The sequence below is a fragment of the Apteryx rowi genome, unplaced genomic scaffold (assembly GCF_003343035.1).
Source record: "Apteryx rowi isolate R43461 unplaced genomic scaffold, aptRow1 scaffold_65, whole genome shotgun sequence".
NCBI classification, from domain to species: domain Eukaryota; kingdom Metazoa; phylum Chordata; class Aves; order Apterygiformes; family Apterygidae; genus Apteryx; species Apteryx rowi.
The window spans coordinates 1,424,175-1,493,870 of NW_020450927.1; the positions used below are offsets into that span (position 1 = coordinate 1,424,175).

Sequence of the window (69,696 nt, forward strand, 5' to 3'; positions counted from 1 at the left end):
TGTAAATATTTTCTTATGATATGATAGTGCTGTCACTCTTACCAACTTTAATTTAAAACAATAAAGCTTAAGTTCTTGCTCTCTGTGGTAAACTTCTTCATGAAGGGATTGATTTTTTTTTTTTTCTTTTTTTTGGCTTGCCTTATACAGCAGCGAGCATAATGTTGGCACCTAAAGCGTAATGTGCCGGCTCTGCAGCTACTCTGAAATCGATTGCATAGCAACCTCAGGGGTGTTTTGTTGTTTGTCGGAGAAAAGCTGCTGATGACTCATTTCGGCAGCTGTCAGGAAGAAGTCGGATCAGTCTCACCTGCTTAAAGCTGCAGACAGCAAAATTCCAGTAAGAGTTTAGTAGGGATGTTAGGAGAAATTGCATAACTTGAGGAAAAACGTTTGGTGAGGATTTGTTATTCAGTTAAGGGAATTACTAAAATGTCTTGTATCAAATATTTAACTTTTTTTGCTAAATTCTATGTAGTTGGAGATTTTCAGCCAAAATTAGTTTCAAAGCTGTCGCAAAAGATAAGCTAAGTAAATGATATTTGATTTAAGTAGTGATTCTAGTTATGTTGTGCCCCCCCAAAACCCCCACACACACCGCTAGCGAAGCTCAGCATTCTTGAAAATCATCCCGGGAAAATGAGTGCCCAGCTTGAGGTCCCAAGGTGTGAAACACTTCTGTCCAGTACTTTAGTTGACCAGCACTGGGGTGAGAGGCTCTTTTAAAATATACGTATCTCATAATTGGAAGTGTCATAACGAAGAGTAACGGTTTGGAAATAAACAGTGTTCTTCTTAAGTTCTTGCAGTTTAAGCAGTGAATGAAAGTAGATCTTGGTAATAGTGAAGTTCGAAACGATTTAGAATTACTAGTTTTAAAGAAATGAAATAATGATCTGAGGGTAGAGTTCTAGCCTGATCTACTTTGTTTTCTTAAGTTTAAAAGTAACATTTATTATTTAGGGCTGTCTCTCTGAGAGACTGTCTTTGTAAGAATTCTGGTCARGTCTGTCTTCCTTGTCTGTACTTATCCTCAGGTTTGCTGTGTGTAGTACGCAGGTTGTCATGTTGTTTGAAGAAATCATATGCTGCCTAAACAGAACTGAGACTAACAAGGATTTGTTTTAATTTCCACATAAATGTCTGGCTTGTTGTCTTTCGCTATTCGTACAAGTGCTCCTTGCCAGCCAATTAAAGTCAATATTACACAGCTAACAGGGGACCATAGTGCTGGTTTGAAGCATCCCTGATATTTGGTGGCCTTCTTTTACCCTATGCTCTACCCTTTTCTTTCACTTTCTGCTTCCGCAGACAGGTTTTATCCAGAGTATTTAAGAGGCAAAATGTGTTACCTGGGAAGAGCTGAACTGCACTGAGCTGTCACACAAAGCAGGACAGTGGCAGCAAGAAATTTAAATGGTAAACTGGACTAAAAGCCATTCTTGTGTATCTACAGAGGGCATTGCCTGTAAATTTGAGTGGTGTTCAGCCTGGTAGCTGTTCTGAAAGTTGCTTTGAAAATGTGAAGATTTCACAGTTTGTTATAGAATTTCCTTGTCCCTGAAGGTTGGCTTTTTGTAACTGTTTCCAAATGGTTCAGCTGCTTGTCCTTTGTTTTGCTAGCTTAGGCTGTAGTTTTGCCTACACACTAAACTGCGAGAAGCACTACAAGCTAAACTGCCTGCGAGCATTACTGCGAGAAGAAGCACTTGTTCTTGACCTCACGGTGTGCCCTCTGCAAATGTTTGTACAACCATATTGGAAACCAGATTTGGGGAAGGAGAGCTAAAGCTAAAAATTAGTAATTAAAAATGTTCAAACTTTAACACTGATCAGGTCTTTCATGGAATTTGTTTTGTGAAGGTGGGAAGTGTGTGGAGGACAGGGCCATTCTTTAGGTGGCAGTGCTGACTTGAGTAACTTAAAGTGCAGTTTTKTAGGTAGGTCAACTTTGTACAGTTGCTGTGTCACCTCATTACCAGAGCTGCTGTGCCCGCCTCTCTTCTCTCTCTAACTTGCACCAGTGTTGGGTTGCTTGTAGTCAGATGGTAAGCCGTGTGTTGGCATAAAACTAACCTGTCCCCACAAACCAAAGAAAGTGGTTAATGTTTGAATGGATCAGCAGCTGGGTTAATGTTCGGTTGGGTCATTGAACTGGCTCACAGACTGGTTGTATGAATGCTAGCACTGACACATGGGAAGGTGGGAGAGCGACGTGACTGGGAGGGGAAGGGTGGGTCTGCTGCAGACCTAATGTAAATTTATTTAAGGTGCAGCAGAATCGCACCCTTGCATGTAGTTTTATACTAGTATTCTCATACTGTGCCAGACCTGATTCTGCAGCGATGACTTGCTCAGTGTCCAAGGATGCACCTTACTGTCGTCTGCTGTTTGCCACAGCCTGAACTCCAATACAGATGTACCTCACAAGGGATGCTTAGGTCTCTCAGAACCATTGAACCCCCTTGCGACCTTTGCAAGCAGGGCATGATGTGCACGCAGACACCGAAGATGGTTGCAGTCTGTGTTTGGACAACAAGTCGTAGTCTTGTTGTCCCTTGGTTGCTGCTGGTAAATTAACTTAGCCTGTGCAGCTTGTTTTTTCCAGTGAAATGATTAATAACGACTGGTTTATACACTTATTGTTAAATTGCATGAGAAGGCTTTTCTGTATTAGTCCTACCACAGCTCAGGGTGCCATTTGTGGTTTCCATGGTTAACATAGTTTGTGCAAAGAGAAATCTCTGTTGACTCTGAGTGTTTCTCAGAGATGTGGCTAAGTATCAATTTCCATTTGGTTTTCAACTATATTCCACTAATAATATGAAGATAATTTCTCTCTTTGTAATTGAAATACAGTTGATTGACTGTGTATTATATGGTCCTTATATGCTAAAACTTGACTGGTATAGGCTTGTTGAGAAGTGAGGTGTGTCTTGCAGCCCACTATAAATATAGAAACGCAGTGTGGCTTTAACTATGCGTGGGTGAGGTTTCTGAGAAGAGGCAGTATTAGTGTTTTGGGTTTTTTTCATGTTACTTTGGTGTTGAGATTATGGATATTTTGTCTATTTTTGTGGCTGTTGGTTTTATAATTGACTGCAGAAGATACGTGGTTAGGTGCAAGGAAATGAGGATGTCTTCAAATTCTTTGCGAGAATGAAAAGATAGGTTAACTAGAGTAACTGCAAATGAAAGGCAATAGACAAATTAAGTCTTTTCTCTTCTTACGCATTACATCTTTAGGAAACTAGGCTGTGCAGCTGTACAACTCTTGTTAGATGTCAGAGAAATCTACATGGGCGCTCTCTCTTGAGGGACAAATCTTTAGGAAATCAGAGGTCATAGATTCTCTTGAAAACAGGAAGGTGTTTGTGAAATTGGAGCCGTCAACTTGAAGTATAATTCTCTGAAAATGTTTTGCCCATTGTAGTCACAACTAGCAACACAAGCTGGTGTGATTTCAGTTGAGTAGAGATGGTATCAGTCAATTCCCCCTTTTGTGTAGATCACTTAAAGGCTACAGGGAGACAACAAACCACTTATGTTTTAACAGAAATGCTGGGGCTTTAGGATACAAGTGTACATAATCTAGACTTATGCACCAAAAATGAACTAGATTTTGAATTTGTAGGATCAAAAGGAAGGCATTTCTGTAAATTTAATTGTGTTTTGTTGCTTTCTAGGGGTACCAGGAGATGTTTCAGTGGCAATACCTCTTTTACAGTGCAAGTTATGAATGAAATTCATTAACTAACATCTCCCTCCTCACCCTGATCACCAATAGACTTCCTGTAACACTTGGAAGAAAGAGTCAGGGGAGAAGGGTTGAACATCACCATGAAGCTAAAGCAGCGAGTTGTGCTGTTGGCCATCCTGCTTGTCATCTTCATTTTCACAAAAGTTTTCCTCATTGACAACTTGGACACCTCAGCTGCCAACCGTGAAGACCAGCGCTCCTTTCACCGTATGATGGCAAGCCTCCATGTTGAACTGGACCCCCGACTTGACCATACGTTGCAGTCCCCTTGGGAGATTGCAGCCCAATGGGTGGTGCCCCGGGAGGTGTATCCCGAGGAGACACCTGAGCTAGGGGCTGTTATGCATGCCATGTCAACAAAGAAAATAATAAAAGCTGATGTGGGATACAAAGGGACCCAGCTGAAAGCTTTGCTGATACTTGAAGGGGGACAGAAGGTCGTCTTCAAACCTAAGAGGTAAATATTTCCTTCAATGATTGAATGAATTACTACTTTATGTATTTTGATCTCCATGTTATTTCATTAGTCTTTTAAGTTACAAATTTACATATAAACAGAATCCATTCTGCTATTTGGGAGACAGACAGTATGGAGTCATGCTCCTCATCTAGTAACATTCAGTGGCTCTTCCAACTGACTCCTAAGCTGTATGATGTTCATGCTCAAAACAGCCTTTCTTTAGGTTAAACGAATAACCTTGTGCTCAGTCCTGAGGGAATGTTGGTTAAGCCTGATATCTGTGAGCAGTGTCTTCCTGATTCTGGAATTGCTGGTTCTGGCAGTGTGGAGACAAGTCTTGCCTAATCTTCCCAAAGAAGAGTCATGACAAGCCTCCATGTGAGAATGCAGTTCAAGAATGGGGAAGGAGTGAGAATTGACAGTGGTCTTAAAAGTAGATCTGAGTGTCTGGTGTTTCTGCATGATAAATGCAAGAACGGCTCACTAGGTCAGAGCGAAAGACCAGGAGTATCCTGTCTCTGCCAGTGGCTGATAGTGAGTGCCAAAGGGGCAATATAAGAATGGGATGTGGTGATATTTCCTTGGTATGCCCTGTGTTTACAGTGATCAGCATCTCAGGGACTTACTAAACCAGAGGCAATTGGATGTGGTTATTTTGCATTTATTCTAATAGTTGTCAGTAGGGAAATTTGACAGGACTGAACGTTTATGAAGAGTCTTGTACAGGCCTGCAAAGCTTTTTGGATTGATTGTCTTTGGGAGAAACAAAGATGTAAGGGGGTAAGGCAGGTGTTTTATGGGAGTGCACTGCAAATATAAAGTGTTGTCATCAGGGAATGAGTACATCTCTCCCTAAAGGATGTTGGCTGGAGGAAGTATGAAGTTTTCCTGTCATGCTAATGACTGATTAGAGAATGAGAAGAAAATCTGCCCTCAACTACYTGAATTCACAATACTGTTCCTGTATGGTCACTTACTGGTCTGGCTGGAGCTGCATTGCAGGGCTGGGTTGTGTTTGAACACCATGTGCCTTCTGCACAGAAGTGTTGGTGGCACCACAGGCAGCTTTTCCAATAAATACAGGAACAAGACATGGCATTGCTGTAGTGCTTTCTATATAAGTGAATGCTATAAAGTGTTTCACGAAGCATTAAATTACATTCCAATAATGGAACGTCTGTGTAGGCAAACAAAGTGGGTATGCTCCATCAAGGATGTGCAACTGGGAATGTTTATAGAAATGCTAGACAGTATGGCCTTGGCCATACTGGTAGACTCACGTTGTTTGTGACCACTGAATGGCTTGACATATAGATAGAGTCTTGTTTTGCTGCTGCAAGATAGTATGTTTAAAGAATCTTTTTGAGAAACGGGAAGGGGAAGAATGAATTCTCTTGATTTGCCACCTTTGCTTTAGAAAGACTTTATTTACTATGCATGGAAGCACTAAGTTGATTGTGTTTTTACCAATAAATTTTAGCTCTGCAGCTTTCAAAGTGTGGCCATACTTTCAAGAGCCTGCTGTAAATACATGGAAAAGACCTGATTTTGAGGACCTGTTTTGAGGATAGCCATCTCATCTCAAAATTACTTGAAGGCCATCTCTAAGTTTGTAATGATTAAAAGTTGCTGCCATCACACGGCAGTAGTTTGTGTGAAATAAGATGCTTGTCTGGAGCAAGTTCCAAATTTGACAAAAATCTGCCTCCCAAAAACTCTACATCATCTAGCACTAGTTAATTCTCCTCTAAGCTCCTAGCAGCGAAGCTAAGGCGTTTACTCAGTCTGATGAAATGGGCTATTGTCTTGCCCTAGAGATCTTCTCTGGGCAGGGTTAAAACATCTAAGTAGAGCATTGCAGCTTAGCTTACACTGTTGCTTGAACCCTGAGTCTGTTGGAAATAATTATACAATTCAGATTCACAGGTGGAAATGAGAGAATAGGTAATCTAATTTGGTCTTACTTTATTTGAAAATAAATCATTTCACCCATGTGCTCCTCAGTATTGATTGTGGTATTTTATGCATATCTGAAGCATACCTCTTAAGGAGTATCTAGACCTGATTCAGATGTCATGAATCTCTGAAATTTTTACTTGACTTGACTAGTTTGGTAACATCTTCATTATTTTAAAAACAAAAAAACAAAAAAGCCCCAACACAAATCATCACTTTGCCAAAATATATCATTGTTGATACGCGTGTCTAATTTCTCTTTCTTCTGTTCATTGTGTCTTTTCTCTACCCTCTGAAGGCCCCTCTAAAGGGCCTTTTTATATCCAGTATTCTCCTCAGATTATGCTTGATGATCTTCTAGCTACCAAAGAGTGCATTTGGCATTTCTGCCACGATATCAGATTGTGTTTTCATGTTAATCTACAATCCATTCTAACCTCAAATCGTTTGCAGAGTTGCTGCTTTCCAGTATAAATAGTCTCCTGTTCTGTAGTTGGGTTTGTGTTCTTTGTTCTTAGATGTGACTTGGCAGATAGTTGAATTAAAACTCATTAGTTTGAATGGGCCCAGCTTCCCAAGCACTTGAGACCACTGTGAATTACTGACCTTTTCTCCTTATTTACTACTTCGCCAGTCTGTACACTGTTTAATCTCATTAATGATTTTTCCCTCTCCCATAGCCAATCATTTTGAAAGTGACCCAGAGTCTGTTTGACTTAGTGTTGTTCTTGCACTGGTTACTCTGAATGGCAAAATTGATGGGAATCCTGCATGAATCACTTTATCTGACTTATTGCAATTACAGATATGCCAGGGACTATGTTGTGGAAGGAGAACCGTATGCTGGGTATGACAGACACAATGCAGAAGTAGCAGCCTTTCACTTGGATAGGTATGGAACTGTTGGATTATTTGGTTTTATTGTCTCTGGTACATATTTTTTCAGAGTGAGGGGAAAAAAGATATCTCTTGAAGAATACATCTCAGATGTGGACTGTTTCTAACCTGTCCCTATAACAAATTGAAGCCAAGAATAAGAATGAATAGTTATTTTGTGAAGCTTCATTTCAAAGATCTGTGCAAGAGTCTAACATTTAAGATTTTTTTGAAAAATTTGGAATGGCGGATGAGGTACTGAAACCACTGATGTTTCATGTAATATGGAACAAATAGCTTAGCCAAGTCCTGTGGAAAAATCTGAAACACTAAAAGTATGGTAGGTTAATGTCCAGTATGATAAAAAATTAAGTCTAATGTCTAGGCTAATAATTCTAAATATGAATCAGTGCATCCTGCACAAAAAACAGGTGTTCACATCCTGGTTGCGTTCAGGGATTTCCAGGTGTTATTGTGGACCTGAGCTGGAGATGCAGCTGCTGTAATAAAAACAGTTACAGGAAACATAAGGAATGGGATGGAAAATACTAAATGCTGAATATTGATAGTTACAAAATATAAATTAGTGGTGCAGTTTCTTCTAGAACAAATGATTGCAGTCTTGGTCTCCCCTTTTTAAAAAGACTGCTCTTCTGCTTCAGAGAAGGTTTATGAAACTAATTAAAGATGTGAAAAATTCTCATATGAAGAGACTTAAAATCTTGGGAACAGGAATAATGAGGGACTAATAAAATAAAGAACGGAATGGTCCAACTTAAACTGAGATTTTATTCTTCCTTTCTCAGTACATAAATAAGAAGCTTCTTACTGTGGCCGAGTTCATAGGTGGTAAGAGATGTATTTATTAGTCCTAATTCATCTTTGGAACTTACTGCACAGGCAATGGAAATTACTATTCTAGGAAGGTTTTGTGATAACTGGTTGTATAATGCCCAAAACTGTCATTGGAATCTTCAGGTGGTGAACCAAACTGGGATCTTTGAATTATTTTAAGACAAAAAGTTGATCCTGGAGCCAGATGTCTATTATTCATTTGTGTTTTTAAGAAAAATACATTGTTCTGTTTCCCTGAAAATACAAAGATCAAACAATGTAAAGGAACAATTAAAAGCCCCTTTCTGGCTAGACCGGTGTCCAAACTCCTCTTGTCCTACCTCTTTCTTGCTCTCTCTTTGACCGTGTTTTGGTGTTTGGTTTCTCTGACCTTTCTCCTCTACTTTGGACGTGCACCTCGATCTCCTTCAAGCATACCTAGCAGAAACTACCTGCCCACATAACTTTTGCATGCACTGTTGTTTTGAATGGTGACAGTTATATATTTTGGTCCCAGGTGCTATTTTTCCACCAAGAACCTGAATGATGTTTTATGCTTACCACTAATGGGGAGGCTTTATTATCCAGAATACTGGACTTTCACCTGTGGCTTTGAATTTAGATATGGGTTTTCCAGATCTAAGTTCTATGCTTATTTACCTATAGCTCCTGCATTTTCTCAAACTGTGCGTAACTGTCGTATCGGCTATGATTTTTGTCTTTATGCTTGCATGATTTGTTCAGGCAGACATTTTGTGTTGCCCTTTCTTAGAGCTGTTTTGTGCTTTAGGGGCAGAAAGGGACTTACTGCTTGAATATTTGAAAAATAGTTTGCAGCTGTTAAAGAGCAACTTTCCCTGTATCTCTGTGGAATGGAGATTGTCCCTTTTTCAGAAAATGGGAAGGAAGGAGTCTGAGATGTGAAGAATATCAAAAGTATATTAAGAGAGTTAGGTCTGACATTGCCCTTATATTTGCACTCTTCCTTTAAGCACTCTTAAAATCCCATTACAAATATTCAAATCATCTGCAGTCACAGAGCAAAGGCTGTGGCAGACATGAGAGTGGAACCTGGATCTTCTTACTGCCAGTTTTTTGATTATCCTTTCCACCTCTTTTTTTCCAGACATGTCTCAGGCATTCAGGCTTGTTCTACCACTCTCCTTTCCCTCCTCCCCCTCAAGCCAAGCAGAATAACTCCCAGATTGCTTACTTTCAAGTGTAATTGAATTGGAGCTTAAATGTAAGATTTTACTAGATACTGATTCCTACAAATTATAAATGATCTTTCCAGGTGAACAGCCCAAAGGCCATAAGGTTAGTGCTTGAACCTGTACACAAGAGAGATGATGGATTTTTTTTCTGGTATGAGATCGAATTTCTGAGAGTTGGAGCATGATGCGTCCTGTGTTGCTCTTCTGCAAATGCTGTAATAAAGGAGTGTCTTTGACAGCCTATAAAGCAAGTTTTATGCTTTGGCGCTTGGGAAAAAGGAGGGTCCTTACTTTGCCTTGGAGAAGAGAGGATGTTGCCATGGGGTTCCAACTTTATTCTCTGGTCTCAAATCATGATTTCACGCAATGGCACAGAGACCTTGTATTGTTTTTTAAAATTTAGAACTGCTGCCTATGTCAAAAATTCTCAACCCTCGTCATGTTCTTTCACCCAAAATCAGAATCCTGGGTTTCCGACGAGCTCCATTGGTAGTTGGCAGGTTTGTGAATCTACGTACAGAGATCAAACCAGTTGCCACAGAGCAGCTTCTGGGTACCTTCATGACCGTGGGTAAGTGGATTCTATGCTTTGTGCAGCATGGTAAAGAAAATCGTGTTAAATGGGAAAAAGAGCCATGGGAATCTGACAGAGGTCTGGAACAGTTAACTATGATACTGGAAGGTGATAAGCCTCTTTCAGTCCCAAGAGAAATTTTAACACTTGTATAATCCCATTTGATGGGGGAAGAGGATTCAGTTTTCTCCAAAAAATAGTTTTTGTCTGTAACTTCTTTCTGTTCCCTCATGCTGTTGTTAGAGATTTTCTTTTTCTTTCTAATGTTAGAAATGGTTAGAAAGTCTTTGAAGTCTTTGACTAGACCCGAAAGAAAAAATGGAATTGTATTTAACTCTAATGCAAACACAATGGTTACTTGGGATAATTTGTAGGACTGGTGCATCAGTCGGTGTTAGATGTTGTCTGTGCCACATCAGTCTACTGAACATTCATAACTAAATGTGTCAGAACTTTCCTACGTTGTTTACAGAAATAATGATGTGAGGGGCACATAATGGGAATTATTAATGTAAACTCCTACAAGGTGCTCATTAAGCACCAAGAAGTGACTTATACTGCTGCCTTAACTCCTCTGGGCTTTTCATAAAATATCAAGTTACTGCCTTTTTTTTTTTTTTTTTTTTTTTTTTTTTTTTTGACAGGCAGAATCTAGAGACAATTGTTCATTACAGCTGATATATGTGTGTGTGTGTGTATTTCTGTTATAAGCACTGCTGGTAATCTCAACTACTAAATTTACTTAACACTTTTAGTTATAAGGTTTAGCTTTCAGAGGAGAGTGGCTTTGCCTTGCCAACCTCTTTTTGCATTCAGATTGGGTGTCTGCTTCAGGCAGACTTTACTTTTTCTAATTTCAGCCAAAATACCTAGGCAGTTTTCTAGCAAAAATGCTGACTTGAAAAGCATGGTTCAAAAAAATTTTCACTGCCTTTCCTTAGATTCCTTAGAACTTCCTGTTCTGCAGAGCATGAACTAAAGGAATTGAGAGAACTGGGGAAACATTTGTGTCAGGAATGGATCACTTTTCGACCCAAATTTAACCAAGTTTCTGAGGTTTTGAAGAAATGACAGTTCAAACATATTCAGTAGAGGTTTGCTAGAGCTACAGTTGAATCTTGGGAAATTGTGTCCCTTGCTAGGCCAGCTGCAGTCTATGAGTAGAGAGATTTGCAGGGCTTTCCATGCAAATAGAGGTCTGATCCACTGCAGGCTCTCTGTTGTAAATGGTCATCTATCTGATGTCCTGAAGTTGCCTGATTCAGATGTACAAGGAGCACTGGAGCCAGGTCTGGGTGGAGGACTGCAAAGGAGTGTTGGCAGACTAAAGAATTGTGATGTGGAATTTGTGCACATGGTGTAAGGCTAGAGAGTGAGAAAGATCTGTTGGTGAGCTGGGCCTGTGTTGGGAAGGATGCTGGATGTGGAGCCAAAGGAAGAAAGAACAGGGAATTAGGAGAAGCACAAGGAAATGAGACTAGTTGAAGAATGCTTCGGAAGAACATCCATGTATGTGGAGCTGGGATTGACTTGGCAAGGGACAAAATAAGGCAGGTTAGAAGGATGAAGCAGAAAAGGCTAAGCTAAATAAGTTAATCTAGGCTACCTAGAGCATCCTCTTCCATAGCCATTAATGGACTGAAGACTGCTGGGTTTCGTTATTCCTCTCCTATCGGAGGACACCCATGAAACTTTGACAGATCCATGTTCCTAGGTCATATAGGAATGACAGCTCATTTGTGTTTCCCTAACGGGGTCAGCTCAAGTAGCAGAGATGTGTGGCAGGTCTAAGGGCTGCAACTTCACTTGAGTTGTGCTTTGTCTTTATTCGCTTGACTTTTTTCAATTGCCTTTTGAAAAAATTGGGAAATCTGTCACGTGGAGTGTGTTAAACAAGCAGTGCTAAGGTTGCAAAGTCAAGCTCCTGAGGAATTTGAAAGGGATTACAAAAACTTGTTGATAGTGCAGTGTTGCCCTAACTCTCAGTATGATTAAAAACACTAGACAATATAATTACTATCTCCTTTGAAAATTAATCTTTCATGATGTTTTGAATGAATAAATGTCTGTTTCATCTCTTTTGAGCCTCTTGCCCTTAGAGAGGAGGAAGCATGAAGTCAAGTGCAGTGAAATCCTGCTACAGGGATGTCTTCACTGCAACAACATGCTTCTGAATTTCAGTTGTTGTCCCTTGGATTAAATTCTGCTCTTGTGATGTCTTGTCTTGTTTTGTTTTTAAGGTAATAGCACTTGCTTCTATGGGAAGTGCTACTATTGCCGGGAAACGGAACCAGCTTGTGCAGATGGGGATATCATGGAAGGGTCGGTGACTCTGTGGCTACCAGATGTATGGCCTCTCCAGAAGCATCGGCACCCATGGGGTAGGACTTACCGTGAAGGGAAACTTGCCAGGTATGAGAACCTGATAGGGTTCATCCTTATACATGATAATTTGGACTAGAAGTACCCTTGCAATACAGTGACTAATTACAGAGCAAGTGTTCTCAAAATCTAGAGTTTTGCCAATGACTAACTTGATACGATGTTAGAAGTCAAGATGTCTAGGATGAGATTTAGATTAAAATGAGCAAGAAAGAAATTTTTGTGGTTTCTCAGGGTCCTGAGTGCTGTTCTTTTTCTACTTTTTTTCCTGGAATGTAACTCCACCACACAGTCACTGCAGGCTTTGAGTATCTTGGCCCTGGGCAAATCAAGGTTCTTCTCTTGTTCTACTAAACCTTTATTTGATGCTGTGCCTCTCTTTGGCCCAGTAAAACACCATGGCACTGTGCTGTTTTCTGACAGACCTGATTTCATGATCTTTAAAGTTTGTTCAAGAGTTGTGGGAGATTTGGGAGGGTGGGGGGCAGTACAGGGAGCTGGGAGGGTTGTTTTTCCTTTTGCTTTTAAGTGTTATTCTTCACTTGTGTCAGAAGTTTTCATAGCTGTCTACTTCAAGACCTTTTTTATATGTATTTTTTCTGCAAAGTACATCTAGCCTAAATGGGTTAGAATTGAAAAGTTCTTCATTGATTTAAATACCACCAGTATTTGAGGACTGTGCTCAGCATATAAAGAATGCTTTTAGAGAAGGACAAGGGAGGTGTTTTAGAATATTGAATGTACAGTTGACTTTCTGAGCAGCAGAAGTTACCTCCTTTTTAAAAGGTCAAAATCAGTTTTATTTAGTACATGTTAAATTGCAGTAATGGATCAATTGAATTTCTTGGAGATGTTTCCTTTTTTGAGAGACTGTTTTTATCATAGAGGGCCTACTTGCATATGATTTTAACAAGATAAGAAGATACCTATGTTGATTTAATATTGACTATATTTTAAGCTTATTTGCTCTTGTCTTGCTCAGATGGGATTGCAAGGTTCTGTTTCTTTGTTATGCACCTTATCATATTGTGCTTCTCGCTTTGAGAGCATCAGGTGAAACATTCTATACGTTATACTCTCCTTTTTCTGCATCTGATAATTATGGAAAAATAAAAAAAAGCTTTGTAGGAATTTTCTTCCCACGTTAGCTGCTTCTGCTCTGCCCTGAGTTGACCTTTTGAACATAATTCATATAGTGCCATTAGTGTACATAATCTTAATGGACACGTAATAGATAAAATCCCTGACCTTTGAAGTCCTATGCTAATATGATATAAATGATCCGAAGTAAATGTCGGAGAAAGGTCTCTCTGGAAAAACTGAATGAAAAAAGAGAGGAAGAGAAGAGAGAACAGAGTATATCAGAAAAGCTCTTACAAGGAGATTAAGTAATGATCTAAAGGAAAATGAGAGGAAGAGAAACACTTGAGGGAGAGAGAAATGTAGTATAAAGGAAATGTATTGAGTACAAGGAAGAGTATATGATGAGACTTTGCCTTGTGGGTTTGTGCTGAAAGTTGAATGCGAGTTTGACATTGCAAAAGAAATAGGAAACTAGAGTCAGGATTGAGGAGTGTTTGTGGTGTTTTATTCAAAACATTGAGAAGATAAACTTTTAGTCACTGTATTTTGCATAACTGGAGGAAAAATGAGATATTGGGAGCTCAGAGTCTATATCCGTAAAAGATAAGGTAGGGCATGTGACAGCTGTAATAGTTAAATTTGATCTTCTCCCCACTTTTGTGACTTACTGTGCGATTTTGAACATGTCAGTGAGTCTCTCCAGCTTTTGTTTCCCCCGTTTCTGTTTCCAATTCACAGATGGTTTAAAGCATTTCCAATCTAACTGCTATTTTGCAAAGGACTTTTTCAGTCCCTGCATGGAAGATATGATGCCTGTTATTTGGGATGAGATATGGAAAGGAGATGTGGCTATTTTGGTGGTGGTGGTGAACAGCTTTGAAAACTGTAAAGGAGGAAACGAGGAAACTTAAAATCCTAGCTGTGGAGAATTGAGACATGACTTCCATGTTGTAAGACTGCAAGTACATGCCTAGGTTATGTGTATAAGGATAGGAGAGAAAAAGAAAACTTGAAATCTTGCCGGTAGAGAAGCAGGTGAGAGACTCTGAAAGAAAAATAGGGAGGAAAGTAGCAGCTGTGAGTGAAGGAGAATGAACACATATGAGGTCCTTCCTCTTAGGCCAGTGGAGGTCCCTAGTAACCATGATGTTATTTGCGTTAGAAGGAAAAATGAGTAGAGGATCACTGGAAAGAGAGACTGATGGAAACAGGTCAAGGCAATAGAAATAGACACTGTACTTGAAGACCTTAGTTAGGAGATTAAGGGAGGCAAGTCATAGCAAAAATCTTGCAATGAAACACGCCAGCCACTGCTGAACATGAGCAGTAAGGAAGCAAACTCTGACCTTGTTTTCTGTAGGCAAATGATGTGTAACCTTGTACTAAAACTATAGCTTGCTTCATATACTCGGGTGTTAATACAGGAGTCACTCTGTTAATAAGATACATTTGTCCAGCTCTTTCTTCTTTGAACAGACTTGGCTGCTGTACTGGCCTTTTCTTTAAGCACTGATATGAATGAAGAGGCAGCTATAAATACCTCACAAGTCAAGTGGTATACAATGCTGGAGCTTTCCGTGAAGATTTGCTTTGGTTTCTCTTGTTGGCCTGCAGGTGGGAGTACGACGAAAGCTATTGTGATGCTGTGAAGAAGACTTCACCCTACGATTCAGGCCCTCGTCTCCTTGATATCATTGACACTGCCATCTTTGATTATTTGATTGGCAATGCTGACCGGCATCACTATGAGAGTTTCCAGGATGATGAAGGAGCCAGTATGCTCATCCTCCTTGATAATGCCAAGAGGTGAGGATCAGAGGAACCCTGGTGGCCAGGCAGTGACAAGCACAAAGGCGCACATTTATCTGTTATATATTTCTCTGGTTTTTTTCTTTTTCTTTTTTTTTTTTTTCCTTCCCAGTAGTTTTTTCATTAATATCTTTTGTGCTGAAAACTCAAAGCTTTTCTTATTAGAAATTACTCACCAAATATTGGGGGCTTTCAAAGACTGTGGCACTTGCTCTGTCCTCTAGATATGTGGTTATGACTGCACTGGGCAAAGTCTTAATCAAACTACAAAAGCTTCCAGATCAGCACAATATAACTTGAATTTCAAGAGAAACTTTCAAATGTTTGTTTGTGTCTTCTCCCCTCCCTCCCCCCAAATCCCTCCCTAGTATGTTTTCAAGTGATGGAAGATTATAAACTTAGGATTTATTACCTACTAGCAAGTATTAGTGAGGGCTGTAGTAGAAGTAGATCTTTTCAAAATGTGTCTCTGAATAACCTGGTGTTCTCTGCCTTGTGAATCTGTCTACTGCAGTGATAAAAGTCTAAGAACTTAAAATGGAGATAGATTTGACATTGAGAGCAAAATATGACGATGCCCAGAGTGTGTTAGGTACTTAGTGCTGTGATGCCCCTGCCAATGAATTCTGGGAATAACTAGGATTGATGAGAAAAAAAACGTACTTAGAAGTGCGATAACCTGATTAAAAGTACCATTTTATGTAGCACCACACCTTTAAAAATGGTTAAGGGACTTTGTAAGCCCTATTATGGACATGTTTAATTGTTGTTATAAAACACTATTTCCAAACCAAAAATGAAGCATGTTGTAACTGGGAGGAGCTGATGAGAAGCCCTTCTTGAGGCCAGTCTTTATTAGTCTGCGCGCGTGTGTGTGTGTGTAAAATGTGAGTTGCTGTGTCTTTGCGATAGTTCTAGCATGTTTGTTATGCTGGCATGTTTGAAGTTAAAAATCCTATTGGACATACAGCCTTGTTTAAATCATTACAACTTGTTTCATTCTTCTTAAAAGCAAAAATAACCCATCCTGCTTTCTCATGACTTAGTCCAGAGACTCTCGAGCTTTTTTCTGATGGATATCACCATCTGCAGTGGCAGCGAGTTTCACCTTTGTGAACGGATCAGCGTATGATTGTTAGCACTAGCAGTTCCTGTGCCAGGCTCTGCTCTGCAGTGGCTTTGCCTTCCCCTTGTAGGATGTATACACTGCAGTTGAGACCTCTGACCTAGACAGATCCTTGAAAAGCTTACACTTATCACTTCTTTCCTCACTGGTCTTTATTTCCCCTTTTGCTTTTTCAATAGTGGCTTCTGTCCCTGTCTTTCTTCCAGCCATTGTTCGCATTTGGCTGAAGCAGAAGTGGCTGAGTTGGGTATTTTGCCTTCATGCATCAGCCTTTTCAGTAATGCTCCTTCAATTATGCCAGCAGGATGTGTTCCACTTTGGGAGTGCTTAATTACTGCTGCTTTCAGATTGCTGTAGGTGAATTTGGCAAAAATTGTCTTCCTATAATGCCCTGCCAATAGTCTAGGAGGAAGTTAGTGTATCTGTCACTGGGAGTAAATATGATAGTTGAAGGTCATGTCAGCCCTTTCATTATGGTACATGCTCATAACATTATGAAACCATTTCCTCTGGGGCTTTGCAGGCCCAGAAGTAAATTGTTTTCCTGACAGCTTGAGTAAAATTCTTCCAGCTTCTTTGAGTTAAGGGCGTGTGTCGGGGGGGAACAGCTATTTAAAGCTACTAACAACAGAATTATTTGAGCAGAATAATGCCTGACTTGTAGTGTAAATTATCCTTATTGAGGAGAAAGTTCTTTGTTGGAAACAATGTTATGAGGGAGGGAAAATAGCAAAAAATTTTTCAGCATGTGTTTAGGCAAAGCTTAAAAATACTATGAAATCCTGTTGGAAGGTACCCCTTTGAAAGTGTTGTCATGAAATGTAATCACCTGTATGTTGAACTGTTGGTCTAAGCTCGGCCATCTAAAACAGCAATTTCATTGATTCCCTGTCTAGCTGTGTCAAATAGTCAGTGCTCCCCCTCTTTATGTCCAGAATGCAAATTACTCCCTTCCCTCGCTTAGCAAGATGAGCTCAATTTCCAAACTCCTCTGAAGTTTGTTTCTAGAGTGCCTTGGCCTGATAAAGACCTAGGTACACTGGTGTTGCTTCTGTTTATCTGGTGTGTTAGCTGATGCTCTTGACAGTTATATCTGTAATTGGTCATGGCCTGTTTATATTTTAATTTAAATGATTTGAGCTGTTGGAGCATGAAATTGCCTAGTATTGATTTTTGAATTCTTTACAAATCTGTTGATGTTGTGAAAGACATTAAGTGTTCAACTGGTTCATTTGTTTTTAATTTTGCTTTTCAGCTTTGGAAACCCTGCCCTGGATGAAAGAAGCATCCTAGCTCCTCTTTATCAGTGCTGCATGTAAGTAGAGTACAGGGATGCTTTTCACTTCACTTGTGCAATTGCAAATCTAAGATTTGGAATATAATTAAATTTGTAGCAGTTAAGCCTTCTGGCAACCTGAAAATGTTCACAGGTACACAGTGCTTTTTTTTTTTTTTTTTTTTTTAAGGTACTTTGCATGCCTGATGCATTGTCAGTGCTCAGGAAGCTGAGAAATACATTTTTATTAAAGTAGTAAATCAGATGATAGACTGTAGGAACTATAGGAAGTAGTCTTGCCTCTAGGTCACTGGTTCAAATCTATCCTTAGTCGGTATGACAGGTACTTTCCATCTGCAGTGGACTCCATCCAGCTCCTGCTGAATAAAAGTTCGCATCGTAGTTTGAGTTCTCCCTGACAGAAGCTAAGGACTCAACATGTCTGGCAACTTAGCTACCTTCATTTCCAAATGCTCTTTCTGAACAAGACTGCAGTACTGCTTATGGTGCTGCTTTCAAAATGCAGTTTGTAGTTCTTTGCAGGATTTTGTTTTCACTTTGGCCCCATGAGCTGTATTCTTGTTCCCTTTTAGTGGCTGTGACCTGCTGATTTCTGGGTTCTGTGGCCCCTCTCTCACCAGGCCATTGCTACTTCTCCTTAACAAGTAGATACAAGTACCAGGAAGAATACTGATATACTAGTTTCCTGCATCCATTACTTCAAGATAACGTTAACCCCTTCAAACCTTCCAAAATAGGCATTTACTTGGGAGTTTCTTGAGCCTGTCCTTGAGGGGTTCCGTCCCTGAATTGCTCAGGGTTTGCAAAACCTGGGAACTCTACAGAAGGCCCGAGCCCTCACCCCCTGCTGGCTCTGAGCAAGGCTCTATGTATCCTATGGTATGCCTGACCTATGTTCCTCTGCGATTCTCTTGGTTTGTGTAACACAGAGAGAAATTGCAGCAGGCATGTGGAGAACAGTTTAACTAAGTGGCTTTCAAATTCCTTAGTTTTCCTACATTAATTTTAAATGCATTTTTAATTTTCTGTTTTATGAGGATCTTTTGGCATGTCTATCTCCTTTCTCAGAATCTCCTAAACACAGTCCCAGAAGAGAAGTTTATCAGGGTAAGAGACTTTGCAGTTCTCTGCTTTTCAGATATCCTTTTTTCCTAGTACCAGGCAAATAGTATGAAAGAAGTCACATGCTAAAATCTGTCATAATCATTTTAACCGTAGATTTGTTATAGCACATGCCATCAAAGGCCAAGAACAGAGTTTAAACTGGTGGTGCTAAAATACAGCAATTTTGAGGAGAATCCCAAGAAACTTCACAGACCAAACAGTTTATATGGGATAACATGAAAGATGCAACGGCAAATGGAGTAGAAAGATCACTGATGCATCTGCTTCCACTTTCTGTGGAAGTTCTGTCATGAGACGTTTTGTCCTTTGTGATTAACTCTTGGTCAGTGATGCTCTTCCTGAAGTAACATGAGTTTTCTTTTGAATTAACAGCTAGGCCATTTTACTTCCTTCCCTTTTCAAACTTTGTCTGGGAGGCCTCCGGACTGAAGAACTTCCTTGCTAGCAGTTGAAAGTGTTTCCATATAACAACTCTCATAAGAATTGCGACACGTTAGATTCTTACTTCTTCACCTTCGGTTATTTAAGTTTCATTTAGGTATTGCATCTGCTGGCAGTTATAACTGGACCTTTTCATCCCCAAACCAGTTGTGTAAGACTTACTAGTTTCTATTTAGATGCAACCATGATGTAACAGGCTCCCTCAAGAGGCTGGCTTTTGGTATTGCTTACGGGACTTTAGATGGACAGTGGTATGATGATGTGTATTTCTTTCTTTTGCAGCATCCGGGTTTCTACCTGGAACAGGCTCAATTACCTGAAGAATGGAGTGCTAAAGTCTGCCTTAAAAACTGCTATGTCGCATGACCCCATCTCACCAGTGCTTTCCGACCCGCATCTGGATGCCCTGGATCAGCGGCTCCTCAGCATTCTAGCTACAGTGAAGCAGTGCACAGACCAGTTTGGGCCAGATGTTGTGCTGGTGGAAGACAGGATGACACTGTCTCATTTGTAATTGTAGTGGAACACAGATGAAACTCCTTTTTTAAAAACAAAAAAAGAACAAATGATAGAAAAACAGCACAATCGGTTCTGAAAGGCTGTGGCCAGGATGGACTGAAATGAACAGGAAAGCTTCCAAGCCAGAGAAACAAAGGTGATACTGGCTTTTACCTTGGGCTGACAGCCGTGAGAGGAGGTGGGAAGTCTGAGCCTTGGACGGCTCAGTACCCGTAATGGCATCATGGCCGTTGTGGTGTGTCCATTGCCGGCAGTGGACATTACACTGGATAAAAATGGCTCTTGGTGTTGGTGGAAGTGTGTGGAATACAGACACTAATCTGTGGACTGATTCTAGAGGGGACAAATGGAGATGAACAGTACAATCCTTTCCCCTTCTCTTCCCCACATACACTCTTAGGAGTTTTCGTCTGATTCAGGGTTGTATATAATCAGCTGTGAGCTGGTTAGGCGTTTTACTGCTTCTCTAAAGGAGGAGGAAGTGGTGAATAAAATAATTATTAGACTGAACAATTGCACCCCCTGCAGGGGTGGGATGTTCTTGTGAATGCCATTAGGTGTGGGAGAGGGGACCTCTGCTACTCAGTTGTCCTCTCCTTAAAAGTCTGGGACAGGGGTTTGCCTTGTACGTGATAATGCTTCAGTATTATCACTGAAGTCTTATCAAAGATTTATCCACAGGGTTGGAGATTGAGGGGAGGACAGGGTGGTTACAAAGCACTTAATGATTAAGGGGTTAACCTAAGTTTCCAGAAGAAATTTCCACGTGTCCTATCACTGTTTTCCATTGATAAGGAATCTAGCAAGGTCTGACTAGAGGAAATCCCCTCCTTGCAGTCCTGTGTCCATATAAACCAAACTTTTCTTACATTGTAGCTGAGAAGCAGGACAGAATCTGTCCTTAGAAGCAGGTTCCATTTAGCCAGGTTATGCTGCTTACTGTAGGCCCTATTTAGTGGGGGGTGGGGGGGTTGAATTCATAGCACTGGCAAAAGAGTTGTATTGTTGAACTTCTCCAGTAATCAACAGCTGTGGGCAGGGCCCTGAAGTGTGTAGAGAGAGCCCTGAGCCATGCTCTTTCCTCCTCATCTTGTATGGAGGGAGCTTCTTGCCGCTTGTGGTCATTATCACAGCTCAGTGCTGCTGTTTCATGGAATGCCAGCAGTTTTTCAGTCCCATCTACTTGACCTGGCTTGTGGCTGAGCTCTGAAACTGTGAGCACCTCCTGTAGGTTTTCTTCCTCCCCCAGCTGCTTCCTGTAACCTTCACTGTGATGTTCTGCCTGGGGTGATCATGCTGGAGCCTTCACTTCTAATGGTTTTGTTGTAAGATGGGGAGGGTCTGTGCAGGTTTGCTTTTCAGTGTGGACTTGTAGCACTCATTTTGTGCTACAGACTCATTTCGTGTCCTGTCATCACTCAGCAGTGCTTCAGTCTGCACTGTAGGTGAACTTGTGGCCATAAAACTTGTCACATTTGTGATAGATTTAAATCTGTGTCTCCAGAAGGGAAGAAGCTTTGTCGTTATGTTTCCAAATTTAACCACTCTGCTTTGATTTTCAGTTCAGCCAGTGTGGTTCTTGGGAGTGAGGAAAGAGATCACTCCCTGAAGCTTCCTTTATGTATTTATTGGACTTGAGAGCAAGAGCAGCAAAATGTCTGTTTAAAAGCTTTTCCTTGATTTGTCTGTCAAAATCGTTCTGGCTCTGCAGCAGTGTGGCTGGCAGGTGAAAGCAAGAGCTCTGTTTCCTAGTGCATGCACCTGCCGCCATACCCGCTCAGAGGTGTTAGTGAAAGAGATTATTTTAAAAATGCAGGTTTGTTTTGTTTAAGTCTCTTTGTCATTGTCTAAGCAGAATATCTCAAAAGTAGAATGCAACTGTTTACCTGAAAATTAATTTTGTGTTCTTCTAGATCTCTTCTGGACACGGCCACATCACAGCCTTGCCACACAGTCAGGATCAGGTCTGCAGTATTTCTAGGTGTTAGTCAACCGAAATGCGCAGTCAGCTGTTCGGACACTGGTGTTAAACTAGTGCCTGTTTATTGCCGTACCTGATAATATAATGCCTTCCTTAGAAGCCGTGAGCCTTTGGCACAGTTAACCTGCTGTAGTGGTTGTACCTTGTGGGTTGCCTTAGAGCAGAACCGTTTTGAGTGCACTTAGCTAATTGTGAGCGTGGGCAAGAACAGCTGAGGGATTACCCTCGTCCCTCGCTGGCGGAGCTAGGATGTCATTTGGCTTGCAGTCAGATTTCAGCGGTCGAGTGAGACATTGCTGAGAGGTACTGGGGCTAACAGATGATTAGTGAACAGTTTTATTCTAATGCAAAATAGTTTCATACTGAGGCGTTTTAGCATAAACTGTTTCCCAAGAAACTGAAGATCATTTACAGAGGGAGGGTGTGAAGCACATGGTAGTATTTGTAGCATTTTAAAAGCATATTCTTTTTGAGCATAATTATTAACACGTAATATTTTGGGAAGAATCTACCAGAATTTGAAGTTTTGATTTCTGTTTTCTAAATGATCACTCGCTGATCACTTACACTTGATTTGATGATGGGTTCCAAAAAAATCTTGCTCTCTTTATGCAGTGAAGTTAGTGTTCAGACCCTGTGCTTTGTTTGCTCACTGGGCTTTGAGCTGCAGCTCTGGGAGTCAGCTGGAGTTTGGGGGTAAGTTTTCCCGCAGTCCAAGTGTCAAAGAGTTAAAGCACTGCATTGGTTTAGTTGTAAACAAAGGGTGTGAAGGACAGGCAGCTTCAGGAGGAGGAAGCAGGAAAAGGTTGGGTTTTTTCCTTCTTTTTTTGACCAGGTGACTCTTTACTGTACACACTGGAGCTTGGTGTTCTGCAACAGGAAAGGATCAGTTCCTCTCTTATCCAAGATCAGGAAGATCAGATTTGGGCCTTGTTGATCATCTCTGGCATTTTGGCAGTGATCATTCTTTTGCTTGTATACAGAACCCTGAGAAATTTTAAACTCAGCTATAACTATTGCAAAGGAAGTACAAAGCAGCATCCACGTGCAAACAGGGTCTGCTTGAATCTTAAAATATACAGCATTGTTTATTTGTGAGGCAGGTGCTATGCTCTGTCAATGAGGTTTTCGTGACACCTTCTAATTCTTGTTCTAGAAGCTGTACACACTGTGATTGGCTGGCTTCAGATGTTAGAAAATGGTTGTGTTGTGGATATTGGTAATATCGGAGTGCTTGAAGCACAGAAATCAAGAATAATTAAAAAGAGAACATCATCAGCTGTCTGCTATTTATCTCCTCCTTCCTAAATCAGCAGTCAGGCTGGAGGAAACACTGAAATCTGCTTCTCTTCCAGCAATTAATGAACTGGAGTGTGTCTTGCCAAACAAACTTCAATTGAAAAATAATAATTTATTAAGAAGGTAACTTATTTGCTGTGTCAGCTGGAGCAAAATGCTTGAAACAGACACCCCTCTTGGAGCTGTCAGAGCATCGCCCCTGGGAGCAGCTGCACAAATGGAAGTTACTAATAAGAAAACAGAATGCAATCATGACTTTCTACTTGTATCCCCCGGGGTCAGATTCCGCATAAAGCAACATTGTGTGAATAAAGATTTTAATAAAGCAGTGTTGATGGATTGTTTAAGTTTTTCTCTCTCTCTCTTTCTCTCTCTCTCTCACTCATTCCAACATGTTTGGTGAGCTGAATGTTTAAAGTGTTTTGCTACGGGTATTTGGCTGTTCCTTCACTAACAGTGTCAATGGCATTGATTCCAATAATGTATTTTCAAGAGTGGGGGCAGCTGTGGAGGTTGGTTGCAGAGCGGTGTTGGTAAGGAAAGATGTGTTTAAGAAGAGTGTCCCAAAGTGATACAGAAGAAGAACACACCTAGGTTTAAATGATCTCCGGAGAGCACGTATTTTTGCTTTAGAAAATGCATCCCAGGGCCTTGCAGCTGCAAAGCATCTAGGTGAATTTCTTAGCGGTACTTCAATAAACTGGCTTTGTTATACAGAGCGAAGGATGGATATTGCGTTAGCAAGGGATGTATACACCGTTGACAAGTGTTTGTGGTTGGCTTTTCTAAGGTTTTACTGAAGCTCTTCTGAGAGGGGGATGAGTAAGCAGACATCAAAGATCTGTTCCCACAGAGCACAGGGTTTTAACCTAGCTGTGTCAGAGCTTGTTTTCTTAATAACTCACTGCAGTGAGTCTTCCAGAGGCAGCAGGGTGATGCTCCCAATTTTGGATGTCAGGCATCTGGAAGCAAATAAAGTGATTGAGAGCTGTCTGGCCTGTCAGGTGGGTGCTGGTAAATGACCAAAGGCATCTGTTTTCTTTAAACTACAGTTTCCATGTTGAAACCTTGTGCTTGAACATTGCTAGTTTTTGTAAGAACTTGTTTATGGCTTGGGGTTGTGTTTTGCTTTGTTTGTTTGTTTGTTTTTGCACTTTAGATTGTGCGGTGACAATTTTTCATATCCTCCATCTCTATTTTTGATGTATCAGTTTGCTCAGTGAGAGGACAGGATCTCTGCTTCTGTATAAGCAGTTCAGCAACTTGCAGAAACTACAAATGCTAAAGTTTATAAGTTTTGAAAGGCTGAAATAGCTAGTTTTGAAAGCTGTTTTTACAAACACTTTGTTGTATTACTGCTATGTAATTTTGACATGTTTGGCCTTAGTAACAGGGTGGGGGATCTTATAACTAGAAGATTTTTCAAGTATTTTTGATTATATAATTAACATAATTTTACAGAAAAATTAATAGAAACAACTTTGAGCCAGTGGAAAACAAATGGTTTTGAAAATTAGCATTTTCCCCAAATGTCTTTCAGATTCTGTCCGTCCAATTTTTTATCAACTCTAAAAATTAGAGATGAAAATCAGTTCTTAGCTCTGTATCCCACCTGTGGGACTGGTGGTCCATTGGTTCTTCTTTATAGAATCTCTCATTTTTTAGGAGACTGGGGAAGGGGATAAGGATATTTAGATAAGGAAGGGGAGGGACTCCCAAATCTCCTTTATTCCAGATTTTCCTTTAATTTACTAATCTTTTCCTTGACTGCATTGTAGTGAGCTGCTGGAGAGAGACTCTCCTGCTGCTGCCTTCTATCAGAGTTTGTGTATGGATGAGCAGAGGGAATTACTGTATGGAAACTGAGGAAAAACCGTAAAAGGATCCGTGGCCTTTCCCTGCCATTTGTCAGGCACACCAGCTGACACAGCCTGTAGTATGAACACCTGTATTGCAGTGAGTATTTGCCTGTACTGCGTTGTATTAGGGTGCTGAACAAGCCAGACATAACCGCGCTTTTTGTGGTGCTGTTTTTTCTTTATTTTTAGGCGGTATCTGCACTGTAAGACCTGTCTTGACCTGAGATCATGGATTTTTAATCAGATGGCTGCTGCTCGCCAGGACTGTTTTGGAATAACCAGCTGCGAGATGGAAAGCTGTGCATCCTGCTGTTATCTCTGGGGCCATGCAGATCCCTGCAGCTACCTCTTCTTCCCGCAAGACTGTCAACTAAAGATTAGTAAATATTATAGTGAGGGAGTTTCAGCCCAGGGGAAGAAAAGGAAGAGACATAATGCCACCAAGATGTACTAGGGTGCTCACTCTCTGCTGTGTTTCCTAGATCCCATCCTTCCCAGGTCAGGTATGAATGCTGCTTCTCAGTTTAATGCACTGGGATGTCTTCCAGGGTTCTGCAGGTTCCTTGCTACTCCTTGTTCATAATTTCTTACAGTAATATCATCACGAAAGCACGCTTGCCTGAGGCCGTGCAAAGAGAATTGATGATTAGTTGATGGGTTTGGGGATTTCTTTTTTTTCCTTCAGTGTCTTGTTAATCTCAGAGCCTGGTCAAACAGCAGATACTTGGCAGGTTGCTAAGCAGCTACTCGTATTTTCCCCTCTAGCTCTTAGGATATGCTGCACTTAAGTGAAGCTAACATCTGAGGAATTATGCTGTAGGACTGTGAAGCTGGTGTCTTGATGGACAGTCAGTCTTTATATCTTTCAGAATTTGCTTTTTCAAACTTTTTCCTTTTGGGACATGGAAGCATCTCAGGTATTTTTTGTGAAGTCTGTCCCTCTTGATAAGCGCTTCTCAGCTAAAGCACTTTTTTGCAGGAGACAGGGCCTTGAATGTAATGGCTAGGAATTTTTTTTATAAACCTTATATAGATGAAACCTGCCAGATGTCTCAATTAGTTTTTAAAAAAGGCTGATAGCAAATTAAATTAAATTGCTATGGCTACAGTAATTTTGCTTTTTAATTGATTTTTATGTGTACTGGTTTTAGTTCTGTTTTAGTTAAATTATTGCAATAAGTGTTAAGGTCTGGGCCTCATAGATTATTTTTAAGCTAGACCAGGGGGAATTGTGTTAATACCTAATCTTTTTAATGCAGATCTGTAATATTTATAGCCACCTCTAGGTGGCCTTATGTTCCCTTCCATGCCCTGATGATGCCAGAAAGTCGGTTCCCCGTCCACCTGAACGAATGAATTGCCAGACTAGATGAATTGCATTTAGGTGTCCACTTCATTATTATTTTTCTGAGCAATTAGGGTGTCTTTGAAATTCTTCCTGTGTCCACAGCAATGCATCTCAGCCTTGTTAGTAGGGTAAGTTGTGGATGAACTTGTCCTGATGCTCAGTGACTTGTATAGATGTTAGTATCTTAGAGTAAGCCAGCAGTAGGTATAACTTATGGTAAAATGCATGTTAAATGGGGCTTACCCACATTTCGTCTCCCCTACACAGCTCAATTTGTGTACTTAGCATGACAGCACTTACCAGTTTTGCTTTGGAGGCTTGAGTTGTGCCCCTCCTACTACCTGTTTCCAAAATTAAAGCCAGGCTTTGCATATCATCCCAGAATCTCCTGCTGAAGCACAGGCAGCCAGCCCTAACAACTGCACTCACTGCTTCCCTGTACAGAGAGAGAGGGTTTACAGCTTGCTGGAGAAACTGGGATATGGTTGCTGGTGGTGTGCCTAGCTGTGGTGGTGAGGAGTTGTACCTCTGTTCTCGTGTGGTTCTGCGCTGATCTGAAATTTTCTCCTAGCTGCTTGAGTGGAGCCCACCCTACCTGTGTCAGTCTTTGGATGTGTCAGTGCGTAAGGATGCACTGATGTAAAAGTGTAACGGCAAAACCTGTTAGGGTAGATTAGGAATGAGGCTTACCAAAGTCACACAGCAGGCCCATCCCAGAGCCAGCAGCAAGATCTTTTCTCCTAGAGCTTTGATCTAACTGCTAAACTGTTTTACTGGACTCATACCACAGCAACTAACAAATACTCTCTGGATAGCACATCCCAGCTCCTTGTGCCGCCGGTCTGACTCATCGACTCCCTCCTGCTCCCTTGTTTATGCCTGTTATTTTTGTGTTCCCTTGGAAATAACCCTTATGAACAACAACTGCCAATGTGTATAGGCCTGTGTAACCGGCTGTTTTCTGAGAACAGCAAGACAGGAGGCAGGTAGAGATGTCCCCCAAAGTCCTACCTCATGTCCCTGGTGACACTGGAGTATTCTGATTTCCACTGAACCAGGGATGTGTTTCAACTGCAACAAATGAGAAATCAGTAATTTCAGTGCTAAACTGACACGCAAGCATATTGCTGGAAAAAACCTAACCCTGGAAACAAACCCCACTAAAGGCAGCCTGTGTAACTGCTCGGCAGCAGAACGGCAGTCGAGCTATTGGGCTGCTTAGAAGCGAGGCTCTTTGCCTTCCTCAGGCGCTAGGCAGTGCTGCTGTTGCAGCTTGTCTGGGCGCAGAAGCCCCATGGTGCCCGGTGGTGGCGCAGCCCTGTGTGGGCCAGGGCCAGGAGCAGCCTGGGAGGAGGCAATTGCTTCCTCGGGCATCTTCCCAAAACTGCTGGAAGAGAAGCTGCTCGTCTCCTCCCTGGTGAGGAGAAGCCGGGATTTGGGGAGCGAGGGCGTCCGAGTCGTGTGCAGAGCTGAGATGTGCAGAGTCGCCAGTGTCTCCCGTCAGGAGCCAGGGTCCTTCCTGCTGCACCGCGGCAGGAGGAGGAAGCCGCGTCTGAGCCGGGGGGGAATGGCGGAGAGGCGCGGGATCTCAGTGCGGATCTCAGTGCGTCAGGGTCCGGGGACGGGACAGGGGAGGGATGAGGCAGGGTGAAGGAGGCGGCAGGGCCAGGCCCACCCGTGTCGGTGACCCCACCCCATGGCTTTTCCCACAGCGGCTCCAATTGCAGGCGGGCAGGAAGTGAGATCACGGCTCCCGCGGCTTAAGGGAAGATGGGAGCCTGCGGACACCCAGCACGGCCAGGGCGGAGGGTCAGCTCGCACCCCCTCTGTGGGTCCCCCACCAGCAGCCATGGGCCAGAGCGTGCTCCTGCCCTGCCTGGGCTTGGCTTGCTCGCTGCTGCTGCTGCTGGGGGGCTCTGAAGGGCTGGGGAGCAGAGGGGAAAACTGGGGTCCCCAGGAAGAGGACCAGGGCGCAGCGGCGGAGGGGGGACCATGGGGCAGAGCGAGGTACGAAGCCCTGAAGAAGCACTTTGGAGCTGTGGGTGCTCTCTCCAAGCAGTACTGGCAGTTGCTGGCTTGCAAGGTCTGGCAGGAGGGCTGTGAAGAAGAGCAGGAGGAAGACGAGAGCAGTCCCCGTCCGGGTAAGAACCTTCTTCCTTTCTCTCCCTCTCCCGTAAAAGACCCTGCTTCCCCTTCCCGCAGCCGGCTGGGGGGTCCGCACCTCCAGCTCCTGCAGACTGGTGTAGTTCCCTTTCTGAGGGTTACCCAGCAGGGATGCGTTGCGTTGGTGAGGGCAGTGTGCTCGTACCCCGCGTGGCGCTCTGCCTGCTTGATTCAGCTGCTGCCGGGTACGTGAATATCCCCCCTCCCCGCACCCCGGCCTGGTGTGGGGCCTGGTGGGGCAGTGCGTGATTCCCTGCCTCTGGGAGGGGGTGACAGTTAACAAGGCCCAGCTGAGCTCTGATGCAAAAAGCTCTCGTCTGCCTGAGGAGCTTGTAGTGCCCAGCAGGTATTTCTTTGGGAGGGAAGGGGATGCCCATTTCCTGCTGAAGGAAAAATTCCTGCTGAATTTTTCGGCACGCTGTGGGTTTGTCCCACAGCCTGCTTTTGCCTGCTTTTTTCACGGGAGTCTGTGCTTCCACACAGTGATAGGGCAGAGGCTGTGTCTCAGCAGCTGCTTTTGGGTTGCACGTGCACTTGAGTGACCGTGAGTTACGTGTCCCCTTGCTCACTGCTTTCGCTGTGGATATACACGGCACCAGTGAGCTGTTAGCTCGTGTCTGGGGGGGGATCAGAAGCGAGTGGGGCTCTTCCCCCTCTGAGGTACAAGCCATGGCTGGCACTTCTCTGTTCTGACTGCTGTCCTTTCCCAGGTTGGAGCTTGCCCCTGGTGGGCCAGGATTACCTAGAGATCCTCTCTGCCTGGTACTGCAGCTTTGGCAAGTGCTGTGAGACAGGAGACTGCAGGGTGGTCAACAACATCACAGGTAGGTACTGGGCTGTCCCGTGGGAGACCCCAGTCAGTGCTTTTCTCTGCTGCTTCTCCCTGTTGTCTCCTCTTTTGCTTTAAAAAAAATATTTTAACGAGTGATGTAAGCAAAGGGCTTTTTTTGGCTGAGTGCTGAGCAGGTGGGGAGGGCTGAGGAGCTGAGCCAAGTCCTGTTTCAGAACCTCTGTAGTTCTGAGACTGAGAGAGTATGTCCCTTACTGTACGGCATGTCTGCTCTGGTTCTCCGCAAGTCCTGCCCTCGTCCATCCTGCAGTCCCCGGGTGTGTGCAGTGGGATTCAGCTTGACCCAGCATCCAGTCGCAGGCCGGGAGGGTACACTGAGGCCTGCATGTTAACCCGTGTGCAAATGTCATTGCGTTTTACTGGCGCTGAGACTTCTGGTATCCCTGCCCTCTGCTGAGTGGTATTTAGAGCTCATGAGGACATTTAGGTTTCAGTGCTCTCTTAACAGTCATCAAGTATTTCCTCCAGTTTCCAAAGGAAAAATGGAGTCAGTGGAAGATTTGTGTCTTTTTGCAGTCAGTGGCAGATGCAGGCAGAGCACAGGCTTCTCCCTTGCTGTGCTGTGCTCATACTTTTTTTAAATGTTGCCTGCCTCACTAACCTTGCAGCTTTAACACCAGTTCAGACACCCTTCAGTCAGGAAGCCCCAGCCCCACCAGTAGGGTTGTGTGGGCTTAGCTCTGTGGCCTGTCTCCTCCTCTTATTCTCACCTGAAGCAGCAGCAGCTGGACTTGGGGGGGTTAAGGCTGAGCTATTGCTCTCTCCCTTTCCTGCAGGGCTAGAACTGGACCTCAGTGGCCAACTCCATGGGCAGCACTTGGCCAAAGAAGTCGTTGTCCGGGCGGTGCAAGGGTTTCTACAGAGCCCGCGGCCAGAGAAGGCTCTGGTCCTGTCCTTCCACGGCTGGTCTGGCACAGGCAAGAACTTTGTGGCCCGGATGGTGGCCAGTCACCTGTATCGGGATGGGCTGAAGAGTGAATGTGTCAGGATGTTCATCTCGCTCTTCCATTTCCCCCATCACAATTACGTGGACTCGTACAAGGTGAGAGCCCTCAGCATGGGGCATGGTGTTGCCAGGGGGATGGTCTAGGCTCAGCCCCTACCTGGCTGAGCTGTGACTGCTGCCAGGCATTTCACACTCCTCCCTGCTGCTCTGCAGGTTCAGCTGAAGAAGCAAATAAGCGAGACCATACAGCTCTGCAAGCAGTCCCTGTTCATCTTTGATGAAGCAGAGAAACTTCATTTTGGCCTTCTGGATGCCATCAAGCCCTTCATGGCTCGCTATGACAACAAGGGCCAGGTGGATTACCGGAGATCCATCTTCCTCTTCCTCAGGTGATTTCTGGCACCCCAAACACATGGGGAGAAACAGAAGTGATTGATTTTGTCCTTGGGGCCTGTGATATGAGGAGCTCAGGTTTGGAGGAGGGAAAGAGATGTGCCTCCGAGGGTCATTTGCCTCTAGGGTCAATTTTACTTGTTGATGCTGGCCACCTTCCCTGGGTACAGGTCAGTTACAGGAGGAGCTGAGGTCCAGCTTAGCTGGGACACCTGAGCCGGTGTCTAGGTTCTGAGACAAGGAACCAGGGCGTACCAGCAAGAGTCATAGCTCAGAGCCAGCGTGGTGCCACCCTGAACGGCTGAGCAGGGAGATCCCATCCTTTGGGGAGTGAAGCTGGGGCTGCAGGCCTTGGCAGGAAGTTCTCCTTCTTGTGCAACACTGCAGTGTTAGTCAGGTGTGGGAGAAGGGGAGCTCTCACCTGTCTGACTGTGGCTGGAGACTGGATTTGAGGTGCTGTTAGTCTGTTGTGCTGTAAGGGCTCATCCTAGCATCAACTCATCCTGTGGTTTAGTGATTGGAGGTTGGTTCCTTTTCTATCCAGAGGAAGAAAGGACTTTGACATCTCTGCACCCTGATACTGTCCCTGACTCAGGCCTAGGCAGAACAGCATCTGGAGGGAGAAGTGGGACACACCAAAACTATGGTGTAAGGTAGGGAAATGCCAAGGAGAGAGAAGCATCTTGAGCTTCTCCGTTTAGGATTCACGGCCTTCAGCTTGATTCTGGCAAGAGGTGTCTCCCACAGGCAGGAGGTGGTAGAACATTTGCCCCAGATGTGGAAGCCACATTCTGTTTCCCCTCTGTATGAAAAGGGATTTCTATCCCTGTCCGCTACCATCCAGACAAGTGCTCTAACCTCCTTACGGAAGACCTGCGTCTCTGCCTGGTGTTTGCAGAGCTGACCAGATTTCAGTCCTGTCCTCGTAGGCCTCTGTCAGGGGCTGTGGGTAGAGGGGCAAGTTCTCCCTGGTTGCGCTCCCTTTCCCATTTGGAGTGTTTGCTGCGGGCCGGGCGGCCGTGCTGCCGGCCGTGCTGAGCAGACCTCGTGCCCTGCCTCGCGAGCCTTGCGGGTGCGTGTTGCAGGGGCGGCACGGCGCTGGACCAGCTCTCCTTACGTCAGCCCCTTCATGCTGCCAAGCAAACGGGAGCAGGCTGCCTTGAACTGCAGCAGCGTGTAATCTTGGGGTGGTTTCATCATACGCTGTGGCAGCGTGACACAAACCTGCCGTAGGAGGGCTGGCTGTCCCCCCGGGCTCGCGTGCGGATGCTGGCCTGGTCCTGCAGCTTTGGCCAGGTTTGGGTGATAGGGATGGGATGGGACTGGCTGTGTCCCCTTGAACAAAAGGGGCTGTTTCTCCTGCAGTCCAGGGGGGAGCAGGATCAGTACGAGCTGTGCTGGCAAGGCAGTGGGGGGAAAACGGGTGGCTTTTTCATCTTGCCTCCCCTCCATTTGGGGAAGGGGTCAAGAGTCCCTGACACGAGAGGAAACAGGTCTCGGATCTGAGTCGCCCCGTGCCAGGTTCCTCTCTCTGCTTCCTGCCTACACAAACCCCATGGACAGCTAGTTTCTAGTATCGCCAGGTCGCTGGCAGCAGAGCACTGCTGGGGGCCAGCGGCTGCCGAAGCCGCTGCAAACCCCTCACCAGCGCTCGGAGGCTGTCTGGCCTGGCACTGCTTTTTGAGATAAGGGGGCTGCCCTGGAGCCTCGACGGCTGTAAGGACCTTGTGTCCCTGGGCATCCAGCTGCACCCGTAGTGGGTTTTCAGAGGAGTCTTCAAATGGGAACTGCAGCTGTTCTGTCCCTCAGACAGGGGATGCTTTGCCAAGTCCTGGGCTGCCGCTTGAATAGCTGCCCAGGGCCTTTGCTTCTAGTGGGACTCCTGCCATGTGCTCTGCCCTCTGACTTGGACTTTCAGTGGCAGAGAGTTTGGTGTGAGGCCAAGTGTCACCTGCAAAGTCGATAGCATCCCAGCCAGGAGAGGAGACTGACAAATGGTGGGGCACTCCGCTGGCTCCTGGTGCCACCCTGGGAGAGAAAGCAGCTACCCCAGGATCCCTGCTGGCGAGGTGGAAGATACTTGTTCTATAGATGCCTACAGAAAGGGGCTCTTTGGGAAGCAAGCAAGTTCCTCTGTATGTGAATGTTTCGGATGCTGACCCTGTTACAGTAAATCCTTTATTGCTAACAGGATTGTTGAGGCCTGTTTGCAGGGGAAGCTGCTGGCAGCTCTGAGCAGTTTGTCGCTGGTGGTGGGGTTGAGTGACTTCCCTTGTCTCTGCAGCAATATTGGCGGCAACACCATCAACGAGGTAGCCCTGGACTTCTGGCGAGCCGGGCGGGCACGGGAAGAGATCTCCCTGGAGTTCCTGGAGCAGCAGCTGCGGCTGGAGTTGCTGGAACCTGCAGGTAACAGAGCTGGGCTGCGGTGGGGTGGCGCGAGCAGGCAGCACGCCTGACTGCAGGCTGCCCTGCGTGCCGGCTGGGGTCCTTGCTTATGCAGTAATGCGCACCTTGTGCTGCACAGGTGTGTGCACCAGGGAACAAGCATTTATTCCAGCCCGGCCCCAGGATTATTTTTACTGCGTATCTGTTACCTGATCCGCGTAAGCACAGCCCTGTGAGCGTGGCACCGCCGCAGTACAGGCACAGAGAGAAGGGAGCTGCGGAGGCATTCTTGCCCCCTTCTGCCCCTGGAAACAGCCACGCTGTGGAAGGGAGCCTTTCCTGCAGGCTGTGCCAAGGGGGAGCTGATGTCTCAGTGAGGTATCAGGGCTCCTCAGGGAATTTAGGCTCCTCTTGGCCTCTGGTGGGTAAGCCATGGTGACATAACTGCGTTCAGACCAAGCGCTGGACAACTTTTTACAAGTGGAAGGATGTCTCTCTGCCAGATGAGCCATCTGAGACAGCCCCTCAGGAGAGACAGATGTATTTGCAATGGGATGCCAGATCTCAGCTGAAAGGTGTAACCCCAGCAAGACCAACCTGGCATCTTTTGGCCCATGCTTCCTTATCAAGGTGGCTTCTCCTGACTGCACAGTCTCTCCTAATGCCTGGCTAAGCTGTGTGAAGCTCTGGGAGTGCAGATGGTAATGAGCAGGGCTGTTCGCTGTGCTGAAGTTTGTGTTGTCTTGGTTTTTGCTCCAGACAACGGTTACGCCCGCAGCCACTTCCTTGAAGAGAACCTCATTGACTTCTTTGTGCCATTCCTGCCCTTGGAGTATCGCCATGTGAAACTGTGTGCAAGGGATGCTTTCCTGGCCCGTGGACTTCCATACACAGAGGCAGCCCTTGACGAGGTGGCCAGGATGATGGTGTTTGTCCCCAAAGAGGAGAAACTTTTCTCAGCACAGGGCTGTAAATCTGTATCTCAGCGCATCAATTACTTCCTTCCCTGATCGCCAGGTGGGACTATGCCAGGGATGAAGGTGGTTCTGCATACTTGGAGCTGCTCTCCGTTCACAAGACCAGGCAAGCAGATGCACGCTTGCACAGGGACAGAAACTTCACTCCTTGTTACTGTGAGGGCTGTTTGCAGGGAAGGAGGTGCACCCTGCTGAATCTGACTGATGGGACACTGGGGCAGCCTGCACTTGCCTGTGTTTTAAGTCATCCATTGTTTTTAAGTCCCATCTTTTAGCAGGTATTAGTCTGAAGTAGTGCTTTGGTTGTGCTGACAGGTGCTGTGCTTCAGGTGAGCAGGGATGTCCAAATCCTTGCTTAGTTACGATGTAATGAAGGCCTTGGACAGACTGGTGTTACTGAGACAGTCCGGCAGAAACCGCTCCCTCTTCCCTGTCCCCAGCTTTCTCAGTCACTTTACAGCCTCTCACACTGCACCCAGCTGTTTTGCTGGAGTCTCCTCTGTTGCCCTCCTGCATTCACAAGGTTGTCTGCCGCTCAGGGGCACGCGTGGCAGGTTCATGCTTTTGAGTAAGGAGGCCCTTGCATGAAAAAAATGACTGAATAATCTCCTCTGGAGATGCAAGATCCTTAGCCTCTTGCTCTAGTGTCCCTGCTCTCCCCCTTCTCATTGGAGTCTTCCATTGTATGGAAGCAGCTGTGGGGATGAGGTGAACATATGGTGTGTGCTGACATTAAAGTTATTTTTCTAAGCAGTTTGGAGGGCTGTTTGCTTCGCTGCAGGAACTGGTTTAGGGAGAGGCGAACTCCCCTCTCAAGGACAAAGGGCTGTTGAAGAGGATAGTGGTCGAAAGAACAGGTTGCAGTTGAGTTCTGGTTTTCAGAGATGGAGTAAGGTTTTTATTTTTTATTCTCTTTTTTTCTTTTTTTTTGTTTAAGTATGTTGCATGCTGTGGCTTTTGGCTGGTATCAGCATTACTACACAAGGGGGCTGTTTGCTGTCTGGGTACTTGCCAAATGATAAGTACGTTACAGCAGGACCAAAAAATTTCAACAGCATTACAGGAATTGCTTTGTGACCTCTAGGTCAAAACTCCCTTCCAACACAGCCATGTTAAGGAAGATCAGGTGAAACAGCACATGCCAAGGACAGCGTTTAGTTACCTGGACGCTGCATGTGTGGACCTTTGATCTATTTTAAGCTTTGAACCGCTCTGCGATGCCAGTGGTGAGCAGCACGACCCCTGGGCAAAGATTGACCAGACATACTTAATACTACTGCAGACTTTGAGTTAGTGTTTCCCTCCTGGCCTGCAGGCTCCGTTATCTAATGAGGCTTCATAGTCCAAGGCAGGCAGGTGGAACAGCTGCTTTCTTCTCTTGATGCAAAGTTACTTTAAACCTATCTGGTGTTTGACTCTAGACTGGACCTTAAGGTTTGTGCCAGCCTGCACTTTACGAGGCGTTTCTGAGCTTTGGTTTATGGATGATCATCTAATCACAAGTCTTGATCCTAATGCTACAGCCTGAGAAAGAGAAGAGGGAGACGCGCACAGGGAAGGCAGCTGACAAAGTGGGAATGCAGCATGACAGGAGCACACACCTCAGGTTCTGTGGTATAACTAACTAACTTGCTTAGAAAATTAACTAAGACAGGGTGACCTAAGATTTTTTTTTAAATAGGAAAGAATCCTCAGCTGTCCAGGTTAGACTGCTGCTTAGAGGGGAAGAAAGTCACTTTAACGGGCATTTCAACAGTGGTGGCCTGGTAAGAAGTTGGCGTGTTAAACAGTTCTTCTTGCCCTTATTGATCAAAATGAAGGTGGTGGTAATAATGAGGGCAGCTGTCAAACTGACGATGCAAGACCCTGCACTCTGATGGGTCACGCTAGGGTGTGTGTTGGAGAATTAAGTGAGCATTTGATTATGCAGCTGCAGCACCCGGAACCACTTTCCCATGACCACGCCATGGCACTATTAAGTTCCATTTTAAAGGTGTAAATAAAGATAATTGCTTTTCTTTGCAAACTGGCAGAATTAAATTATCTCCTGTATTAACAGGTTTATAAATCATCTCATCCTTTCAAGCCCAAATAACAAACTTCAGCTTAGTAATGAGCAAGCTCAAATGTACTTTAAAAATAAAAAAAAGCAGCATATATTCAAGTTTATTTGCCAATAAAATATTGCAACCTTTATTTAAAACAAAATGCAAATTGGCAAAACTTTGTGGAACGACAGGCAAAGAGGCCCTTCAAAGGGCCTTATTTACATCAAGTTTAACACTGTTCGCAGTTCACAGTCAGACGATAGTGAGAGAATTAAATTAGAAAAACAACCAAAATATATTACAATAACAATTAAAAACAAAAACAGTTGACAACACTGGTAGAGTGATTGGTGATTAATGTGTTTCAGTTTAATCCATTCCTGTCCTCTGTGAGTTCACTACTGATACAAACAGCGTGCTGAGTTGATCAGTCTTTACCCCCCATGCACAACAGACACATTTGGAAGAGCAACCTCCTTTGGTACAGACACTTCTCATCTTGTAGATATTACAGGTAAGTCAGGTGTCCTGTAACAGGGTGTTTCCTACCAACATGGAATAGGCTAAAGGTTTTGTTCTATGCTACAGGCAAGTGGAGTGCAACCCCACTGCTCATCCATGCAGAACATCTGCTTGCACAAGGTACTGGATGGTGCTATTCGCACGGAAGCGGGAGGCTTCCGAGCATGCTGTAGTCACTACCCTTCGGTTTCTGTCAGCCACTGGTTAGTAGCAGGGCTGGGGTTGAGTGTTTTAAAACAAAAAACAGCAGTCTGTAACAAACACTTGCAAAAAAAATCATCTTGATTCACTAGTGCTTGTCACTGCTGCTGTTGCCCAAGAGCACCAACGAACGCAATCCCAAGCCCTTCCGCTGCCTGGGAAGCCTGCGTCAGGTAAGTGGTACAGACATAAACATCCGTGTTCCTTGATTTGAAACACACCAACTGCAAAGGGCACGTAACCCATCTCACCTGATCAGTCACACACCCTCTGCCTTTTCGAGAAGGGCTGCTCTGTTGAACCCGGCAGTTCTGGTACAGCTACTGCCCCGCTCTGCTCCACAGTAGTAACAGAGGAGTTGTTGCAGAGCCCGTGGTCAGAGCCCTCCCTGGGGGGTTCAGTTCCTGCTGCCTGCAGAGTGGTGTGCCACAAAGCTCTTAGATAAGCACACTGGCAACTGGAGGTCAACACGCATGTGTTTGTGTTCTCGCTGACACAAGGCCAGTGGTGTTTGGAAGAAGTGTCCTGTGTGAGGATGAGGGGAACATGCAGGTGCCACCTCCCCACTGTGTTCTGCATCAGGAACACTGCTCCCTTCAATTCTGCTCTCCCAGCTGCTTAACTTGACGCAGTCCCAAGACCAAAACTCTTAATTCAGCTTCATCCCTATCAGCACTGATGAAAAGTATGATTAAATCAAAGTGCTGCCAGTCAAACAGCAGAGTGCACCAGTTGGGGGGTTACAAGGGTGTACAGTGCAGGAAGAGAAAGTGCCCCAAGTCAACTCACTTGTGTGACCCTGTGCTTTGTGCTTGGCATTACCAGGCTCTACTCGATACCATCTCCTTTTGCAAGAAAGATTACTTTAAATTCTAGCCCATACTAGTGCAAGTTAATTAGGGAGCCAGGCTGCAATTGCATTCTTGCCACACAAGGCCTTCTCACAGTGGTGAAAAAAGGAAACCCAGTAGGTGTTTATGCCTTGTCCACAAAGAACAGAGCAACGCGTGCCCTTCACTAGAAAAAGTATCAGGGCTTCTTCCTCCTTACGGTATTTTAACCATACTGTGTAAGGCTGAAAGCAGAGCAACTGCTACAACAGAGATCTTTAAAGCTGAACAGAAAGCCAAATCTATCAGAGGGGAGACAGAACTGTGACAATTTTAGGAGAGTGGCTGTGGAAGGAAGAAAAATTGACCTGTGACTTACAATAGAATCAGCTTCCCAAGATACTGTCCTTTTGCTACCTTGCCAGAGGGCACAAGGAAATTCAGATTGTGGAATAAAACAGAGTTGGGCAGGAGAGTGAGCAGAGGCAGCAGCAATTCTGCAGCCTCCTGTTTAGGGGGGAAAATCGGTGTCAAGTCAGCAATACCTGCACCACCATCTAGCTGATGGTCAATAAGACAATACATTAAGAGCAAAGAAAACTTTCTTCGTAGGATCAGTGACAGGCAAATCCCCCAAATTCCACTCCCCTGTTTTTCCTCTGCTGGAGGAACACTCAGCTTCTGTTTAAAAGCAGCTGGGTTTTTCAGCTCAGAGACTGCAGAGCTATGATACTGCCCAGACCAGACCAGAGCATTGCTCTGTCACACTGTCCACCACCTCTGGAGTAGGGAAGGAGAAATTAGGTATCATCTTAAAGGAAGTGTGGATAACTAGTGCTTGGGAGGTACTTTGTTAAGACACAATTAGTTTTCTCAGAAGGATAAAAAAAAAGGGGGGGGGGGGTGAAAGAAAGTTTAAATAATTCCAGGAGCTGCCTGCTATTCTAGCACTTTTGCTGGAGCTTTTCTGGGAGAGTGGCATGCAGGGGAAAAAAAGGCTTCTTTCAAAATACTTATCAGAATTGGAGTAGTGTCTACAATAGGTTTAAAATTTTCTGGTTAAAATACCTTTCCCCTGAGAATCACTTCAGTTTCAGTCTGTTTCTACAATGATGAAACCATAAGATTGTCTCCCAGGGCAGCCAAGACCTGGGTATCTGACCCTACAAAAGCTCACATACCTTTTCAACCCCTTTGATGTTTAAAAGGCAACATGAAGCAACACCACAAGTCTTTTCCCTTTGCAGGTCACCTTTCCAAAGGCAGATAGTTTGGTGTGCAGGGATGCACACATGCAATAACGATGACTGAAAGAGATAAGGTAAACCACAAAAGCCCTCAGTAAAGTCTGCAAGATAACGGTTTGGTATTCTGCCTTACTGTGGAAGAATCCCAGTGCAGCCTTTCCCCCATCCCCTCTGCCCCGCTGCTCAGTGAGGTTTGGAGTTTAAGGAGAGGGCAGCCTGAAGCTCCACACTACTGCAGAGCTAGACAGCAGGCTTTGTCAGGTGGGCTTGGTGCTACTCAGTCAGGACTGCTAACTTGGGCTGTCCCCACTTGGTACCAGCTCACCAGAGTAAAACTGCCTTGTAAGATCAATTAATTCACTTTAATGTCTGTCTGGTTTATGGTGGAGGGGTTGTTTTTTTTCACCATTTCACTTTGACAGTGAAGCTCACGTGGTCCATTTCACCTCTCGTACTGCTCCACTGGCACGCATTCATGCATCGTGACACAGCTTTATTTACCACAGAAGAGTAATAAAATGAGGATTCCCAGACACCAGCACATTTCTAAAGATTTTCAGGCCACTGTCTCACTAGGCTCCATGGAAAAACTAGGGACATCATATGCTGAGACTGCCCAGCCTACTTTTGAGCACCAACAGGGCAATGCTGCTAGATAGAAATAGAAGTGAAAATCCTCTAATTTATGCTTATGCCCCAGCTCAACTCTAAATGCTCAGATTAAAAGCAGCACAGTCACACTTCAAAAACAAGTTTAAAAAGCATTTTAGCCAAAAATAAAAGATTTAAGGTGCAAAGCAAGCCAGATCCTCTATCATCACCAACAGTGTGAAAAGTGAGCAGCAGCATGCAGGAGCACATCTGTATTTGGAGATAGGTACCAGGCCTGTTTTCTCCCTTTCTCAAACCAAGTGATTGGTTGAGGTCTTCYTATGTGCCAGTACGTTTACATCCTAGGGAGTTGTGCACATACACAGACACTGGCTCTTTGAGGCCACAATAGTCTACAAACAGCACTAGGACTGAGGAAGACAACCTCCACCACATGATTGCTTTCATTCTGGGATTGTCAATAGGCATGGGAGACCAGTGGGAGCCCTTCAAGGCAGAGCCATACTAGTTTTTGTCAAGCCTCAGGTGGAGGAGTGTGCAGTTATATGCGCACATTGCCTACTCTGCAGCATGAGATTCTGGCCTAGTCTTTAAGTAAATAAAAAGATTCTGGCTGATTCCCACGTGCGCTCACATAACTATTCACCTTCGTATGCAGGGAAGATGAAGCGCCTGCAAGGTAGGCAATAGAGCAAACCCCAGAAAGCCATCAGTGTGCAGGTAGTGTTATGCCAGAGTAGGGACTGGTCCAGTGATGCCTGCAGCAGTGAGGGGGCACGGCAGGCTGGGTGAGGCTGTATTTTCTGGTTTTCCAGCTGGCTGCAGCAGCACTCTGACTGCTAAAGGAATGTAGAGAGCAGCCAGGGACTGCAGGTGGTGGAGGTCCCTGCCTTACCTACTCTGGGTCCTCAAGGTAATGGAACAGAATTGGGAGGTCAACCTGGTAACAAGTTAAAAACAATCTAGAGCTTAAAAAACAAAACAAAACAAAAACAAAAAACAACACCCCTCCCCCCCCCCCCCCCAATAATGACAACACTGGCAAGTTGTGCAAGAACCCCAAACTACTCACATATGACCATCAAGTAGCACCCGTGCTAGACCACTAGAAATGGGCATCAACCAAGTGAAGGCTGTGTGGTGGGGAAGGGGGTATTCCAGTGGTAAGTCTGCCCAGCATCCCTGATGCTTCAGGTATAATGAAAATGAGAACGTGTGATGGATGAGGTGGACGGGAGGGAAAAGGGACAGTTTTCATATATTAACTCATTTTGCAGTTCTCGTTACAGCAGCAACAGCACTGTGGAAGTAAGCCATCATCATCTGGGCTAGTGCATCCACCTCCAGCAGCTCTGAATACTGTCAGTGCATTAGACCTTGCCCCCAAACGCACGCAACCATCCCCTTCAGAGCTGCTCCAGCTCAGACTGCCTGGCAGTTGGTACCAGCAGAGCCCCAGTGCCTTTCCTTTGCGTTGTCAGGAGGCCAAAGCATGCATTAGTGCAGACAGGGGAGGATCTGTACAGCCAAGTGGCCTGCAGCCACTGCAGTACTCCCGCTATCAGGTGGCAAACCATCCTGCCCCTAGCAAAAAGCCTGCCATTGATTCTCCTACCTCTCAAAGGGAGGAGCAAGGACTTCCTTCCCTTGCCAACCCAAGCAGATTAGACTGACTGGGTGGGGACAAATGCTTGGTGTTCTGTCCCTTACAGCTTTAATCTACCCTCTCCCTCCCCATTTTTGAGATGAACCTGTAAACGTGAGGAGAACTCAGTGATCTGAGGTACTTCACATACTCAAGTATCAGTCTTTCCTTTTGAAAGCATCAGTACAGAAAAAAGTCCCCCCCTCCCCATGTGTGTTTCTCCTACCCAGATTGACAGTAGCTACCTTTGCACCACATCGCTGATTTCTTGGACACATGACAATAAGTTATTAAGGACAGGGTTTGCCCCAGGGACGCTAGCAGCTGTTGATGACACCTGCAGTTCCTGCAGGCTGAGTTCCAGTTTGCTCACAGCTTCGCGGAAGGCAAATTTGTTGCGTGTATGCGGGATGCAGTCCACGTAGCCTGAGCAGTAATCCAACAGCTGGTGCCCTGTATCCACCAGCTGGCTGTTTGGTGTTGGCTCGGTGATGGCACTCGAGAGAAGATCTGCACACTCCAGCAGTGCTTCCTTGCTGATTTTGTCTGCTGAGATTTTCTCGGCCGCCTGTTTGGTCTTTCTCAGCGCCACTTTTGCGCCAGCTGTGCCATTGGCCATTTTCACCGGGGAGGTGGAAGACGATGACAGAGGCACTTGAGGTGGAGGCATCACGGGCCTCCCAGATTTTCCACCAACAGGTGCTGCTGCTGCTGCCGCCGCCGCCTTCTTACTCCCTTCGCTTGATTCCAGTCCGTGCTGCGCTCCTGCCGTATTGCCCAGCTCTTCTGCTGCATCTGAGCAGGCAGCTGGCTGTTGTAGGAGCCTCATCACTGGTGGTGGAGGTGGAGCACACTTTGGTTTTACCCGTCTGGGCCGGTCCCTGTCGCCGGAAGAAGTGACCTGATGCTCAGATAAGAGCTTAAATTTATTACCCTGAGAGTCTGTGCCAATAAGCTGCACGTCTGCTGGACTGTGTTTTAGAGTGGGTGAGATTAGGACTGGCACTTTGTGGTTATGAGTGGTTGGAAGTATTGCTGCAGCCTTTACTGGAGATGACCACCCTGGTCTCTCACCATCCTCAAGGGCCCCCTGCCGTGGGCCAGTGTTTTTTTCTTTGCTCTTAGGAGCTGCTACTAGCCCCGGACCCTCCTTTTCTTCCGAACCAGAGGGGGTTCGGAAGGGGAGAGCTGTGGCACCCCTCGGCAAGAGTTTTGCTTTTGGTCTCTCTCTGGTCAAAGCAGGGCCTTCTTCAAGCTTTTTGGGAAGCAGGTCACCGGCCCTCCCCGTGCTCTCATCTGGCTGAGAGGAGGTGGACACTGTCCGTTCCAGCTGGATTTTTGACCTCTGGGAATTTCTGGGAAGGGTCATTGCCATCCTATCCTGCTCTGGAAGCCCTGAGGACATGGAAGATGTAGAGTTTGACCTTGGAAAAGGCTTTGAAGCTTCTTCACTGCCAGTGGGTTTTCCTGCTCGTAAACCCAGTGTCTTTTTAATCAAGCGTGGTGTAAAGAAACCTGTGATGCCTGACCACCCGCCACCGGTGCTCACGCCCCCACCACCGCTGGTACCACTGCTGTCATCGCTGTAGAAGGTCCTCGGCACAAAGCCCCCACCATAGCACTTTGGTGGCGCCAGGCTTGCATCCTGCTGGGTGGGAGCAAAAGAGAACCCGTCCACGTGCTGCAAGGAAGCAACAGATGAAAAGTTACCCGTTAGCTCGTATTTCTTGTGGGGCTGATTCTCCATCTCCCGGAAGGAACTGCTGCGCTTTGGAGGTGTAGGAGCATTCCTCTTCTTAATAAAGGAGCTGAAGAAGCCACCTTTCCTGTCCCTGGTGAAAGTGGTCTCTTTGGCATCCTCCAGCAGGCTGCTGGGTGACTTGTCCCTCTGCTTGCGGGGCAGCGCAGGAGACCCACTTGTTGGCTGTGTGCTTCTGATAAAACCTAGACAAAAAAAACAAATGCAAATCCAAAAAATCATTCTCCATTTCCACCTTCCTATCCTGCAGTGGGTTTTATGGGCCTGGGATATTTAGCTGCCCAGGATCTGCAGAGATGGACTGAGAGAGGAAGATAGCACTTTTATTTTTGTGCTGGTGTGCTTTTGATTTTTTCTTCTGTATGTATAACTAACTTGTCTATTTATTGCCTACCATTTAGGGGAAAGTTCAGGAGAAAGTGTGAAGTGTTCTTTTCTTCCAATTAGTTTCTTACTCTCTTCCTGTGCTTTTTCCTCCTTCCCTAAATACAGCCGTTATATAAAAGAAAATCTGTTGCTGTATTTTGTCAGTTTTAGTTTTGAAGCTGTCTTGTTTAATTAGCAACAAAACCAAATTTAAAGGAAAAAAAATACAATGTGATTTATTGAAAGGACAACCAACAAGCTGCAGCGTTTTCTAGTTGCTGGTTAATGATCATGCTGCTGCGGTGGCAAACAGCCTGAATGCCTGAATGTTTGCAGCTAAAAGCACTGGCCTGTCGCAGGAAGGAGTGCTTGGGCCACATGGGGGCTAACTTGGTTGCCAACTTAAGTAAGCCTGAAGAATCATCTAGCCAGAGCCCACAGGCATGTTTGCCACAAAAGTGTTTTGTGTTCCAGGATTTTTTCTTTGTTCCACAACCTGAGAGCAAAATGGAGAAGTCTGAACAGCGTCTGCCCAGACATGGTCTCATCTTAGTTGTCAAGGGTAGTCCTTCTGCGTTCTCAGCAATGAAAACTGGCACCTGTACTGTGACCAAGAACTCCCACCCTCTTCTTTACCATTCTACATCGCCAAACAAAAAGGCCATCCTGCTTTCTTCCACATCAGTCATCTTGTCCCTCAGCTGCCTCAGCTCCCTGAGAAAGCAAATCTTCCATTATTCTGACCACTCCACTTCACTACTTCAAGAAGAGTTAACACAGCCAGGGAGATTTCTAGCCCTGCCTCTCCTACTGTAATAACACAGTAAGTACTGCATTTGGGGTACAAATTGAGAAAAGTCACTGTACTTAATTGCATCCTCACTGAAACGTTAAGCCAACAAGCCACCCTGCCAGGATAGTTTGCTGCAGATCTCCAGTTGTGAGATGTTGTTCCGCTTTCTTCTATTTCTCTGGCAATTTACACCAGCAGCAAACCTATCCCAGAAGACATGGCGTCATTGCCACTGTCCTAATGCCCATACCTGGTGCTGAGCTGGAAGCTGAGTGCTCCACAGTATCTTGTGTTCCTTCAATATTCTCCTTGTTCTCTGCCTGTTTCTTCAGTGTTCTAGTCTTGGAGGGAAGCATGGGTAACCGGGGCAAGTAGGGAACTATGGATGAGGAGGAGGCTGTTCTTCCAAGCTCCTCTGCTACCTCTGTAAGAAAAAAAACAACAGAGGGAATAGTTGGAAGAGAGACCAGCAGAGGAAGGGAAAAAGAAATCTAGGTCTTTACTGCAGACCCAGACTAGGAAGAAGAGGTACATGACTAAGAAAGCAAGTAATCTATAAATGCAGTTTTTGCTCAAGTCCAGAGGTGTTTACGGTAAGATACCTCCCCTAATGCTTTCAAATTAACTCATTTATATCTTTATAAATTCAGCACAAAAAAGGTGGTTAAGATCTGTACAAGAGAAGGTCTGTGCTGGGGTAAGGGTTGCTCACGGGCTAGAGCTAAAGTTCTAGAAAGCAGTTGCCTCTGTTCCTAATCAAGGTGCTGCATACAGATGTTGCTGGGATCCCCAAAAGTTGTGTTCCCTCTGGATCTAAGCTCCTTTGCTTGAGACAAAGCACTGGATCTCCCTATTAGAAGTGAAGACAGCATGCTTCCTTCCCAACACCAATACAAGGTGAGCGATTAAAAACAACAACAAAAACAAATCTCCTGGCCACCCCCTGGCTGGCGTTTCTGGGGAGCAAGTGAAGTGCCTATTCTAAATCCTCCCTGGTAGAATTCAATCATCTGATATGTTTTTTTTCTGTAGTAGGGAAGTGGATGGATGGTTCTGCCCCCGTTTCCTGTCTAGTTTCACACTTCTCACAAGTATTTATCTCCTAGTTGACTATGTTTGAGAGTTTAGTTGCGCAGATTTGCTCCTAAAAGTAGTGAAGTAGAAGATCCAGAGGTTAAGGCAGACTTTTTTTTTTTAATGAAAGGTGGTAGAATAATATTTCATCATGTAATTTCTGCAGTCAAAAATGGACTATGATACACATGTATCTTCCTCTCTCTCTCAGCTATCACTCACTATTCCTTAGGCTCTAGTCTGGGAAACAAGAGACTATTCTTTAAATCTGTTCCTTTGTATCTTGGTGCTCAAATGAATTACTATACTGTTCCCTGCACTGGAATATTTCTAAAGTATATTCAGTATTCGTGCAGTAAATAAGATCACATATTTACAGATACAGGGTTAAAAAATTAAGTAAGGGATGAAGCCTTCATCACATGGCTAGCCCTCCATGGCTAGCAGATGAGCCATAAGAGCCTGTCCATAAGCCTCCAGATAGCATTCTGGAGGTGAAACTATAACTAATGTTTCAGAAATAAGGCAAAAGGGGTACTCACCCTCAGAGATGCTCGAGTCGTGGAACATGGTTTCAAAGGCCTGGTGGGTCTCAGCAAAGGAAGGTCGGTCTGGTGGATTCCACTTCCAACCTGAAGCAAGCAAGAAAGGTCTCTGTCTGAAGCAGGGTGGAAGGCAATTTTTATTTCTGTTCAAGGAGGCAGAACATTCCTAAGCTCTCTGAACTGCAGACAGACTGTGATCTCCTACTATTATGTAGGCTTTAGATTCATTTAGGCACTAATTCATAGCAGCAATCACCCTTACGTATCCTAACAAACAAGGTCTTGAGAGCGAAGGAACCAATTTTAGAAAGCCCAGTCTCTCCCATCAACACAGGCTTTTCTGATCTTCCCATCCACTTTCCTTTTCCAGGCAAAGGAGAATTCCATGTTTGCTATGCTGGCTGTGGGGACTGAACTCATCTACCAAGTGACAGATAACTGTGTGCGCAAAGCTGCAGGCAACATTCTGCTCACATGCTCTGAATACTGAAATTCAGACAGAGTCTTCCAAAAGAAAAATGTGTGCACATGCACCCTGTGGCGGAAGGAGGAAGACAGCACATCGCTCTAAGATGGAGCTTGGTAAGTTATGGAATGATGACAAAAGGTGGAATTTCTATAGTTAGCAAACTACACTGGGGGAATATATCCTGGGAACACTGATCTTTTGATATCACCACGGGGTGTGAAAGGTGACTGGCATTCTGCTCATATTGTGGTGGATTAATATCATATTAATTACCTGCCTTTTGGCTTTTGTCCTGCAGGGATTTTGAAGGAATCTCTTTCCTCACTATTTTGTGAGGAAACCATCCTTGTTTCATAACTTAAGTTCCCTGCCACCTTCCTCTGAAGTGCTAGGTATCGGGCTGCAAACAAGCCATAGAGGGCTGCCTTAAGCCTTGGTTCATGTGTGTTGTACGTTTAGGGCCACACCAGTCGCACAAGTTAGCATCAAGGAGACTCTTTCCACCTTGGTCAGACTGACAGGGTCTACTCAGAGTTGTCTGCTTTCCTCAACAGTATGGCATGGTTTGCTTCCTAGGATCCTTTCAGCCTTTTGCTGAATATATTTTCTGCTCTTCTGGGACTGAAGGACATTGGCAATGCCCTTAACCTTTCTTGCTCTCTTCCTGTAGCACACTAACTATGGCTTTTGGTCTTTTGCTGGTAGATTTTCAATTTGTTAAATAGCATTAAGGAGCTTTTCATGGCCACTGCTGAGCAGTGTCTTGGAGGATTCATTTTATGCAGCCTTCACAGCTACAGGTCTCCTGCACAGCTGCTGTGTTTGAGGAGAAATTAATTTTCTTCTGATTTTGTGATTCCATAGTAAGAGTCCCACTCACAAAATACTAGCACAATTTGCTACAATGTGCTATCTAGCTGTATTCATAGAGATGACAGTTTTCGGCGGTGAATTCTTGACCCCTGGAGACCAGACTTACTTTGCGTCAGTAACCAGGTATCTCTCAGGTAACATGGACACTTCTACACTAGCTAACAAAATGGCACATAGAAAGCAAAGGACTGTTAATTACAGATTTCTCCCACCCATCCCAGGCTTTGTCCCCCAAACTGGAAGAAAATACTTACATGCCCTCATCAGTTCATAAACCTTCGGAGGGCACCCCTCAGGTTGTTCCATTCGATAGCCCTTCTCCAGCAGATCATACACCTGAGACAGGTCAATGCCTGGGTATGGTGACATCCCATAGGTGGCAATTTCCCATAACAGCACCCCAAAGGCTGCACAAGGAGGAAAAAAAATCCTGGTCATAAGACTGCCCTCGTCTTTTGTGTTGCTTGTTAAAATTGTGGCCTTCACTACAGCTTGAGGCAGCATCTCTTTCTTGCAGATGTTTCAGGCCAGCCTTGATAGAGACATTACATGCTAAAAATGCTATTGAATTGTGATGTTGTAGCCTGACATTTGAGCTCCTCCTTACCCACATGTTTCTGCCCAGGCCAGAAAGCAACTTACTCTCCAGGCTATCAAAGATAAACAAAATGTAATGGAACAGAACACTAGAGTAGAGTTTTCTCACCCCACACGTCTGATTTGATTGAAAAGGTGTTATAGGCCAGGCTCTCAGGAGCTGTCCACTTGATTGGGAACTTGGCTCCAGCATGAGCTGTGTAGGTATCTCCAGTCATAAGTCGACTTAAGCCAAAGTCTGCCACCTTCACCACATGATTTTCTCCAACTAAGCAATTTCGGGCTGCCAGGTCCCTATATAAAGAAAAAAGCATACTGTTTTACTGGGGCAAGAGCACTTTTAAATACAGTTTTGTAGTTGAGTAGTCTGTCCCTCTCTCTTATGAAGAAGCACTCTCTCTATACAGCAGGTAAAGGCAATATGAGCTTTGCTCTAAATAGGGTCAGACACTGAGCGGAGTTATTCCTAAGAGCGGTAAGATTAGGGTTCATTCTTTAAATTCTATTGAATTTCCAGTATGATAGCTGTTATGATAAGAGGTTTATGCTTCCTAAGAACAGGATGAGATCAGCAGCTCATCACACACTGGTAACAGCTTTATGGCACTGTTTTATCTGATTGGATTAAAATAGGACATTCTGGTTGTCAATGCTTTGCCCTGAAGGGGGACATCAGAACTGGCGACACCAACAAACTTTCATAGCTGTCAGGCAGTCATGCACAAGATTGTAAGTTTTCTATGAAAGTCATGGGGCGAAGGTAGTGCAAGCCTGTGCCAAGACCTAAATGGCAACACATTACAAAGCCATTCAAATCTCCCTTAACGATGATAAGACGTAGTGTCAAAACCAAAACAGCCAATAGATGTCCCACTGTGAAACCCAATTCTGGAAGAAAACTCCCCAGAAAAAGGAATTCCTGGGCCACCATGGTGGTGGCCCACCCATCACTACAACCTGAGATTGTACCAGCCCAATGGGATTTTACCCACCTGTGAATGAAGTTCTTCTTCTCTAGATATTCCATAGCAGAGGAGATCTGTGTGGCCATGTAAAGCAGCACAACAGCACTCACTTCCTCCCGGTTGCATTCTCGTAAATAGTCTAGCAGGTTCCCATACGGCATATATTCTGTCACAATGTAAAAGGGTGGCTCCAGGGTACATACACCTAGCGGTGAGAAGGAAGGAGCATGTGAGTAAAGCTTCCCTTTCTTCGTTAGCTCACCAATATTCCTGATCTAATATCCATTTGTTATATTTTGTACCAATTAGTATTTTTGTGAAAAATTGAAGACTTTCCTCTACAAGACCTGGATCAATGCAAGCCTAACCTAATATTCAGTACTTCTATCTGTCCTTCCACTTTATGGATAGAGAGAAGCATGTCTATCAGAGCCCTGCTATTTGTACATACTATACATAAAGGAGCCATTCTGTTCTTTGGAGGGTTACAGAATGAAATAGGAGGTATTTTGAACATCTGTGATCTGTTTTTTCCCTCCCCTCCTTCCTCCTCAAGCTAAAGAGTGGCCAACTGGAAGGAGATACCTGTCAACTGGCAAGATTTCCAGACTGAAATGTCACTACAGAGTAATGTGAAGCACTCCCATGTGTGCTAGCTGGTAAGTGATCAGCACTGTGGGACCTGCTCCTAAAGCAGCATTCTCGCACATTCCTCAGATGACTACTTGCTACAGTCATTGCAATTATGTACAAAGCATGTATTAGTAGAGGAGGGCGGCAACATGTCAAACCTCTGTGCAACACATTCTCTTTCCCACCACAGCACTGCTGAATGCCTGTTCATTCTGTTAAGCACATACAGGAGTAAAACAAAATGACACTGTGCATCAGAAGGGCAAGAATGCATCTGAGCAGAAATCTTTTAGTCTCTACTCCTGGTACCAGACAGGGTTGGGCAGACACTTCATCTGTGTCCATTTTTTAAATGGGTACAGAATAGTAGAGATTATTAAAATCCTTCACATTCTTCACATTTCTCCTTTCATCCTAGGCTTGGCTTGACAGCTCTGCTCCTGAAAGCAGCAGAAGTCCAGATGCAATTAAACACTAGTAAAGGTTTAGGGTATCTGCTTAAGAATCTTTGTACATGTAGAATTAACAGCTATGTGGATTATTTAAGAGTGATCATCATATCATGCATTTGCCAGTGAGATAAACAGGGCACAGCCAAGCTGTAAACCCTAAAGATTTCTTCTGTCCATGTGCTGTGTGATCTGACTTGCATCTCCACTGCCTTGATCTCATGTACTTATTTGGTGATACGCAGTGGTCCCTTCTCATAACAGCAGCAATAGCAGCAGCAGTCTGGTTGTCTTCTACTCAATTATGGATAGACCTGGTCTATTTAGTGCTGCTTTTTCTATAAACATCTCTGATTTGCTAAATGGGAAACATGAGGAAAGGTAGTTGTTGCATTTCCAATGTAATTTTTCTTTTACTTTGAATGCTCTTATGTTTTGATCTGCTCTATTAATACAATGACTGAAAATAATTTTGAAAGGCTCATTTAACTAAGCAGAAAAGGAATCAGACTCTTAACTGATAACTGACTCCTGGAACACAGCTAAAGCAAAGGGTTTATACTAACAGGAGGCTGACATTGCAAACTTGTATATATTGCATCGTCAGGCCTCAACAATGAACTTGTTTATTGCATCGTCAGGCCTCAACAATGAACTTGTTTATTAGCTTATAAGTTGCTATTTGACATTTTGCTTAAAATTAGTGTATCTTAGCTCCAACACTATATAAAGGAGTAAGTTGTAAAAAGCATCACCCCATAACCTGACATGATTAAAAAAAAAAAAGTTATACAAATACAGAATATCTGCCATTGCTTTTAGACAGATTTCGTTTTAATAGAAACCAGTAGTAAGAATAGAAATAATAGAAATAATAGAAACCAGAATTTTAACAGAAACCAGAAGTAAGAACAGAAAGCTCAAGCTATTTCACTAACCTAATAACTGCACTAGGTTTGGGTGTTTGATTTCCTTCATTACAGCAGCTTCTTTCAAGAACTCTTCCACCTCCATGGTATCTTCCTAGATGAACAGGGAGACAAAAGACAAGAAAATTTATCTTTATGACCAAGGTCTGTTTAACACCACGTATTCTAGCTGAATATAAATGATAGTATCCTCATGTCCATTTTGCTATTTTGGCTTTTACCAAAGCAAAAAAGGAATATAACACACCTGAAAAGCTGGCTGGCCAGCCTGCAGCGTGGCCAGGCAACAGATATGCAGTACCCAGAAAGTGCTATGCTTTCTTGTTTGGTAGCTACTGTGGCTACCAGAACAGCGTGGCTGGTGAGAGGAAAACTCTCAGGGTCACTGACTTAGTTCCACTGCCCAGCTATAAAAATTAAGTTTCAAAGCTCCCTTAGGTAGGAGGTACCTAGAATTGCAGCTATTATGTTGAAACAAACAGAAGGCTTTGATAAGAAATATAAATGGAGAAGCTGAATTTTTGCAGGAGTAGGGAAAAGCTTGTAGATGATGCTTCCATCACCTTTGGCATCTTAGAAACCTCCACATCTCTTCTGAGGGAAGAGAAGTGGACTTGGTAACCATTTCTACAGATCAGACTTGGACATGCAGCTCCTGCAGGAGCTTGCAGGGCCAAAAATATCAAAATTGTTTCCAAGCCACATGCACAGTGGCAAGTTTTATACACTAACTTTGTTCTACATACATCTACATACATACATGATGTTCTACATCCATCAAGCATGGATTTCATACAGATCAGATATTTGTATCATTAGGTGGTAGAACTGAGAACACATTACAATTCCTTTATGCCTGAATATGAATGATGGCAGAATAACTGGTACAAAACAATCTGTAAATTTACCTTTAATGTTTTCACAGCAACCGTGAGATTATATTTCTTCCAGACGCCAACATACACTTCGCCATACTGCCCTCCCCCAAGTTTATGCTTCATGGTGATATCAGTTCGCTCCATCTCCCACTTGTCGTGGATGGGGGACACTCCATAGACAGTGGGCTTATTGCACTTGGGTGCTGGGTAATGCAAAGTTGTCACCAGTCCATCTGCTACTGTTGAGTGATGATGCACCAGTTCTGCTAGGGTGCTGAAACGGCTTTCTGCTGTCACATAGACCTGTTGAGAAAGAACCAGGAATCTACTTAAAAGAAGGCTGCTGGAAGCTTTCAATAACAGCGGAAGACAGGTACAGTTGTAATGGGTTAAAAAAATAGTATGAGAAATATTATTTAAAGTAGTAGTTGTTCAGTTTGGGCAAATGAATATTCAATCTATGGGATTTTTACCAGCAGACGGCAGCTGGAAATGAGGGAGGGCTATCACTCAAGAGCAGTGCTGTCTCCTGCCTCATGCTTTACAGGACTAGAAACTGGAATTCTTGTAGCCAAAGGTTAAGTCCAGTCTCTGCATTCCTTAACCCAACATACTGTTATGTGATTGATCAAGGCTAAAAATGTTGATTTAACAAAGCTCTGCTTGTTCCAACTGGACCAGTGGAAAGATATCACTGCATCAAACAACTGCTTTGCTCCTCAGCTACGCTCTCAACCAGGATAAATACTGTCTGCACTTCTTCCAAAGCGGTGTTCTAGGAGTTAAGAAATACAGCATAAAGAGAGATGTTCCTTTCTTTTATTAATAAAAGCCAGTAGGCCTGTTTTCTCTCACGCACATCCCTCCCTTAACTAACGCAGTCTGCTGCTCAGGAATCTGCACCACCTCTTAATTAATGTCCTTATTTCCTTTCCCCACAGTGTTGTCCAGAGAACCTTACCTTTCCATCTGAGGTGGTATTGATCCTGTAGTGGTAAACACGTCCTTCGTACCTGAGCGAGATGGATAGCTGCCCCGGGCTGCTCTCGCTTTCACGAACCAGGAAGCTGCCGTTGATGAGACTGCTCAACAGATACTCGGCTGCACTGCGTGACACTGGCCCATGATACCACGAATGCTTTTCCAGGCTGTTCACTGGTGTGATGTAGTTGCTTGGTACCCAGCCCTGCCCATTCTTAGAACGTACCTCGCTCCATTCACCGTTCTGGTTATAACCCAGGACTCGCAACTTCTCACCTATGACCAGAAAGAAGAAAAGCAAAATAATCTATTGGGTCTCATTAAGACAGACACTCACAACCAGCTGACTAAGCCTACGTTTGTAGCCAAACAATAAAAATCCGCGGCAGTGAAATCATAATTGCATTGCTCTATTTAAAATATTTAAAAAGTAAAGTTTCAGATAACAGAACGATTTAAGATACTGTTTCCTAATTTACTGCAGTTTGGATGATCAATTCAAAAGCTTCCCATGGTTCAGATTTTTAGACCAGAAAGACTTTTTTTTTTTTTTTTGGAGGGCTGAGGATTGCCTCCATCTTGAAGCCTTAAATGGCATTTGATTTAAAACAGTTGTGCAACAGGGTGTATTCTGATATACATACTCAATAGAGATAGAAAAATCTCTGGGTAGCTCTTAAAATTCTTGATTTTGCTCTAGTTGAGAGAGTGGCGAGTTCTGTTATCACCAATAATGTAAAGGTTCTTCTCTCCCCCTCCCCAAAGCAAGGGTCTCACAGGGCAGGCGATTTGGGGAGCTTAGGATAGTAACAGCAATAGCTGGCTGGATTGTTAAGCAACGTTACACAAAGCCCTCGCTGTACTAGGAGAACTGCCCGGCAGGTGTCCCTCTAACACAAGCGACAGAGAGCGCACGCTTGCCATCAGCGGTCTAAAGCGTTATCTCCAGCTGCGTTCATTCCTCTCCTTTCCAGCAGAACCACTGTAGGAGGATTCAACTTGCTGTTTCGTGCTGCTGTGTTTACAGCCTACTGGCTGCTCGGCGATTCGGAGCCCTTACCTTTGGTGATACTGAGTGTGTTGTCACCGCTTGCTACAAAATCGTAAAGTGCAACAAAGAGATTGGGATCGCTCTCAGTGGCTCCAAGCAGGTTCTCCTTGGAGCTCCATCTGATGGCTTCGTTCAGTGCCTGGGGTTCAACATCACAACCATAGGGGCGGTGCAGGGCCTCTAAAGAAAGAACAGATGAGGAAATCACTTTGTGTACAATTGTAAATAAATCGAAATCCAGTGTAGAGCAGAGCGAAGCTCCTACTGCACAGTATGCCCTTTAGGGAGAGGCAACACCACATCTGGACATCTCAGACCAGTGGTTTTCAAAGGGACCAGGCTTGAGCTTGTTTTGTAGACCAAGGAAAAAAATCCCCAAAGTTCCTGTGATGATAAAAATAACCTAAATACACCAGGTTTAGGAGAGAACTGTAGTAAAAAGCAAACATGAACGAACACTTCACATAAGTGCTGGAGTTAGAAAAAAAATGCTAAGACCATCATAGCTTTCTAATCCACAAAGAGGTTTTCCAGGAACATGAAGCAGAATAAAATTCAATATTAAGACGAGAAAGAGAGATTATGTAGCTTCATATACGTGGGCTGCTCAAGGGGGGCAAATAAAGGAAAGTGCAAGAATACAAATATTTCCTCCGATGGCACAACTGACAAGTTCCTGCCCCACTGTGCATTTCCAAGTCCTCTTGTTGAACTTGCAGAACTATACCGTACACAGACTCAATTAAAATGTACCAAACATAAAAAGTCCCCTTTAAAAAGTCTGAAGATTTCTTTGATTTTAAATCATTGCTTTGGCACAATTCTGAGGGGCAGAGAAGTCAGGCACAGGATGTTTTTAAGCAGACCACCAAACTGCCCCCATCCCCACTCTCACACAGGTACACACGTGAGCGAGAGCTGGCCTACACGGCGCTTCCAAAGAGAGCAAAGAGCTTAAATGCAATGCAGGATGTGAAAACTGGGAAGTCAGTGAGACACAGAAGAGGAAGAGGCCTATGCCAAGTAGTAGGCAAACATATGCCAAATCCGTGTCATATGACCAAGCTCAAGCCTGGAAAACCAGAACGCAGGGGGTTAACCAGAATCTACATTCAATTTTTTGACTTTCTTATATGTACACAAGAAAGTAAATGGTTCAGGTGTGTTCTGTTTTTAAACGTGCAGCTAAGTGGCTTTGGACTGCATTTCTGGTAATCGTTCCAAGTTACGCTGCTTGCATAACCTGCTAATCTTGCAATTACTTAATAGCTTAACTCCCTCCCCTTGCCAAAGTACCACCCTACCAAGGTTCTCCTAGCGAGAACAGGAGTGTATAGACACTAAGCTACCAAAATTTCACCTCTGTTATTTCACTGGCTGCAGGTGCAATATTAACATATGCTTCTTGTTCCTAACTATCAATTGCAATTAGTTTTACAACATACTAACCCATCAGATAAAGAGCATAAGAAAAGTGGCACTATCATGGAGAAGAGGAAATCCCAATGCCTTCCCAGCTGTCTACATTAGAGCCCTGCTGCGAACATATCAGTAGTTTTTTTTGGGGGGGTGCATAAACATGTCAAGTTATTAAGCATTAGGAACTGCCTAGGTGGCAACAGAAAAGAACACCAACTCCTAAATCCAGCTGTCTTTATGGAGTAAAAAATACATATGAATTAAATAATACATTCTTCACACTCCTATAGCGCCTTGTGTTAGAGAGAGTGTTTCAGTGGCTTAAGCAAAATCACTCAGCAAGCGTGCTGTACACAAAATCTGACTTTGATCTGCGCTAGCTCTAAGGAGCGAACACAGAAGTACGCAGGGCTTTCAGCGAATATCCCGACCTTTCAGGTCCATAATACCTTAATCCTGTTCAAGTAACTTACTTCCAATTATACATCTGCTGGAATGCCAAAGGCTTTAAGCAAAAACACATGCATTTGTTTTATTTTACAGTCACAGTGCATTTTTTTCAGTTTTTTTTTCGAGCGAGAACTGAGCATCCAACCCTCACTCGAGCTACCAGAGCGCGCGGTTAAGCGCTCGGCCCCCACGGACTCGCCAGGTAAAGCCCGAAGCAGCCCAGCTTCGGCCCAGCCACCGAGCCGCTGCAGCAAGGCCCGCAGGCAGCTCGGCCGCGGGCACGGCGGCCACGGCAGGGCCGGCAGAACGGCCACCTGCTGCTCGGCACCGAGCAGCGCTGCCCACATGAAACCGTTTGCGGTGCTGAGCCGAGCTGCCAGCCAGGATCCAGAGCAGATGTGGGACTACCACCACTTCCCGGGGAATGCCTGGGGGGCTGGCACGTGTTCCTAACACCCACGCGGTGTACAAAAAAAAAGCCAAAAGAAGTTAGTGTTTGATGAGGACTTTTAATCACTTAGCTACAGTACTCACCTAAAAATCAAATACTCTTAAGACCTCACATCTCACTAACTTCCTTCACTCTCATTTTTAGAGTGACTCAGACACTTCTTAGATAACAGCAAGATTTACCCAATATCTGTTAAACTGGGGATTTACCAGAGTATGAAAGCACCTATTATTAGGTAATAACCTATGCTGTTCAACACAGGTGGGGATCTAAACGGTCCAATATGTAAGGAAGGATAAGAAAGACTAGTTAAATACGATAACTGCATAGACCTCATTAAGGAAACATTCGCGTAACCAAAATGTGTGACAAATAATACCCCTCTGAGTGAATATTTTGTAAGCTCAGTTCACACCAAGAGTAAGGAAGTGAGGTGGAAAGTTCTGTTCTATATCAGCACTTTTTAAAGCCTAACCATAAATTGTATATTACTACTTTCCTTTCCTGCACAACGGAAAGCTTACATCCTGGTGTATTGTACAAGTAATACATGATCAAGCAAGGAGGTTATGCTTCATCCAGCTCCTTCCTTTTCTTTATTCCCACAATACAATATGCTTCTTTCCGGACATGAACGCTTTTCCTATTCAGCCAGCATGCAAGGGATGTTGCGTCCCCCACCCCGCGCCGCCAAGCCTACAATTACCAGTCTCGTGTCCAAGAGCCAACAGGAGGACAGTCTAGTACATACTAAGCCTTAAGTTTCAGAATCACATCAAGTGTTGAAGTGTTTTTTCTGAAATACCAGCTGTGTAACTGCTCACAAAAATGAAGCATTTCAATAATCCTCAAAACTGGTCAAAAGCCCACACGCTCACCCTTCCTTGGCTGGTCTTGTACTACAAGACAAAAAGAGACTTGAAAAGACCCACGTCCTCCTCTAAGCACCCAGAGCAATACAGGAAAGGGCTGGCACAGCATAACGCCCCTGAGCATCATACCTGCGAACCCCGACACACCAGGCTTAGAGGCTTCAGCACCAAGGCAGCCGAGCAGCCTGCCCTCCTCTTTGCCATAGCTGCTGGACTGGAGCAGGACCGTCCCCACGATCATGCTGGGCTTCACGGCAAGCCAAAGAGGCTGCTTGCCACGAGACGACCTGGACCGCTGCTGCCAGCACAAACGCCACCCTGCGCACGCGGTCGCTGCTCACCAGACCGGCAGCCAACGAGAAAGCAAGCGCTAAGGAGAAACGAGGACAATCAAGCTGCAGATTAATTGGGTTATTAGCTGGAAGTAAGGGTGGAGCTTCCCAGGGAACTCTGCACAAGCAGAGGATGTGGGGACCAGAGCGCAAGTTGAAACAATATTGAGATGAGCTATAACGACGGAGGGTTTTGCTCCGTTAGTTAGGCAACAAAGTGTTTGGAAGAAAGCAAACAGTTTCCTTGGAGAAATTCCTTTGTACGAATTACAAAACAGATCATCCATTAAGGGGACTGCCCAGATTGATTCATTTTCCACTCCGCATACCATTCCCGGAGCACTATTTATATGAATCAACAGGAAACTAACATTCATGAAAATAAAAGTCAAAGAGAGGGACAAGCACTAAAGTTGTAAACTCTCCTGAACATTTTAGGATTTCACAAAGAAATAGAAAGCAAGGACAGTACAGTAAGCCCATTCAGAGCTGCAAATTTGCTGTTTTAGTAAGATTTGGGTGAGCTCTCTGAAAGAACACTATCAAATTACCCCTCAAAAACATAAGGTTTGCTTGATGAAAAGCCTGTTTTCTAGCAAAGCTTGTATGATTTGTAGCAGAGAGGCTCCTCTTAACATGTGGGCAAGGAAGGGTTAAAGAACAAGCAATCCCCATGGACGGCTCACACCTGGGAGCCTGGTGAGCCCACCAAGAGGTATAAAAGGGGGGCAGGCAAAGGGGAGCAAGAGGTTTGGCCTTCTGTGGGGGGAGGGAAGCTGCTGCAGCACAGCAAGAAAAGCAGCATTTCTAAGTCTGAGAAACTCTGCTCTTCTGTGAGAAAAGCAGCTGGACCGTGTGATAAGGACTCAGAACAGACTAAAGGTAAGGAACGAGTGACTTGGCTTGCTCCAAATTTGTGTGTTTTATAAAGTTATGGGACTGAAAACCCACTAGATAAATCTGTGGACACCCTGGTAACTAGTGACAAGGAGTTATTTTTCCCCTATATGGCCTGTGCCGTAGTTTATCCCCCCTGCATTCACCTAATGTAAGTGGAAAAAACAACCAAAGAAAATATCCTGGGATCCCCATGTGCCATCATCTTCCCGAAGTTCTGACAACTGAGTCATCTGCTCTCCTGCTCCTCCAAAATGAAGCTTTAGCGAGCCCTGCAATGTGCAACCTGTTAGGGGCCAACCTGCCTTTACTTACAAGCTTCCTGGGCTGCTTCTTCTTCCCCTTTGGTTTTTGTCTCTCACAGTTTACTGTTTTCTCCCCTCCTATGGACACTGAATACTCTTAAATACACTGGTATTTGAACTAACCTTAGTATCTCCATTAATACAGAAAGAATAAGCAGAATTTGTAAGACAGCATAGCCTGAAAAAAATGTGGATGAGGTTTGGGACAAACAAGTTTGAGTTGGGGCTGAAATGGAATCAAGAAATGGCAAGCTACATATGGATCTGTTAATAAATTAGTCTTAACTGTAATAGTTTAAAAAGTGACTAACTTATTTATTAGTTAAAATACAAGAGATGTGCAACCAGTATCCCTGGGACAAAGAAGGATGAGCAGAAAGCTGGGTTAGGTTAAAAATGTGACTTGCAAATGTATCTATTGAATCTATTGTATTTAGCCTCTATCAGAAGAGTATTCTCAGCCAAAGCCTAATGGGTGGCTGTGAGCAACACTTTGCCTATCTTTCCAAGTTTCCTTGGCAGTAAAACGGCAGCGCCGTCCCCATGTCGTTCCAGCTGCGCTGCTCAGCGTGTAGCTGTTTGGAAGTCCCTGTCAAATCCACTCAGGCAGAATAAAGAAATCCAGCTTTCTTCCTAACTTTTAGATAAGTGTTATTTCTTTTGCAATTTTTCTAGATAGTTACTTTCCCTTTTGCCCATCACGATGGCACCTGCATCCACCACAATAAACCTCCTGTTCCTATTCCCTTCACAGTAGGGGCACAATATAAACTCTTAATTCCGGTGTACCCAGCTTCCTCGGTGGAAGAACCCACCTCTTAGGCACAGCAGCTCTTCCTTAAGTCTTAAGACTGTTCCCCATGGTGCTGTTCAAAGCGGTTTCCTGAGACCGTTTACCCTTCCTGCACAATTTAAATCTTCCATTTGGAAAAATTTCTCTAGTTCATCCAGCAGTGGGAAAAAGTTAAATGTAAACATCTGAAATCTTGCTGACTACACTACTCTGAAATGTATAGCTCAGGGAGCTCCTAAAAAAAAAAAAGCTATATTTTGAATTTACGAACCAACTCTCAATGTCTCTTAAGCAAACAAAAGAACATGTAAATAGAAATTTAAGCTCTGCAAGGGAATTGGTGGTGTTGGCAATAAGCCAAAGTGATTGGCTTGGCAAGGGAAGGAAGAGAGACAAAGGAAGGGCTATAGGGTAAATACTGGTTATTGCACAGTCTCGATCTGAGATAACCAAAAACCATAGGGTGTATATATACTGGGTTCTATCTTCTGGCTTTTTCACAGGCCCCTTATTTACAAAGGGACGCTTGAATACAAGGCCACAAAGACTCCTGCGCATGCCACATCTTACACTTTATTTTCACTTTAGGTTTTTAACTAAGTATCAATATAAATATCCATGTTGCTATTTCATATGTAGACTCATTTTATATGCTTGATTTTAAGACTACCAAGGAATAGGCATTGGTCAACTTAAAGCACAAGAAGACAGTCAAGAACTAATCACTGTTAGTATAACTGGCATTTTCTACTGCATCTTCAAAACGTACCTCACTTCACACACTAGACCTCAAGAACTTCAACCAGCTTGTTAGTGGGAGGATTTCTGTCTTAATGAATATGAGGAAACAAAATTGATAATACAGCAGTGAGCGAGTTTCCTATTTTGCTGACATGATTGGAATAGTATCAACTTCTACAGTAGCTTTGTTGCTGAAGCCAAGTCTCAGCACTTCCTACTAACCAAAAACACTTGAGGCAAGCTTACTCCGTACTAAAAAGCCAACCAATGCTGAACAGGGCAAGTTGCTGCTAATTATGTGGTATCGCAGAGGCAGAACTATGAACTTTCTTTATCCTATTAGCAGACTTGAGCCCTTACCTAAAGAGACCACATAGTCTCTTTGCTGACATGCATGTGGCCATGAAAAACATCAGATTAAAAGCTTTCAGATAACTCACATATGGCTTTAGTAAAATACAGGCAACCTAACTAAATGCCATTCCTAGGTGTTCCTCTCCTGTGAGCAACCAGACTCTTAATAATGTGGTTTGCTTGAGCTAAGCACAGATCCGTAGTTAGTCTTTGGGCCTCCCACAGAGTGGTGCAAGGTTTAAGGACTGTAAACAACTCACTGAGTAAAGCCAAGAAATACAGTTCCAAACCAAGAATGAGATGGGTGAGGAATAGGCTTGTATTTATGGTCCCAGCCTGGGAGAGACAAAATGGGAGGAGACTTCAGAGTCAGTGACAAAACTGCATTGTGAACAGCCCACATCATATAAAAAAGAAGTTATGCTAAAGTGATAGCACCTTCTTGCCTCAATTATCAGAATATTTCTGAAAGAGAAAAGGTCAATAAAAGTGATCTTTTGGTTAGGGAGAGTAAACTATATGAGAACCTAAAAGCTCTCCCTAGAGCTCTTCTCTTAAGAACAGATTTACTCTGAAACCTAGGACACTGCTGCATGAGGTACTTCCCTGTAGTTATTTCATGGTTAAAGTGGTGGGTCTTCATCTAGAAGACATGCTTTTGCCTAGCTTGATAGAAAATCCAAGTGAAGACAAGATTTGGTGTCACTGAATTTAAGTGGTGGAAGGAGTCAAATTGATCTCAAATAGTTATACCAACGTGTGAAAAATTCAAGACCTTGTCTGTGGCTACCTGAACTTTATATGAGGTTAGTTATGCAAGATTAAAAAACAAAACCAACCCCTCTGCCCCCAAACTCGCAGAAGTTGAACGAAGGAGTTGTCTTTTCACTGGTCCCAATTATCCTTGCCCTTTGTTAATGCCATCGAACATTTAGAGGTGTCCTTAGCCTGTTTCCTTGTTCAGATGCCACTGACATACATATGCTATTTCTCCCCAATGTCTACCTAATGCAACAATTTATAATTTCTCCACATTCCTCTTGTAAAGAGAGAATTTCTGGAAATACCTTTTTGGTACAAAATCCAGAATGAAATAAATCAAGCTTAAGCTCCGAAGTACTCATTTCAAAATGTTTGCTCGTTCCTTGTTGAATCCAAGGCACATAGGTAACTTCTACAACTATATGGGCTATAAGTTACTGAACCTTCTACTGAAATATTTGGTAGCACTGCTGTTTCAGGAGAGAATTTCGAAGTAGATCAAGCACTGATCATATTCAGGACATAAGCTGCTAACTCATTAAAAAAGCTCTCATTATATATAATATTTCTTCACCTCAAAACTCTGGAAAAGAGGCTCAATGGAATAAAGGCAGCTAGCAAAATGATGCAACTCAAAGTACCTTTCTGACTTCTTTGAATGTGCCTTTGAGTGAGGAAGCAAAAGCCAACAGCACAATAGGCAATGGAAAAAGCTTTTCTGCAATGGGAGGAAAACTAATTAATATAATTAAAATAATACACAAAAAAGGGCTTGTAGAATGACAAGCTACAAATATAACCTACTTAAAAAAACCTGAATACTGTATCAAAATGTCTGCTACCCTAATCACTAAGGATTTGTTCAGTTGCTATAAACCTAGACAGCTTTGCAGTTGTTGGTATCCAGAAACAAGCAGAGAGACCATCAGCTTTAGATGCTCTGTTACATACCTCTTTCCATTGAGTACAGAGGTGATGAAGCGCCAATCTTTGCTCCTCTGAATCCTGCCTATAACAGACAGTAACTACTCCCACAACGATAGTTCTAGGGAAGGGAGTGCTACGAAGGGACTCAATGATTTCAAAGATAACTGGGAACATGTAGATCAAAAGTCTATTTGGCATTCTTCCTCAGTTGTGGTAGGTTCCAGTAAACATCTGCAGTATGAAGGGTAAGGAGGATTAGATCACCCTGTCCTTCTCCAGGAAAGGTGGGTTGGCCAAACATTATGACAGCTTATGGCAAGTCATTTAGCACTTTTTTTAATCAGTACTGTGGGAAAGGAGAAGTTGCTTAATGTGGATTACACTTTACTCCAACAGAATTCCTGAAGAGTTATTAATACCGGTTAGCTCAAAGTCAAGATATTGTCTACTTCTAAGCAAATCAAATGCATAGGTATTTAATCAGTGTTAGGTGGGGTAGGGGGTTGAGGAAGACAAACATTTGCAGTGAGCTCTTGCAAAAAGACTACTTGAAAAATCATGCCTCAGTCAACCCCTAAGCAAGCTGGAAATATCTATACTAACAAAGTCTAACTAGTAAGAGATTATTTTGCAGACATGAAGCAGTGACTGATCACACCTTTGAGTTAACATGACAGATATGTCCAAGTTGCTTTCCAAGTGACATAATTAACTCTCACTAGAAGTACTACATTATTAGGTTCTCTCCTTAGACTCAGCACCTGGAACAATGACCACATTAATCTGTTTCTCACCTGGCTTTTTAAAGTTTATTTTTAGCCTTTCTAGTTAGAGGGGAAAGTTTGGAAGAAGGAGTAGAATCTAACTTGCTGATTTCTAATCTCGGGAGTCAAAGAAAGTCAAACTAACAGCCCAAATTTGAGTTGATATCATGACTTGAGGCCCATGCAATGATTTTTGCAAGTGCTTGAAACAGGCAACACTACTGCTTACCTTTTGGAGGACATTCAGTGGGCAGAGCTCCCCAGGTGAGCTGACAGAGCTTCAGTTTCCAGTACATGAGTTTAATGAGTTTAATTTTTAACGCAATCCCAAAATGCTTGTTAGCACAGATGCAACTTCTCAGTTCCATCCACCCACACTGAATATGCAGCAACTGCCAAAGCTACACAGCCTGAAGTACTTCTGGTTTAAAAAAAAAAAATCTCTAGCTAAAATAAATCAAAAAAACTGTCAACCTCATTTGTCAGCAACCAATATGCTTTTCAAGCCATTGTCCACAGCTATTTTCTTCTCTTGAAGCGAGACGACTTTTCCTTTGTTAAAATATTTACTTCATTTGACTAAAACTCTTGTGATCTTGCCTCCTTGAGATACGTTTGCCTTAGAAAATAAACCAGTGTTTCCTTTTATCCAAGAAAAGCCCAGCTTTAGCATGAATACTTGCCCAAAAATTGCAGGCTGTGTTAACTTCAGAACCATGGAAAATTCTTAAAATGCAGATTCTTGTTAGGAGATGCACAGAATTTGACATTCAGCTTAATCCTGGTTTGAAGGAGTCTTAGTCGTCTGCTCCTCCTCAGTCCTATGGGCTGATCCACTTTTGTGTGGGGCAGTGTGAATACGTACGGATGAAGTCAGAGAAACACATCCATCGCACTATACTTAGTTACTGGCTGCTGTGCCACTTCCCTTGGCTAAACCCAGACACTTCTAATTGGCTCCGCAGAGCAGACAAGGGACTCCATTCACTGCCCGTTTCCAACAGCTGCTAAACAACCAGGGTAACACAAACCCCGGCCTTGGCAGGATGAATTCCTAGCTCAGCTTGGACAGCTTTGCCATTTCAGGCTGTCGCTACATTTGTTTTTGCAGATCTACTAGCAGCAGTGTTTAGTCCTCACATGTCTGAGCCCAGTACTGAGACAACAATGTACTCACTGAAGTAACAGGTTCAGAAAATCCCCTTTCTGGGTTATGGCAAAATTAATGTAGCTTTGAAGGAAAAGAGTCTATAATAAGACTGAACAAGTTCAATACTCATATTCTAAAACAATTAAAGCTACAAAAAAGTCACTGTTTGGATTGCTGGTGTATTAATAAAGTCAGTGTTACTACAAAGAAAGGTAACTGTAAATGAAAAGATGAAGATTATGAATAAATTAAGTGGACCTGGATTGACAGTGCTTAGTGTGTGGTAGGTCAGTGATGGATATTACTCAGTAGAGATCAGATAGTAAATAGTGTTAAGAAATAATTGAAGAAAGATAAGACTAGCAAGTATATTCAACTTGAATTTAAGCAGCTAAGATATAAATGTGTATTTTACATAGTCCACTACTCCAGAGGTAGTAAATGTTTCATTTACTGTAAAGTTAGGCACTGAGATTATTTTTTTAGAAAGTGGAGATACTTCTTGATTATGGAAGAAGACCTATTATTCACTTCAAAACAATCGAATATTTGAAGGAAGTATGATAGGAAAAACAAGCCCTGCTCTCAGATTCATTAGAACGCTTAAGCATGTCAACAAAAGCAAGTCTCCAGCTGACAACTGGGATTCTTCAATTACGTAAGAACAGCCATACTGGGTCATATAGCCCCATATCCTGCCTTTACATTGCCAATAGAAGATGCCTGGGGAAAAGGGTAATGAAATTATTCCAGAATAATTTTCCAAGCCTCCAGAATATTGCATCCAAGGGACTTCATGAGCCAGAGCTGGCGTCTTTGTATTTAACCTTCCTAACAGGCTTCTTCCATTACTTTGTCCAGTTGCTGTCTGAAGTAATGCAAACTAAATTTGTCACATAAACAACATCCTGCTGCAACGTCATCAACAGCTCAGCTACACATTGCATGAAGAAGAACTGGCTCTCAGCTGTTTTGAACATGACTTCTGCTAGCTTCATTCAATGCCATGCAGTCTTTACAGTGGGAGATGCTGAACCATCACTACCTACCTGTTTACACTTTCTCTGCCACCTAGGATTTTACATGTCTTTATCGTATTCCCACCTTGGCCACCTCTCTTCCAGGCTAAAGAGCTTTAGTCTCAGGCATTCTGATATGGAAGTTGTTACTTGCTTCTGGTCATCTTTAAGCAGTCCTCTGAGTTTTTTTTCTTGTTCTCCATACGCTGCTCCAGATGATGAGATCAGAATTATATACAATATTCAACCCATAGCTGCATAATGGATTTGTACAGCTGCATAAATAATTTCTCTATTTCTAACATTCTGCTTTTTGAACTTCAGTTGAATATGGGGATATCTTCATGCCACTGTCTTACAACTCCTGTTCTATTGCACTAGCAGTCAGCTGAGAGCTCAGCATCTCATTTGTAAAGCTGGAACTATTTTCCTCTGTGTCACCTTCCACAAATTTACACTGAATTTCACACCATTTCCTCAACCAGTTGCTCAATACTGCAAGATCCTCCTGCAGTTCTTCAGTCAACCTTTGTCTCTACCGTCTTGAACAACTTGGCATTATCAGCAACTTTACCACCTTGCCATTCAATATCTGCCTTTTCACATCATTTGTCATAGTCTAATAGCAGCTTTTAAGGAGAAAATAGATGAGCTGAAGAAAAAAGTCAAATATAGAAAATGTCTTTTCTATTCGGCTTCCTATTTGAGAGCTGCTCCATTTCTAGCACCTCTTCTCAAAGCAAAAACATGAAAACCATTCCAGCAAGTTACATACTATAATCTGCGCTTAGTGCAGTGTATGACCTGGTTAAATCATCAGATATTACTATCCCTATGGTGAGAAGCATAAAAATTAAGACAAAAATGACTTTGTAAGGGAAACTGCTGAACTAGAAGACTAGTTAAAAAAGGTATAATTGGCTCTAGGGAGACATAAAGCAGGAGATAGGAAACCTGAGTGTGTGTGAATGCAAACAGAGCAGAAACATCCTGTAGATAATGTGCTTTCTATTCATTTGGTTTCAGAGCAGTAAAGAAAAGTAACAAAAATACAACACTGGGGAAGTGAGCAACTTAATTCCCCAGAAAAAGCAGCCCAGATCTGACTGGGTTAAGGATTGTCACTTCAAAAAGCGGAAACTACATAGAAAATACTTCAATTAGCCTTACTTCAGGCTAGCAAGGAGAAGTTGCAGAAGATGACAATCTGAATTTTCATGGATGAAGTGTAGAGTTGTTTACAGGACAACCTGATCCACAGACAAATAGTAAACATCATAAAGAAAGTAGTCAGAAATTCCATATTTAAATACATAATTGTCATAGGTAAGACAAATTCCCACAAGAGCAAGATCTTTTGCCAACTTGCGGTGCTAACCTACACATTAATGCAATTTGCTCTTCTGTAACACAAGACATTCCCTCCTTGTATTAGAGAAATAGGGAAGAGGAAAACAGTTGTAAGGATTCATCTGGGAGTGAAAAACTTTGAGGTGATCCTCACTAAAAACCTATTTTATTGAACTGGGACCACAGAACCTTCTATTCACCACCCAGAATGAGAGGAGACAAAGTAGGCTATTTTGTAAGAGTAAGGCAGGCTTTTCAAGACTGGATTATGCACACTGATTTACAAGCATGCTAAGACTTGGGAAGGGATTAACACTGCTTTAGTTCCTCCAAATGCAGATACTTTGAGAACATAACATAGACAAGTATTCTTTTGGACTGTTTCAGTGATAAAGGTCATGAGAGAGTGATACTCTCCCCAATTTTAACCAAATCTATTCTTCTCTTGTTCTGATTTTCATCTGTTGCTTAGAGATTTTTGAACAGAAATGCAAAATGACAAGAATAGGATCCACTTCCTTCTAAAATAGATCCAACAACTCAGAGCAGCAAAAAAATTTTCATTTTGACACGTTTGCCACACAATTACTTCACCAATATTTCCTGTTCAGAGGGTGGAAAAAACCTCAATGTTGACACAGTGAGCGAATAAGACCTGTTGGTAGCTATTTAAGGAGCCTTACTCCCACTTAACACTGGCATAGCTGTCTGAGACATCTCTACCGCGGCCAGCATTTGTGGTGGTACGACTGGGGTGCCCAGGGGATTGGTCAGTATATTGTCGGCTGTTTTTAATTGAAGGCTATTCCAGCCTCTATTACTACTTCTGCCCTTTGGGTGCCTCCTCCCCCAATGCTTAATTTACTCATTTGCTATATATATTCCAAGGGAGGAAGGAAGAGGGAAAGGGCTGGAAATTCCCACTGGGAGGTCTAACATTGCTGCTCACTCAGCAGTTCATTTCCTCTTGCTCTCTAAAGCAAAGGTTAGTTTTTAAACTGCATCCATTTACAACATACATTTCTGGAGTCTGCTGTGGAAGGTAATGCGCTTTTTTGTAGCGACAAGGAGTATAAAGCATCAAGGGCTACATCCTAACCTCGGAGGGTGTATCAATACTACCCTGCCTCTTGTGGCACGGACAGATTTTACACCAGCAGCAATGGCAGCAGTGACAAGTAGAAATATTCAGATGCTACCATTCAAGTTGTTTCAAGTTATCACTGATACATGAAGTGCATGAAAAAAACATGAAATGTGACTTTTACAAGTCATACAAAGAACAGAAATCAAACTATATAGTTCATAGGAATACTTATAGCCCATAGGAGAAATGATATTTGTATTCTCTACAAAGAGTGGGGGAAATTAATGAAGTGGAACATGATTTAATCTAAACTAGAAAATAAGATCTCTGACAACAGAGCTCTAACTGCACTCAGACTCATGGCAAGATTTTTGCCAGCTGTGCCACACAGCTTGCTTTGGTTTTACATATCTCCCTCACTACTTAATTTAGGAGTGATGTTTTGCGAGATGTAAATCTTAACTGAGCTTGAGGCCAACAAGGTCTCATTTTGTAACATCCAGAAGGGAACTTGCTTGAAGTGCCCCTTCATCTTCTGGTTTGAGAGGTCAAGAAGGTCCCCTAAATTGAAACTTTTTCCTAATTTGTGAGCGTTCCACCTCATTCCTTCTTCCTCCCACTCCACAGAAAAACATTCCCAGTTGTTGCTGGCCTATATAAGTTGTCAGGACAGCTGACTGCCTGGATTACACTGGGCTATATTGTATCCCTTCAGGAACCAGCCACACTAAGTGCTTCCTTTGGGACCAGGGCTCACCACCGCACTGATACCAGCATACCAAATTCCAAGCCAACAGGCAACGCTGCAAATGCTTCTCGCAAAATCATTCTCCCTCTTGATCCTCTTCTGTACAAACCTATTCCAAATCAGATACCAGAGTATTTGAAATTATGGTGAACTTAAACTCAGTTCTGACTTAACCTCTCAAAAAGGAGGGACAGAATTCTGCATTCTGCATCTTGTCCAGGTATTAGAAACTAAAACAATTCTGCCTTTTGGTATCTAGCTCCAGTTACATTGCTAGTACTTACAGCACTTACCTATGACAATTACGTATTTAAAAGTTTTCAAAATAACTGTAGCTCTCCTCAGTGCAGTGGCTGAAGTGGAACATTTCCCATCCCATGTAGATACTGCTTCCAACAAAGTGTTACTCAGTCTCATCTTCTTGAAGACACTTTAGTGTTACTGAAAGATGCTCAAACACTGCCAGCTTCTTGCATTGCCACTGCATTATCAACCTAAAATCCCTTCTTTTAGGGCTTTCCTTTATTAGAATCCCATGCTGTTGTGACTTCTCACTTAACTTGCAAAGTTTTTTGAAAAAGGAGCCTCACAGAGTACCCTTGCGGTAAAGTACAAGATGTCTCAGCTAAAGATTTGCTATTCAGCAGGCAAATGGAGCATCCAGAAGCAGATACAACTATCTTTAGATTGAAAGTTGCTGCACCATGTAGGCTTAAAATGAGTCTTTGAGCTTAGAAAGACTTTTTAAGATAGGAAGCCAAGCAATATTTGAAAGTTAAAATGTCTTTAGAATTACTGACATGCTTCCTGCTCATCTACATCATTGCCAGAAACAGTCTTCCCATTGCTTTCCAGTAACTTTTCAGCACTCAAAGCCAATATAACCACGCACTGCATGAGGTGATCAGAAGTAACGTCCTGGGCAGGTTATAGAACTGAGCAGATGCCAAAGCTACCAAAAATGGTGAGGGAAGTGAGGCAGGGAAAGACGTTTATATGGACATATTGTTTTGAGATCTCTAAATGTCTTACTAGCCAAAGTAAACCATAAAAGCATAATGTTAAACTTTTAAAAAGCCTGCATTGTTGGTCCTGCTGGTCACCCAGCACATCTGAACTCCTACAGGATACATCAGCTCTTGCATGAAGGAGCAGCAAGGATTCTGGGGAAACACCCCTTAAGGTCATGCTTTCATAAAGAACGATAGATCACCAGTACCCAGAAAATGAGAAGCCTCTGAAGCACCCATAAAGACTAACAGTGCACAAATCTGCGACTGTGAAATCCAAAGAGGAGAGCATGATGAATGCCCAGGAGATACCTGCATATAGCCTGCAATGTTCTTTTCTCAACAGAAAGACCAGTAATTTAACAAACACAGGGTCACACCTCAGCTTCTGAAGCTGGAAAAGCTGAGTAATAACAGAGTTGTGCTGATCAAATGCACCAAATGGAATCAGTCCTCAAAAGGACTGACTAATCTAGGCTGGTATGTCTTTATTACTAATGTCAAATGTGACTATTCAGTCAAACTTCTACATTGACAATTGGATCTAAGTAAAATGCAGCAGAAAGCAAGATTACCAATGCAAAAACTTAAATCCTAATTACTAGAGAAACTAGACTAACAGATTTGTTCACAGAACTGAGAATTTCTTGACAGAAAAATTGGTCAAGTAATCCATTTATTTAATTTAACTTAAAATTTATACCTAGTTCAGCTTGAAGGGCAGCCACTCTTCTCCTTTAGCTGTCAGTCTCGCACCCAGTGAAGGGATGCTGTTCACGAGCACTGGATTATAGTCAGCCTTTCATTAAAGGCATACATGTATAGCACTGTAGAAAGCTATTAAGGCCAAGAAAACAAGCACACTTAAAAAAAAAAAACAACACAAAACTTAAAGCAGGTAAGAGGTGTCCCTATTCTTAGAAACTTGGAGAAGTAACCTCTTATAAAGAGATGCCTGCCTTGGACTCTCCGAGCATCTGAATTAACTTCTGAATTTCAAAAGCTCTAAAAGGACAGATTTAAGGGTCTTGTTTCAGATCACAATCTTGCTAAAGAGATGCAATGCTAAGTGTCTGTGTATAGTTTATTGACTTTTTTTTTAAGTAATCTTAAACCTGATTTATAAAAGTCTTGTTCA

At 43.6% G+C, this 69,696-nt stretch overlaps 3 protein-coding genes and 1 long non-coding RNA gene across 9 annotated transcripts; 3 read left to right on the forward strand and 1 right to left on the reverse strand.

Annotated features, from left to right (window-relative positions):
* The first annotated feature begins 3,668 nt into the window (after positions 1-3,668).
* FAM20B (FAM20B, glycosaminoglycan xylosylkinase) lies at positions 3,669-23,083 on the forward strand. Of its 3 annotated transcripts, XR_003256473.1 has the most exons (8): positions 3,669-4,217; positions 6,982-7,068; positions 9,562-9,671; positions 11,915-12,086; positions 14,754-14,945; positions 17,330-17,389; positions 19,220-19,592; positions 22,594-23,083. XR_003256473.1 is itself a non-coding variant. In XM_026084668.1 (7 exons), exons 1-7 carry the CDS (start codon positions 3,841-3,843, stop codon positions 19,449-19,451), a joined length of 1,230 nt encoding a protein of 409 aa, XP_025940453.1. In that variant the 5' UTR covers positions 3,669-3,840; the 3' UTR covers positions 19,452-23,083. The 3 variants fall into 3 exon arrangements, 2 of the variants coding, with proteins under 2 accessions (XP_025940453.1, XP_025940454.1); XM_026084668.1 differs by having other exon boundaries at positions 19,220-23,083; XM_026084669.1 differs by lacking the exon at positions 6,982-7,068 and having other exon boundaries at positions 19,220-23,083.
* A 2,950-nt stretch (positions 23,084-26,033) lies between these two features.
* Positions 26,034-40,359, forward strand: TOR3A (torsin family 3 member A). 3 transcript variants are annotated; one of them, XM_026084667.1, is made up of 8 exons: positions 26,034-26,071; positions 28,003-28,084; positions 28,817-28,930; positions 29,733-29,998; positions 30,116-30,291; positions 32,580-32,704; positions 33,443-36,604; positions 38,509-40,359. In XM_026084667.1, exons 1-7 carry the CDS (start codon positions 26,048-26,050, stop codon positions 33,691-33,693), a joined length of 1,038 nt encoding a protein of 345 aa, XP_025940452.1. In that variant the 5' UTR covers positions 26,034-26,047; the 3' UTR covers positions 33,694-36,604; positions 38,509-40,359. The 3 variants fall into 3 exon arrangements, with proteins under 3 accessions (XP_025940452.1, XP_025940451.1, XP_025940450.1); XM_026084666.1 differs by having other exon boundaries at positions 26,048-28,084; XM_026084665.1 differs by lacking the exon at positions 38,509-40,359 and having other exon boundaries at positions 26,048-28,084; positions 33,443-38,175.
* Positions 40,360-40,403: 44 nt separating this feature from the next.
* On the reverse strand, positions 40,404-56,572 carry ABL2 (ABL proto-oncogene 2, non-receptor tyrosine kinase). Of its 2 annotated transcripts, XM_026084663.1 has the most exons (12): positions 56,449-56,560; positions 53,137-53,307; positions 52,057-52,352; positions 51,126-51,398; positions 50,227-50,311; positions 48,234-48,411; positions 47,351-47,535; positions 46,899-47,051; positions 45,300-45,389; positions 43,934-44,107; positions 42,476-42,709; positions 40,404-42,160 (listed from the first exon to the last, which is right to left on the reverse strand). In XM_026084663.1, the coding sequence occupies exons 1-12, from the start codon at positions 56,558-56,560 to the stop codon at positions 41,007-41,009; spliced, it is 3,105 nt and encodes a 1,034-aa protein (XP_025940448.1). In that variant the 3' UTR covers positions 40,404-41,006. The 2 variants fall into 2 exon arrangements, with proteins under 2 accessions (XP_025940448.1, XP_025940449.1); XM_026084664.1 differs by having other exon boundaries at positions 40,404-42,709; positions 56,449-56,572.
* On the forward strand, positions 42,743-51,229 carry LOC112975052. The gene is made up of 5 exons (XR_003256474.1): positions 42,743-43,713; positions 44,445-44,580; positions 45,673-45,884; positions 48,763-48,865; positions 51,143-51,229. It is a non-coding gene; the product is annotated as an uncharacterized LOC112975052 (long non-coding RNA).
* Positions 56,573-69,696: the final 13,124 nt, after the last annotated feature.

Bases quoted from the DNA above. Each gene is read 5' to 3' on its own strand.
- FAM20B (XM_026084668.1), top strand. From the start codon at position 3,841: ATGAAGCTAAAGCAGCGAGTTGTGCTGTTGGCCATCCTGCTTGTCATC. The intron at 9,672-11,914 runs GTAAGTGGATTC...TTTGTTTTTAAG, and splicing joins GGGTACCTTCATGACCGTGG to GTAATAGCACTTGCTTCTAT. The intron at 14,946-17,329 runs GTGAGGATCAGA...TTTGCTTTTCAG, and splicing joins CTCCTTGATAATGCCAAGAG to CTTTGGAAACCCTGCCCTGG.
- ABL2 (XM_026084664.1), bottom strand. From the start codon at position 56,560: ATGATCGTGGGGACGGTCCTGCTCCAGTCCAGCAGCTATGGCAAAGAG. The intron at 51,399-52,056 runs GTAAGGTTCTCT...CTTTCTCAACAG, and splicing joins ATACCACCTCAGATGGAAAG to GTCTATGTGACAGCAGAAAG. The intron at 47,536-48,233 runs GTGGGTAAAATC...TTCTTTATATAG, and splicing joins AAGAAGAACTTCATTCACAG to GGACCTGGCAGCCCGAAATT.
- TOR3A (XM_026084666.1), top strand. From the start codon at position 27,640: ATGGCTTTTCCCACAGCGGCTCCAATTGCAGGCGGGCAGGAAGTGAGA. The intron at 28,085-28,816 runs GTAAGAACCTTC...GTCCTTTCCCAG, and splicing joins CGAGAGCAGTCCCCGTCCGG to GTTGGAGCTTGCCCCTGGTG. The intron at 32,705-33,442 runs GTAACAGAGCTG...TTTTTGCTCCAG, and splicing joins GGAGTTGCTGGAACCTGCAG to ACAACGGTTACGCCCGCAGC.